Source organism: Aegilops tauschii, chromosome 6, assembly GCF_002575655.3.
Source record: "Aegilops tauschii subsp. strangulata cultivar AL8/78 chromosome 6, Aet v6.0, whole genome shotgun sequence".
Lineage (NCBI taxonomy): Eukaryota > Viridiplantae > Streptophyta > Magnoliopsida > Poales > Poaceae > Aegilops > Aegilops tauschii.
In genome coordinates, this window is record NC_053040.3 from 446,426,962 (window position 1) to 446,496,509 (window position 69,548).

A 69,548-nucleotide genomic window follows, 5' to 3' on the forward strand; every position below is an offset into this window, starting at 1 on the left:
TTCACATGTAGATCCCGCCACGACGCTTTGCTTGCAACTGCACCAGCTTACTGCTCCTCCATTCAATATATACACGTATCCGGTCTGTGACTTCGAGTCATCCAGATCTGTGTCGAAGCTAGCGTCGACGTAACCCTTTACGACGAGCTCTTGGTCACCTCCATAAACGAGAAACATATCCTTAGTCCTTTTCAGGTACTTCAGGATATTCTTGACCGCTGTCCAGTGTTCCTTGTCGGGATTACTTTGGTACCTTCCTACCAAACTTACGGCAAGGTTTACATCAGGTCTGGTACACAGCATGGCATACATAATAGACCCTATGGCCGAGGCATAGGGGATGACACTCATCTCTTCTATATCTTCTGCCGTGGTCGGGCATTGAGCCGTGCTCAATTGCACACCTTGCAATACAGGCAAGAACCCCTTCTTGGACTGATCCATATTGAACTTCTTCAATATCTTGTCAAGGTATGTACTCTGTGAAAGACCAATGAGGCGTCTTGATCTATCTCTATAGATCTTGATGCCTAATATATAAGCAGCTTCTCCAAGGTCCTTCATTGAAAAACACTTATTCAAATAGGCTTTATACTTTCCAAGAATTCTATATCATTTCCCATCAACAGTATGTCATCCACATATAATATGAGAAATGCTACAGAGCTCCCACTCACTTTCTTGTAAACACAGGCTTCTCCATAAGTCTGTGTGAACCCAAACGCTTTGATCATCTCATCAAAGTGAATGTTCCAACTCCGAGATGCTTGCACCAGCCCATAGATTGAGCGCTGGAGCTTGCATACTTTGTTAGCATTCTTAGGATCGACAATACCTTCCGGCTGCATCATATACAACTCTTCCTTAAGGAATCCGTTAAGGAATGCCGTTTTGACATCCATCTGCCATATCTCATAATCATAGTATGCGGCAATTGCTAACATGATTCGGACGGACTTCAGCTTCGCTACGGGTGAGAAAGTCTCATCGTAGTCAACCCCTTGAACTTGTCGATAACCCTTAGCGACAAGTCGAGCTTTGTAGATGGTCACATTACCATCTGCGTCCGTCTTCTTCTTAAAGATCCATTTGTTTTCTATGGCTCGCCGCTCATCGGGCAAGTCAGTCAAAGTCCATACTTCGTTTTCATACATGGATCCTATCTCGGATTTCATGGCTTCTAGCCATTTGTCGGAATCCGGGCCCGCCATCGCTTCTTCATAGTTCGAAGGTTCACCGTTGTCTAACAACATGATTTCCAGGACAGGGTTGCCGTACCACTCTGGTGCGGAACGTGTCCTTGTGGACCTACGAAGTTCAGTAGTAACTTGATCCGAAGCTTCATGATCATCATCATTAACTTCCTCCCCAGTCGGTGTAGGCACCACAGGAACATTTTCCCGCGCTGCGCTACTTTCCGGTTCGGAAGGGGTGACTATCACCTCATCAAGTTCCACTTTCCTCCCACTCAATTCTTTCGAGAGAAACTCCTTCTCCAGAAAGGACCCGTTCTTGGCAACGAAGATCTTTCCCTCGGATCTGAGGTAGAAGGTATACCCAATAGTTTCCTTAGGGTATCCTATGAAGACGCATTTTTCCGACTTGGGTTCGAGCTTTTCAGGTTGAAGTTTCTTGACATAAGCATCGCATCCCCAAACTTTTAGAAACGACAGCTTAGGTTTCTTCCCAAACCATAATTCATACGGTGTCGTCTCAACGGATTTAGACGGTGCCCTATTTAAAGTGAATGCGGCAGTCTCTAGAGCATAACCCCAAAATGAGAGCGGTAAATCAGTAAGAGACATCATAGATCGCACCATATCCAATAGAGTGCGATTACGACGTTCGGACACACCATTTCTCTGAGGTGTTCCAGGCGGCGTGAGTTGTGAAACTATTCCACATTTCCTTAAGTGTGTACCAAATTCGTGACTTAAATATTCTCCACCACGATCTGATCGTAAGAATTTTATTTTCCTGTCACGTTGATTCTCGACTTCACTCTGAAATTCCTTGAACTTTTCAAAGGTTTCAGACTTGTGTTTCATTAGGTAGACATACCCATATCTACTTAAATCATCAGTGAGAGTGAGAACATAACGATATCCTCCGCGAGCCTCAACACTCATTGGACCACACACATCGGTATGTATGATTTCCAATAAGTTGGTTGCTCGCTCCATTGTTCCGGAGAACGGAGTCTTGGTCATCTTACCCATGAGGCATGGTTCGCACGTGTCAAATGATTCGTAATCAAGAGACTCCAAAAGTCCATCTGCATGGATCTTCTTCATGCGCTTGACACCAATGTGACCAAGGCGGCAGTGCCACAAGTATGTGGGACTATCGTTATCAACTTCATATCTTTTGGTATTCACACTATGAACATGTGTAACATCACGTTCGAGATTCATCAAAAATAAACCATTGACCAGCGGGGCATGACCATAAAACATATCTCTCAAATAAATAGAACAACCATTATTCTCGGATTTAAATGAGTAGCCATCTCGAATTAAACGAGATCCAGATACAATGTTCATGCTCAAAGCTGGCACTAAATAACAATTATTGAGGTTTAAAACTAATCCCGTAGGTAGATGCAGAGGTAGCGTGCCGACGGCGATCACATCGACCTTGGAACCATTCCCGACGCGCATCGTCACCTCATCCTTCGCCAGTCTCCGTTTATTCCGTAGTTCCTGTTTTGAGTTACAAATATGAGCAACCGCACCGGTATCAAATACCCAGGAGCTACTACGAGTACTGGTAAGGTACACATCAATTACATGTACATCACATATACCTTTGGCGTTGCCGGCCTCCTTGTCCGCTAAGTATTTGGGGCAGTTCCGCTTCCAGTGACCACTTCCCTTGCAATAAAAGCACTCAGTCTCGGGCTTGGGTCCATGCTTTGACTTCTTCCCAGTAACTGGTTTACCGGGCGCGGCAACTCCCTTGCCGTCCTTCTTGAAGTTCTTCTTACCCTTGCCCTTCTTGAACTTAGTGGTTTTATTCACCATCAACACTTGATGTTCTTTTCTGATCTCTACCTCAGCTGATTTTAGCATTGAATATACCTCAGGAATGGTCTTTTCCATCCCCTGCATATTGAAGTTCATCACAAAGCTCTTGTAGCTTGGTGGAAGCGACTGGAGGATTCTGTCAATGACCGCGTCATCCGGGAGATTAACTCCCAGCTGAGACAAGCGGTTGTGCAACCCAGACATTCTGAGTATGTGCTCACTAACAGAACTGTTCTCCTCCATTTTACAGCTGAAGAACTTGTCGGAGACATCATATCTCTCGACCCGGGCATGAGCTTGAAAAACTAATTTCAGCTCCTCGAACATCTCATATGCTCCATGTTTCTCAAAACGCTTTTGGAGACCCGGTTCTAGGCTGCAAAGCATGCCGCACTGAACGAGGGAGTAATCATCAGCACGCTGCTGCCAAGCGTTCATAACGTCTTGGTTCTCTGGGATTGGTGCTTCACCTAGCGGTGCTTCTAAGACATAATCTTTCTTGGCTGCTATGAGGATGATCCTCAGGTTCCGGACCCAGTCCGTATAGTTGCTGCCATCATCTTTCAGCTTGGTTTTCTCTAGGAACGCGTTGAAATTGAGGACAACGTTGGCCATTTGATCTACAATACATAGTGTAAAGATTTTAGACTAAGTTCATGATAATTAAGTTCATCTAATCAAATTTTTAATGAACTCCCACTCAGATAGACGTCCCTCTAGTCATCTAAGTGAAACATGATCCGAATTCAACTAGGCCGTGTCCGATCATCATGTGAGACAGACTAGTCAAGATCGGTGAACATCTCCATGTTGATCGTATCTTCTATACGACTCATGCTCGACCTTTCGGTCCTCCGTGTTCCGAGGCCATGTCTGTACATGCTAGGCTCGTCAAGTCAACCTAAGTGTATTGCGTGTGTTCCGAGGCCATGTCTGTACATGCTAGGCTCGTCAACACCCGTTGTATTCGAACGTTAGAATCTATCACACCCGATCATCACGTGGTGCTTCGAAACAACGAACCTTCGCAACGGTGCACAGTTAGGGTGAACACTTTCTTGAAATTATTATAAGGGATCATCTTACTTACTACCGTCGTTCTAAGCAAATAAGATGCAAAAACATGATAAACATCACATGCAATCAAATAGTGACATGATATGGCCAATATCATCATGCTCCTTTGATCTCCATCTTCGGGGCACCATGATCATCTTCGTCACAGGCATGACACCATGATCTCCATCATCATGATCTCCATCATTGTGTCTTCATGAAGTCGTCACGCCAACGATTACTTCTACTTGTATGGCTAACGCGTTTAGCAACAAAGTAAAGTAAATTACATGGCGTTATTCAATGACACGCAGGTCATGCAAAATAATAAAGACAACTCCTATGGCTCCTGCCGGTTGTCTTACTCATCGACATGCAAGTCGTGATTCCTATTACAAGAATATGATCAATCTCATACATCACATATATCATTCATCACATCTTCTGGCCATATCACATCACATAGCACTTGCTGCAAAAACAAGTTAGACGTCCTCTAATTGTTGTTGCAAGTTTTTTACGTGGTTTGTAGGTTTCTAGCAAGAACGTTTTCTCACCTACGTATGACCACAACGTGATTTGCCAATTTCTATTTACCCTTCATAAGGACCCTTTTCATCGAATCCGTTCCGACTAAAGTAGGAGAGACAGACACCCGCTAGCCACCTTATGCATCTAGTGCATGTCAGTCGGTGGAACCTGTCTCACGTAAGCGTACGTGTAAGGTCGGTCCGGGCCGCTTCATCCTACAATGCCGCCGAAACAAGAAACGACTAGTAGCGGCAAGAAGAATTGGCAAACTCAACGCCCACAACTGCTTTGTGTTCTACTCGTGCATAGTAACTACGCATAGGCCTGGCTCATGATGCCACTGTTGGGAATCGTAGCATAATTTAAAATTTTCCTACGCTCACCAAGATGCATCTATGGAGTCTACTAGCAACGAGGGGAAAGGAGTGCATCTACATACCCTTGTAGATCGCGAGCGGAAGCGTTCCAATGAACGTGGATGACGGAGTCGTACTCGCCGTGATCCAAATCACCGATGACCGAGTGTCGAACGGACGGCACCTCCGCGTTCAACACACGTACGGTGCAGCGACGTCTCCTCCTTCTTGATCCAGCAAGGGGGAAGGAGAGGTTGATGGAGATCCAGCAGCACGACGGCGTGGTGGTGGATGTAGCGGGTCTCGGCAGGGCTTCACCAAGCTTCTGCGAGAGAGAGAGAGACGTGTTGCAGGGGAGGAGGGAGGCGCCCAAGGCTGTGTGTTGCTGCCCTCCCTCCCCCCCTTTATATAGGCCCCCTGGGGGGGCGCCGGCCCAGGGAGATGGGATCTCCAAGGGGGGGCGGCGGCCAAAGGGGGGGAAGGGGTGCCTTGCCCCCCAAGGCAAGGGGGAAGCTCCCCCCCCTAGGGTTCCCAACCCTAGGCGCATGGGGGGAGGCCCAAGGGGGGCGCCCCAGCCCACTAAGGGCTGGTTCCCTTCCACTTTCAGCCCACGGGGCCCTCCGGGATAGGTGGCCCCACCCGGTGGACCCCCGGGACCCTTCCGGTGGTCCCGGTACAATACCGGTAACCCCCGAAACTTTCCCTGTGGCCGAAACTGGACTTCCTATATATAATTCTTCACCTCCGGACCATTCCGGAACCTCTCGTGACGTCCGGGATCTCATCCGGGACTCCGAACAACTTTCGGGTTTCCGCATACATATATCTCTACAACCCTAGCGTCACCGAACCTTAAGTGTGTAGACCCTACGGGTTCGGGAGACATGCAGACATGACCGAGACGCCTCTCCGGTCAATAACCAACAGCGGGATCTGGATACCCATGTTGGCTCCCACATGTTCCACGATGATCTCATCGGATGAACCACGGTGTCGAGGATTCAATCAATTCGTATGCAATTCCCTTTGTCAATCGGTATGTTACTTGCCCGAGATTCGATCGTCGGTATCCCAATACCTTGTTCAATCTCGTTACCGGCAAGTCTCTTTACTCATACCGCAATGCATGATCCCGTGACTAACGCCTTAGTCACATTGAGCTCATTATGATGATGCATTACCGAGTGGGCCCAGAGATACCTCTCCGTCACACGGAGTGACAAATCCCAGTCTCGATCCGTGCCAACCCAACAGACACTTTCGGAGATACCCGTAGTGCACCTTTATAGTCACCCAGTTACGTTGTGACGTTTGGCACACCCAAAGCACTCTTACGGTATCCGGGAGTTGCACGATCTCATGGTCTAAGGAAAAGATACTTGACATTGGAAAAACTCTAGCAAACGAAACTACACGATCTTTTATGCTATGCTTAGGATTGGGTCTTGTCCATCACATCATTCTCCTAATGATGTGATCCCGTTATCAATGACATCCAATGTCCATAGTCAGGAAACCATGACTATCTGTTGATCAACGAGCTAGTCAACTAGAGGCTTACTAGGGACACGTTGTGCTCTATGTATTCACACATGTATTACGATTTCCGGACAATACAATTATAGCATGAATAATAGACTATTATCATGAACAAAGAAATATAATAATAACCATTTATTATTGCCTCTAGGGCATATTTCCAACATATATATGGTTCAGCAGCCACACGCATGCATATGTAGTTCTAGATGATATCGATAACGACCATCATTCTCAAGCCTGGGCGGTGGGTGTTCCTGATAGTAATTAGGATTGTCTGTCCAACATGAAGATTCTTGCCGACGAGGAAGCTCTTTCATCCAACCGAGTTGAAGTGTGTGCGACCGTGCGTGTCCACGCCGTACGCACAAGTGGTGACGGAGCCCCTCACGGTAAGGCGTATTCCAGCAGAGCCTTCTTCATCAGGCTTGATACCACAACTCTCAGATAGGCTCTTTGGCAATTTCTGAATAAGAAAAACATATCAATTAATAAGTAGCCTCACACGTTCTACACTATCAAAAGACAGTACTACATTTCTGCTAAGCATGAATTCTACTAATAAGTATATATGGATTCTACACTATTAACAGTTCTTTGGATTCTACACAAAGCATATATATCATCGGATTCACTAAGCATATAGATCATCGGATTCACTAAGCATATATATCATCGGACTCTACACTAAGTATAACAATAAAGCATATCATCAAATTACTACAGTAAATGCAACATACCATGATATGCCGATCAACCATGGTACTTGTCGGGCGAGTCACGAATGGCACCCCGACGAAGTCAGCACGTGGCGGAATGATGTCCCATAGGTTGCACACCTCCTCCTCGCTCAACCTCATTCTTTGAGCTACGATGGCTTCACCAAGTGGGTCGTCATCCTCCTCATCATCTTCATCATCTTCTTCTTTGTTGACATAAATCACGGCCAGCTTGGGTCTTTCTGCTCTGAAGGAGAAGCTGATCAACTCACCACCGGTGATACGCATGTGGGCGATGAAGCGGACCCATCCATCTCCTCCCACCTGCGTCATATTTCGTCCTATCTCGACCTCCATAGTGTAGGGGCCTCCAGGAGCCTCAAAGGTCACAGAGTCTCCGGTCAGCTTGTTGAATTCTGACCTCACAATGCATGGGACGATCTGTGTACAAAAACCAAAATGATATATACACGATGCATTAATGCCAATAACACTAAAAACAAAATAGCGGTTACTAGTTTCATATAATTTATTACCGCCGCATGAAGAAAACTAGACTCGAAGTAGATGCCGAACAGCGTGCCAGTTGCAAGGCTGCTGGCACACCTTGACTTGCACCGTCGACATGGTGGTGGTGGTGGCGCCATTTCCCTAAAGCAATATGATTAAAGGATTAACGGTCCAAAAAGTAAACATAAAGTTTTCAATACACATCAGGTTTTGAATAATATACACATCAGGTTCACATCATAGAGAATACACATGAGGTTCACAATAATTAAAACTATAAAAGGCAAACACCCCCTTGTTTTATTTTCCTGAAATTTACTAAAAATGGGCTCACTAACAGCATCAGATGGATGGCGATTTGGGTCCATAGGGGGCTTTGTCAATTTACACCCTGCTCCTTTGCCTAAAGAGGCATTGCAAAATTGACAAAGCCCCCTATGGAGAACAAGGAAGCAAAGTTTATATACAAAGATTCAGTTGCAGAAACAGAATTCACAAGTGGGTGAAAATGTAGCCAACATTTTCTACTACAAAATATAAGCACCAGACTAAGAGGTAATACAAGGGAAGAACAATCGCACACACAGACAAAAGATAGCATCAACCTGTCCTAATTAACACAGCAAAGTCAGTTTTCTCATTCAAGAAAACAGAGACATGAGACAGATCAGTTAGCATTTTTTTCCGAAACGGGTGTTAGCATATATTCAAATGCACACCATAACAACTTGGCAATTTGAGCATCACCACATACAGATACTCTCTTCAACCTGAAAGAGTATCGAATCAAGCATTGATTTTTTCCATGAAACCACATAACAGTGAGGGCTTCTTGGTCATATCTTTATATGCATCAACAAAGAAGCTAGTGGATCAAATTCACCATAGGGTAGCTCACGAGGATACAGACATTTAGACCTTTAAGAAGAACTGGCACAATCAACATCATTCAGATGAAAGGAGGAGCATTCACGACATAACCTTAGTGTCAGGAAAGAACCCCTCTCTAAACCCTAGAACACTAGGCACCGCCGCCGCCACTGCTCCAGGGACAGCAGCCAAGAATTGAAAACCAAGTTTCAATTATATGTGCTAAACTGCTAATCAAGAATTGAAACCCAAGTTTCGGTGAGCAACAAAAAGCCTCTACTTCTCTCACCTAACCCCTCTCTCTACTCTCTCCCCAATCACGCGAGGAAACAAGCCTGGAACACGTCGCATCGAAGCGCGGAGCCACCGTGCAATCCCTAAATCCCTTTCCCCCGCGCGAAATCCCAAAACATGGCGAGCCGCCGCGGTGAATCGATTGGAGCCTAGCTAGTGGTGGCGCGCGCAGGGAGGAGGAGATCAAGGGGGACTTACGGGGCTGGAGCGTCGGAGGAGGCGAGAGGCGACCGCGCGTGGTGGCGGCGCACGGCGCCGTCGACGGGGGTGAGGCGGCCGGGGAGGAACCCTAACCGCAGTGGCGTCGTCGGGCGGAGGGGATCGATTGTGAGAGTGAGGGGGTGCGGGGGGTGCTCAGGCCGGTTTTCTTTTCCTCTAGTAGTAGCGCTGGGTAGAGGCCGACGCTACTGCTAAGCCCACCAGCTGTAGCGCCCATTCGGAACAAACGCTATAGGTAAGTGGGCTACCGTTTTTGCCCTGCGGCCCATGTAACAGCAGCGCGGCCCAAGCTAATAAACGTTGTTGTTATTTAGTACTCCCTCCGTCCAAAAAAACATGTCGTGAGGGCATTTTTGCAGAAAAGACCTCTAGTTTCTCCCGACCAAACCCGCACTCCTTGTCCTCCTCCTCTGACAGAACCAGCAGCTGCGCTGCTCTCCGCCGCCGGAGCTTCGTTGCTCCCTGCCACCGCTGCTGCCCTTCTCCCCGCCGCTGCAGCTGCCCTGCTCCCCCGCTCTCCCGCCGCATCTGCCTCCTGCTCCGCCGCCGCAGCTGTCGCTCACCTGCCTCCTCAAGCTCCCCCCTTCCTCAAAAAAATCTTTGATTTCCCAGCTACCGCCGCGCTCTGCTCCGGCTGCGTCGGAACCACCGTCGGAGAGCCCGGAGGCGCTGGATCCGGACCACCACCAACAACCTAGAGGCCGGCGAGCCCGACGACGACAGGAGATGCAGCAGGCTAAACGCCGACGAGCCCGACGACAACGGCAAGCTAAAGGTCGTGGATTTGGGAGCGTGGAAGACGACGGCGACAGCTCCACGAGCAATACGGTCGCGGCGGGGTCTTCTTCGTTGTTTCTCAGGTGGAAAACCCGCGCCTGCGACACCGCGGCTGGGCTGTCCAGTGGGTAGCGCCTGCTAACTTGGCAGCAGCGGCGGTGGCTACAAGTTTTCTGCACTTCTGCAAATCATCCCCAAGTCCTACAGCCTGGGTCAACCTCCCTTTCCACTCCATGTTTACTGAATTTATTGAATATTTGCACTAGTTCTGCTAGTTTAGAGTTGGGAGTATTTTGCACAGTTAACTGAACAGTTTTGCAAGCATTCGATCTCTGGCAGAACACTATATTACGCGCAGAGTAATTATGTGATGTGTACTAGTGCATCCTTAATGTTTTGAGGATTTTGTTCAGTCGATAAGCAAGTCAACCTGTTTATTCTGATAGGCATTTTGTACAAGGAGTTACTTCAAAGGTGAGGCCATGATCTGTGGTGTCTACTGAAGGCGTTTCAGTCAAAAACTTGCTTAAGCAAGAGCAGATTTACGAGCAAAAAAAACTCACTCCATATGTCTACTGTCTAGCACTTTGTGCATGAAATCTGCAACTTATTTATTCTCTTGAACTTACTAAAATGGTTTTCCCATCACAGATTGCCATGGAAATTAGCTGATCTGGCACCAGATATGTTGATGACAGAGCACTGGGCAGCCACTATCCTGTGTCCTCCTCCCCTGTTAAATGATTATCTGGAAATCAGCTGGCTTCCTGAAGAGAAGTAAAAGCCTTGGTGAGTAGAGGATCCTGCCAAATCAGAAGGATTTACCAACAAATTTCAGTACCATCACCAATCCATGATGAAATTGTAGTTTCACTTCACTGTACATAACCTTTATGCATTTTAGAAATACTCCATGGCAGTATCTAGTAACACTGTCAGTTACTGAATCTATATCTATAGTACTCCATGGCAAAGATTAGTGCATTTCTAAAATGGCAAAGATTATGGCACAAAGATTAGTTACATCACATCAAAATCTCAAATCTAAATTTGATGGAGTATTCGACAGCAGTCTCTGATTGCTGAAAGCATCTGTTGCCATATTATAATCTTTTACCACAAGTTTGTGACCAAGGAATAATACTGTTTTTTCACATATTGTCCTTCATTGTGAGATCTTGTGCAAATCCAAAAAAATGCGTGTCCATATTTAGGAGCAGTAACTTTGTTAGGAAGAAAGCCAGCTCTAAACAGAGTTACTCCATTTGATATGTTATATTTTTATCCTAGAGTAGATTGTTAGGAGATCTTGTTTTTATCTCTGAACTTGTATGATATGTGAACCCCAAAAAATGCATCATCGGACAGGTGCAGGTTGATGCCCCTCCATTTGTCACATCACAGACTAGACTAGGTGATCATTTTCTTTTTAAATGCTAGGAAAAGGGGAGGTGTTCACCATATTATAGAGAGCAGAAAGATTGATGGCTAGGGAAACCCAAGAAGTAAAAGGAACAGCACTGAAAGCAAATAGACCATGTAAATAACCAAAATTCATTCAAATAAATCCAAATGACCCAAATTAATCCTGATTGGAGTAAATTTTCATTGAATCCTAACTGGAGTGACTGAATTATCAACAGATCATGCATCTACTCCACTGACTGACTGAATTATCAGCAGATTATCAACATTAAAATCTGATGTGGTAACAGTTCTAGAGACAGTGTTTGTTCAGATCATAATTGCTCTGCATCTACTGATTTTTTTTCAGTTAACATTGTTCAGAGCACAAGGAGCAGAGAAGCAACTCTGTACAATACTGTACCTTCTTCCTCTTGATGATAGGAGCTCTGGTGGCAGCACAAGCAGCAGTGCAGAGGGGCAGCAGCAGTATGGGCAAACGAGCAGCAGCAAATGAGCAGCAGTATGGGCAGACGAGCAGCAGCAAACAAACAACAGTATGGGCAGAGGAGCTCCACCGGCGGCAGGGTAGAAGCAGACGCACGGGCGCGCGAGCAGGGGAGAAGGAGCAGCAGGGGCTCGCGCAGGAGATTGATGAGCACGCGCGGGCAGGGGAGAAGGAGCAGCAGGGGCTCGCGCAGGGGAGGAAGCGTGCGAGCTCCTGGTCCACCTGATCGTTAGGCAGGTTCCGGCAATGCCCGTGAGGAATTGCGGCCGGGAGGAAATGCGGCGGCGCACGCGCGGGGCTCAAGGAGGATGCGTGTGAGCTCGAAGAGGATGCGCGGGAGCTCGAAGAGGACGCACGTGAGCTCGAGGAGGACGTACCGGGAGGTTCCGACGACGCCCGCAGGTAATCGCGGCGGGAGGGGATCGCGGCGGCGCAGGTCTGGGCGGCGGCGGCGCAGCAGGTACTTGGCGACGGCGGCTACGGCGGAGGTGGAGCAGGTACGTGGCGACGGCGGCGGAGCACTTCCTGCTGTGCGGCGAACCGCGCAGCTGGGCGGCGCCGGCCCCTGGCTACGACGGAGGAAGAAGACGGGGGCGGAGGGAGTTGTTTCAGATCGTTTTGAAACTAGGAGGGCTTTTTTGTAAAATCACTAATGAACTGCGCCCGCGACATGTTTTTCAGGACGGAGGGAGTAGTAGTAGCGTGTTTTCTACCCAGCGCTACTGGTAAATACCAATAGCGTGGGGTCATAAACAGGCGTACTGGTAAACTTCTATGTATAAGCATTTTCCTAGTAGTGCAGGGGAGTCAGCTGACTCGAATGCTGGATTAGTTCTCGCATTCCATATGAGTTTTCACTCATATACTGCTTATTTGCATGTTGCTTGCCCTGCACTGCATATATGTGTTTTTCCCTTCCAATTTTCGAAATTTTTGGGTTGCTCAAAACGGCACGAGTGCATGCTCGGATAAGTATTTTCCTGTTGCAGTTTCAACTTTAGACTCTGTACACACTGTCTCTGTAGATGGGATGAAAAGAGATACAGTACATGTCATACTTTATTTCAGAGAATTTGATTCAGCGTCCGAACCGAAAACGTGTTGCCGCGTAAAAGTACGATGATACGTAGCAGAGATTGCACAACCAGAAACATGTGATCCCCAGCATTTGGAGCTGAAGGCCACGACGGATGGCTGCCGCGCTCCCTCCGTCGACCGCCCCGCCGCTCCTCGCCCGCCGCTCCGCGGCAGGCCTCGAACGCAGCCGGCGGGCGCGGCGCGGGCAGTACGCCGCCGCATGGCATGGCGGCTGCCGTGCGCGCCGGTTGCCGGCAGCGGCGACCGCCGGCGCCGCATCCGGCCTGACGCGGAGAGCCACGGCTGTGGCGGCGGCCGCTCGGGCCGGGGAGGGCGCGGAGGAGGGGTCGCTGCAGATGGTCCTGCTCAGCACCGCCGTGGCCGTGTGCGGTTCCTTCGAGTTCGGCACCTGTGTAAGCCTGCACCTACACTGCAGCTGCTCGCCTCGCTCCATGTCACAACTTTGCTTCGCTTCCGATGTGGCTATGATCGAGTGTATGATATGCAGGTTGGGTATTCTGCGCCGGCTCAGGCTGGAATCGTCGGCGACATTGGACTGTCCAATTCACAGGTTGGTTGGCACGAAGTCATCACCCGTCTTTTTTCGTTGCTGTAGATTGCTATATGTGATTTGTATGGTAAGAGCAGTAGCAGCAATACAGGTGCAATTTCATTTGATCAAACGAGGAACAACGAGGAATGCCATCAGTCAAACACTTCACTATGTTTTTTTTTTTTTCAAAATGCTTTGCTGAGGCAAGGGCAGGACCTCTCTCATTTCATATAAGAGAGTCGTCTAGTGCCCTAGTTAATTGAAGAAAACTCGGTGAAAACCAAACTACAAACACTCAGGACACGGCAAGAAAATTGGAGCTTGGGGGGTAGGGATGTAAATGGCACGATTAACGGTGCCACAAAGTTCATTTAAATTTTTTTGTTAGCTCGACAGTTCATTTTCCCAGAGAAAAGTTCTTGACTGTCAGACCGATAAGTGGGCTTAGACGGTCTGCTGGTACTTAGGGGTAGGTTTAAACGAAACCAGGCGAGGGCAGGAGCTCTGCTATTTCACTTTGTATTGGAACTAAATAAAGATATTGTTTGTAACAAAAGGCCCTGTTAGATCTTTTTAGATGATCAGGGAGCACCTCCCCGGTTCCATTAATCAACTCCCAAGTTACAACCAGGCAAAGTATCAAGGCAAAAAAGCAGGGATTGCACGCAGGGCAGCAAAGTGAAAACAAACATCGCAACTAAAAACTGCTAACAACCAACGAGTTCAGAAAGCAACACCAGGTGGGGCTCTCTTTTAGCCGAAACTAGACGTTCTTGGCTTTCTTCAAGCTTCCAAACAGCAGGAATGAAAACAGGTTGAACCCCTCTAAAATTAATAATACAGTATGATGACTACTCCCTCCGTCCCATAATATAAGAGCGTTTTTGACACTAGAGTAGTAGAGTACTGACCTTTATTCTCCAGCTGCCAAAGCAGAGAGTCAACATCAGAGCTAAAATTAACACTATTGGCTACCCCTGCCAGTTCATACCACTTCTCCATTATGGCTGGTGAGAAAGATCTCCCAAAGGTGAGTTTAAGTTGAGATCCATCCCAGGCAACCTGGAAAGTTGTGTTTTTGTTTTTCATTGAAGATAAGATACAAATCCCAAAATTGGATTGCCAGGCAGGATGAACCGAACCAAGTATCTTCCCAAAATCTCACTTTGGCCCCATCACACCAATAACCCATCTATAACAAAATTTGACGAATCTAATCACAGAAATAACCCCTTTCCAAAACACAGGTATTCACAGAAGAGCTAGTAAAGATATTTGGTGAGTTGGTATTGCATTCGCTGTCAATGCTCTGTTAGATCCTGATGGTCATGATCTTCATTGCTTTAATAAATAGACTAATTATGATTGATGATTACCCTTGTAGTATGGCATCTTTGCATCTGTCTTGACGGTTGGTGCAATGGTCGGCGCTCTGACCAGTGGCCGCCTTGCAGACACTCTTGGACGCAAAATGGTGAATTACTTTACCCAAATCATACTACTTGAATTGATGACTGAGATGGCTGGCATAGTCCTCACAATATCTGTGCCATTTGCCTTTGCCACAGACCATGCGGCTGGCAGCAATTGTAGGCATTTTTGGTTGGCTTGCTATATACCTAGCCAAGGTATATACATTCCTTGCTCCATGAGCTAATTTCGTTTACAGATGTCGTTTGTTGTTTCAAGAGCTTGAAAAACTGCCTTCATGACATGAAGGGCGCAACGATGCTCTGCTTGGGACGAGTCTTGCTGGGCTACTGTACAGGGGTCCTTTCTTATGTGGTGAGCATCTCCCTCTTAACTCTCAATATGCACCTGACTTTTCATGCTGTTTTGATCAAAAAATGTACTGTTCATTCACCGCTTGATCGACATAGTAGCATTCTACTGCACTAAACATTACCCACATGCACAGGTACCTGTCTTCATATCTGAAATAGCACCAAAGGGTCTCCGAGGAGGCCTTGCAGCCTCAAACCAGGTTGGAGAGAGCTGGACAATGTGCACGAAATGTTAGAAAAGGTTTGAAACTGACAGTTACATCTGCGAGTGCAGCTGTTTATTTGTTCAGGGTGTTCAGCTGCCTACATCATTGGAGCAACGATTTCGTGGCGCTCTTTGGTTATCGTGGGTAATAAATAATATCCATTACTATCTTACCTGCATATGGAATGGCATGACCATTGTCCAAGAAAAATCAGCACAACATTTGCATGTTTGTGCAGGATTAGTGCCTTGTGTGTTCCTCCTCGTGGGTCTTCCCTTCATTCCCGAGTCTCCAAGGTGGCTGGTATGGTTGGTTGTATCTACTAACTTGGGTGTGTCACATGGTCGCATAATGGCAAATACTCCCACCGTCCCGAATTACTTGTCGCAGAAATAAATGTACCTAAACGTATTTTTAGTTTTAGATACATCCATTTCTATTACATTCATTTCTGCAACAAGTAATTCGGGATGGAGGGAGTATATGCAAGCGAATAATCGAATGTGAAACAGAACCTAATGAATAGTTAACCTTTACTGAAGTTATCCCTCAAAAAAGTAAAACATTTGCTGAAGTTATAGATTCTCATAGTAGGTTTTCGTTATGAAGTTCATTCTTCAACAATATGACAGGCCAACATCGGGAGAGAGAAAGAATTCCGTGCTTCACTACAAAAGCTTAGGGGTGAAAAGGCTGACATATCTGGAGAGGCTACTGAGATTATAGTTTGCTTCTTCCCTAAATTGCTCCGCTTATCAACATATAATTTGGGGAAGAGGATATTCCAAAAAACGATCTCTTATTCTTATGCAGGAGTATGTTGAATCAGTTCTGGGTTTACCTAAGGCCAGGATTCAGGATTTGTTTCACAGTTAAAATATGTATGCAGTCATTGTAAGAACTAAGCAATTTCATCAACCTACTTCGTTTCCGAAAGATCTTATTTTTCATCATCATGAAAGAAGTTCTAGCTTTGATGCACAGGTGGGCGTCGGCCTGAAGGTCTTTCAGCAACTGGGGGGAATAAACGCATTAGGCTTCTATACAAGCTATATCTTTTCATCTGCAGGTATCCAAATGCTACCAAATTAATTGTGCCATTTTACTGACGAGGGAAACATTCTGTAATTGTTCTTCCCCTAAACTTCAGGGTTTTCTGGTAAACTTGGGACCACATTGATCGGCATTATTCAGGTTCAGGATTGGCTATTCTCGTCAATAACTGTAACTGGCTTGCTGGCTGTATCAATTTCTATAACTATAATTGTTTCAGATTCCAATCACGTTACTTGGGGCCCTTCTCATGGATAGGAGTGGAAGAAGAACCCTTCTACTGGTATGGATACTTCAAAACTGAGCTGATGCACTTACCTAAAAAGAAAGCTTCATTTTTTTTATATTCTTCTATTAATTAGGTGTCTTCATCTGGCACATTTGTGGGCTGCTTTCTTACTGGGCTATCATTCTACTTCAAGGTAACCGTAAACTTGTTTATTCCATGGGGCAGTCCAACTTAAAATTTGAACTGGAAATCATTTATTGATGCTAAGTTGCTAATATAAGCCATTACGAAATCTCGGGAAGAAACTTGTCATGGTTTTTAGAAGTTCTGGCTGGTCTTTTTGCTCATCAATTTTTGTCTCCTTCAACACTAAGTTGATTTGTTCATCACATAGTTCGTATTTCTCAAACCGCGTCAATGGCAATGCAGATATGTGGAACTTAACTATCTGATAATAGTAGTGCCTGAATGCAAAACATAAGGTAACCGCGGTTATTAAAGTTCCCAGCTAGTACGGAGTATTTGGCAATGGGACAAAAATACCAGACTGCACAAGCACCGACTTCCATGTATGAGGCTCTATTAAATAAACATGATTGAAGGGTGAAATATCAACAGATCAAGCCGATCAAATCGACAAAAATAAATAGTTGAATAAACGTGACCTGAATTTACATTTCAGAATGTTCGGTGTCTATCATTATACAGAGTATTGACTTTCTATCTTTTTCATGATCACAGGCACAAGGACTGTACACACAATTGGTTCCTACATTGGCTCTTTACGGCATACTGGTACAGAAATTACGTAACTAAAACATCAATAATTTTGTGTGATCCCAATGTAAAAATGAAAAATTGTGTACATAGTTCATCACCACCTAGACGTCTAAGATGGCAATTTTTGCTGGCATAACATGTCTGAACTCCAGATATGTAAATTCTGACTCCTTACTGAATAGGCATACTATGTGGCATACTCAATTGGAATGGGACCTGTTCCTTGGGTTATCATGTCCGAGGTATGAATATATCACCATGAAGTTAATTAGGGATGATGCTCCGTTCCGGGTAATCTGTAAGGAGCCCACGTTTGTAACTGACGACATCTCATTGTTTATTGGCAAAGATATTCTCAATCAACATGAAAGGAATAGCAGGAAGCTTGGTAACCCTGGTTAGTTGGGTTGGTTCATTCGTGATATCGTATTCGTTCAGCTTCCTTATGGATTGGAACTCTGCAGGTAAGCATGTTCAACCCTTGTATAAGTAGGACAGTTGGAAAGAAAGTAGAATATCCACCATTACCCACTCATGTGACAGCCGAATGATAACCCATCAGCAAAAATATGTTTGTAAAGGAGTTATCGCCAAGGTTTGTATATCGTTTTCTACAAAATTATATGTTGCTTCGTTTCTCCCATGAGCTTTGGTTCCACTTACCACTCGATAGTTCTCCAGTAAATGTTTTTGCTTCAGTTTGTTTTTATTTCTACGTGTAGGCACATTTTTCTTGTTCTCAGCAGCGAGCCTGGTTACTGTGTTGTTCGTGGCAAGGCTAGTGCCAGAAACTAAAGGGAGAACACTCGAAGAGATCCAAGAATCGCTAATGGCCGGCACATGACAGGTTAAGAGGGAGGACTATGTATGGCTGGCAGGGCCATTGCAAATTTATGTCTACAGATCTGAGAAAAGGAACTGATATCTTTGTATTGTAAATTCCCGTGTACCTCTTGTTAATCATTAGATTGCTTGGCCATGAGTGTCGAACTATCAATCAATTCCAGACAGATCTGTGTCAGATGATCTAATTTGGTTTGGTTGTGACCAAAAATTTACCATGATATCCTGACCGACAGTTACCACACTAATTTCACCAACGATTATGAACACAACAGAGCATCTTTTGTGCGCACAAATTTGCTTTGCTGGATGGCAGAGTTCATGTATTGGTTGAATGTCATTGGACGATGAAGCAGATTGCATGCTTGCGTGAGTTCATGTGCTTTCTGGTGGACTATATATCCAAGTATTTCTTACAAAGGATCAAAAAGGAAGGGCCAAAAGATGATATCATTCAGAACAAAACTTAGAGTGACACAAGGCTGTTATCATCAGAATTCGACAGCACAGTGCCAAAAAACACTCCGAGCAAAACAAAGAACAAACCCAACTCTGAGCAGAACAGGATTCTAAACTTAAATGTAGACTCATTCATAGGTGAGAATTAGGTACCAGTATTTGTGTTCCGGTTTTCAACTGCTTCGGTGAGTGAGTACCCTACACTCCGTAATCAATCAGGTACCAGTAGTATTTGTGGTATCCAACAATTTAACCTCGTTCATGCTTGCTTCATGCTTACTACTTTCCTCCCTTATGACCCGCTTGAAGTTTCCAAGCTCAGGAGAGTCCTGGCCATACACCATCTTGATGTTATCCACGCAAGCACTGCAAATGGCAGGCAGCAGATTAATCAATTCAGCATCGCGGAGAACTAACTGAACATGTATATACACGAACAACAGCGCAAGAGCCAGCAAACCTGCAGGCTTCCCTGTCGAACTTGCTGCGTGGCACGCCAAAGAACTCTTCGAAAACCTTCGGTTCGACCCTGCAGAAGAATGGCCGGTCTACAACACCCCCCAAAAAAAATTCATCCATAACAGCATCAGTTTTGTTTACACATGTGCACTGCGCCAAAGACTAAAACCAGGAGAACTCATTCTGAAGACTACTGTACCTTCGTAGATGTTGCAGGTTCGATTGGACTTGTCGTAGTTGTTGCACCATCCATCGGGACCAATCATGCTCTTGTACAGCTGCGATCATGATCAGCATGCTCCTTGTTAATTAACCGAAATTTTGCATCTATCGAACAAGAACCAGTCTTTTTGTAGTAAGTTCATAGATATATACAGCAGAAATGCTGGCTCTATTGGTACTGAGTCTACCTGGAGGTGGTCGGGGAAGTCGGCGAAGACCTCGTCGGGGGTGGGGAACTCGGGGCCCTTGTCCAGCTTGCAGCACGCGCCGCACCCCGTCGCGCAGCGCCACCGCACCACCCGCTTCGGCTTCTCCGGCGGCTGCTTCCTCAACTCAATCTCCTGGCCCTGGCCCGACGGCCCTTGCGGCGCCTCTTCCGCTGGGCGAACCTTCCTCCTGTCCTTGGCCGGCCTCGCGTTGGCCTTCTTGTTGCTGGGGATCTCGGAGTGCCCAGGCAAGGGCTGGGGCTGGGGCTTGGCCTCGCCCCGCCGCTGGCCCTTCCTCCTCTTCCCGCCCGATGGTGGTCCTGATGAGGAGGACGAGAGACCGGCGACAGCGACAGGCAGGAGGCCGGGTCTCCTCCTGGCGCCGGCGACGACCGTCGACGCCGCCCTGGCGGTGGCGGCCCGCAACATGAGCATCCTCTCCTCTGCTTCAACAGAACAGGAAGAACCTCGCTTATCCCCTCCCTGCCCCTTCCTCCTGCGTGCCAAGAGCCCAAGGCCAAATTTGCTGGACAACACACTGCGACTGGGCTCGCGCAGCCCAATTTGATCATGTCTAGGCCCACCGTTTTTAGCCCAATTTGTCTTTTTTACCATATAATAACTGATTCACTGAATTTGTCTAAAAAAATGGATTCACTGAATCTCCAAGTGCAGATTTTGAAGCTACCTCTTTTGTGCATGAGAGAAGAGGTTCAGCTCGGAGTGCGATTAGCGATGATGTTGGACGCCGAGTGTGACTGTCAATTCCTCCTATAGGCGTCCCTTGTATGATTGTATCCGAATGAACATTGATTTTTGAGAAAGCGCGGTAATTCGCACAAAATAAAATGTGGTTACATCTCCTCTCCGATTGTTCGTATGGAGAAAATAACGTGGTCGCTTAAAATGGCTACTAGAAGAATCAACTCAACAATATCGTCGAAAATGAAAAGAACCAAACACTACAAATATCTAAAAAGTTGCACCGCCGTTAAATCAAGTACTGAAACATCAAAAATTCAGTGAAAGTTCACGTACATCTCTTGGTTTGACTTCGGTTAGTCACGTACATCATGCAGTTTGCCAATGCCAAAACAAACAGGATCACCAGTTCACCAGTCTCTGCTAGCAAGAAAGGAACACCAAAACCTGATTGAACTAAAGGTGTGGCACCCATTTTGTGTCTTCTGCCCTACCAGTATAACAGGGAAAACAGCACAAACACTACTCACTTTGCTCGATTGCTTGTGTCTCAACCTCCTTCACCGCCAGGGGTTCATACCAGGCAGGCCCAAATCCAGCTGCCTTCCTAGCCTCCGCATTGAAGGGGGGCTTCAGGGGTCCTCGGAAATGCTCTCTAACGATGCTGTGGAATCTCTCAATGATTGCCATTTCATCGGCGTCGCCTAGGCTGCACCTTGCCAGTCCATCGCCCACTTGTTGAACCGCCTCGTCATGGCTATTAATATCTTCTGTCGGCTTATCTGCCAATCCATCATGCACCGCTTGAGAAGTCTTATTATCGTCACCTGTCCTACCTTCCAGCAGCTCAGAGCATTGGGATTTAGGCTGCGGAACTGGAGGTGCAATTGGATCACTGGGGAGGGACCGGAGGCACAAGTATCTAAACCATCTAACGCCAGCTGCACAGTGTGTTATCTCTTCTGGATAAATGATGTCTTCAAGCAGTTTGGCTGTTTCTTCATCCCCACCAGCGCGGAATCTTGATATGGTGGTTGGAAGGACATCTAATCCCCTGGCCTGTGTTCCATATGGGCATTTATCAGACATAAATATGTGCATATGGTTGATCAGAATTTATCACATGCAGAAAACAAATGATGTTGGCAATACTATTATGCATAATAGATACGTACATCCTAATTGTCCCCATCACTCCACAAAATTACAGACATGTAAAGTCGAGGACAGCTTAACTGAACGCATTGATAGACAGTTAACCACGATTACAGAAAGGAACATCTGGTGGATAGTTCACTAAAAAAGCAACTCAAGTCCAACATAGCGACACATTTTTCAGCTTGGTTCTAAGTTTACTGAAGAAATTGCTTTGCAAGGATTGCTAGTTTCTCTGGAGTAAATTGTGCACGCCCAAACAGTCCAAAATCTTGATTAACAAAGAACATAAGGTTGGTCTGATAGCTACCATAGGAGGCCATAGCCCTAAGTTCAGATACCACGTCAAAGTGCAAATGTCACAGTATGCACTTTATGAACCAATCAGAAGTGAATATAAGAAAGAAGGAAAATGTAAAGGATATCAATTAGAAGAGTCAGTTGACAGATTTCATTACAGGCTATTCTTCATGGTTACTCCCCAAGGTGGCTTCTTAGATCTTCATTTGGATACATGAGAATGATACTATTATAATTTATTCTCTCTGGATACTCTAAAAAATTAGAAGGTTTTTTAGAAATAAAATTTGAAGGTTCTGCTCATACAGTCATACTACCCCAGCAAAGACTGCGAGTTAGTTCAGTTAATTCGTTCCATCGTAATTCTAACATTAATTGGTCCACTATATCAGAAGAAGAGTCATTACCAACCATTAATTGGTCCCTTGAGTTACCAGGGTTAGCTCATTTTCTTGCATTGAGAACAGAAGAAGATACAGATGGTTCATAATCCTTACACTGGGCCAGTTCCTCGCAATAAACAACACAACCCAGAAACTATAGTTCTCCTGCAAGCTTCCAAGTTTCAAGTAGAACATCTTCAAACTGAGTATAATTTTTATGCAACCAACCACAAATGAAGAAAGTGAAATGATGATTGATTTAGCATCGGAATTTCACAAAACGAATGACGTTTCAGCTTTCAAGGCTTTGCCTGCTCATGCCTACAATGATAAAGTCGTGTAGAAAGCCTCTAGCTCGATGTATCGAGTCAATTTGGGCATCGCTAAGCGAATTACTGTCCTCAGTTCCTCATGCCAATGGTAAATAAAGAGGTAGGGCTGCTCAGTGCTCACCTCGTGGACGCAGTGCTCGACAGCCAGGCGGGCGAGGAGGCAGTGCGAGGTGCGCATGGCCGAGTCCCAGAGGCCGTCGTGCGCGGGGAGCGCGCCGTAGTGCGACCCCAGCTCCCGGAGCCGCGCGGAGAGCACCGCGAAGTGCCGCCCTTCGTCCTGCGCGACGCGGGCGAAGTCGTCGAAGAAGCCGCGGGGCATGCGGAGCTGCGCGCCGAAGCGGGCGACGATGTCCCAGGAGAGGTCCACGGCCCAGCTTTCGATGTGCGCCAGCGAGTGCAGCATCGCCAGCCGGCTCTGCGCGCTGCCGCCCTTCCCCAGCTTCGGCGCCTGGGAGGGCGGGAGCAGCCGCACCGCGTCGCTCCGCGCCGGGCGGTCCGGCGGGGCGCGCGCGGGCTGCGCCGGGTCGTAGGGGAGCGGGATGGCGCCGCGGAGCCACTCGGTGGCGGCGAGGTCGCCCAGCCGGGCCTTCTCGTCGGGGTCGGCCGTGTCGAGGATCTTCAGCGCCCAGTCAACCAGCGTCTTGGGCGGCGCCTGCCCGCCCGCTTTGTCGACGACGACCGCTCCACCGGCACCGCCCACGGCATCCATCTGAGAGTTTAGCTGGAAACGGCGGCGGCGGCGACGACGACTGGGTGGGTGGGCGGACTGCTGGTGGGCCGTCTAATGCAGGATGGACAGGACCAGCCGACATATTCCTTTGATATGAAAACTACTACCCAGGCCCATTTGTGAATTACAAGAGGCTTACTGCGTCAAATCCTACTAGCTAGAAGAAAAGAAACTTTCAACTCAAAAGAAGAAGAAGAAAAGAAACCTAGACTAAAAAAAAGAAAATAAACTTATATTAGACTAAAAAAAACTTATATCAAAAAAGAAGAAAAGAAACTTATATAAAACGAAGAAGAAAAGAAAAACTTCCCTATAAAAAGGGTACAAATTGCTAAAAAAATGCTAGTTAGAGGAAAAGAAAACTTCCTCTAAAAAAACTATCCAGACCCATTTCTCCTCTCTTCCCTTAAAAAAAGAGTATTGTTCCCCTTCCAGCTCTTCTTTCGTCCAGCCATTCCCACCTCGGTAGCCCAACATCCCACCTCCCTCGTATGGTTTTCCCGAGTCGGTTATCTTCCTAAAAACTGATCAACCTCCTGCCCTAAACCCCCCACACACGATTGCTTGTCCCGGCACTCCCAGCCGACGCTGCAGGTCGTCATCTTCGGCCCTCTAAGGCCCTCCACTATGTGACCGGTGCCTGGTGCATTAAAATATGGTACATCGCCCTCAGGAAAAAATTTGGCACCGCCCTCACACCGTTGGGTTGCAGCCCGTAGAAAAGCGGGACCCTCACGTACATAAAGAAATTGAGCAAGCCAACCTCCCCCTCGATCCTTCGCGCTGGAAGTGGGCATCGGTGCACAGTTTAATGTATTTTATCATCATGCTGGAAGTGGGCATCGGTGCCAGCACTTGCTCCGGTTCCCACAATATTTTTTATAGCACTGCATGGGCTATGGAGGGCACCGGTGCCAAATTGTGTAGAAGTAGATTTGGCACCTCTTTTGGCCTACATAGTGGAAGGCCTAAAGAACTTCGGCACCATGGTATCTGCCGCCTCCACATCTCGCACTCTCGACCGCCACTACAGGTTGGGGAAGGGGGGAGGAGGTGGCGGGCGAGAAGGGGAGGTCGAGGGCTAAGTGCAGTGGGAGCTTCATTGGTTCGTTAACATCTCGCAGGCCTAAACCTCGGGTGTTGCAGGTAACTACTTTGCGCACGACTGGTGCATGGACGATTTATGCACGATGCGCAATTGAACGATTTCCTGCAGAGAGCTTGATGACACCAACGGCTTGATTAACAATATCGTGCGTAAATCGTGCAGAGGACGTCAGTGTGTATAGCAATGTTAATAGAAAATGGAAAGGCTGGAACTATACGTATTATATGCACCATCCTGTTTTAGAGCTATATACACACACTGAACACTCTAATCTCATTGACCAGTAATCTATACATTAGTGTCTCCATGGCATTCCAGGCCCAGCCGACACACATATTCTTTCGATATGAAAACTATCCAGGCCCATTTGTGAACTACAAAAGGCTTCGTCAAATCCAGGCCCATTTTGAGTTTTTTTTAAGGAATGCACACCTTCCGTCTTATAATATAAGATCATTTTGCAAGCTGGAGGGAGTAGTTACAAAACCAAAAGGCTTACTGCCTCAAACCCCACATATACAAGAAAAATGCATGTTGTTGTGTCCGTTCTTGTATAGCCGACAATAGATTGACAAATAATACCAATGTAGAAAAGAGTACCACTACCTTGCAATCCAGACGATGCACAATACTTAGAGTTGGAGAAGGAACACATGTATGCAAGTTGTAGAGAAAAATTGAATCACACATAATAAACTTCATTGTACTGGATCATCTCGCCGAGGGGGTTAAAATAACTTCCTAGTATACAAAATGGTAGGAGAGAATGTAAACCGGGAGTATGTGGAAGTAATTTTTTGAATCAAAATCTAGACAAAATTTTGTCTCCGCCAAGAAAAGGTACCACGATCTTTTTGCAGTGAGAAACCATGTATTTTTCCTTTATCTTCTTGATGATTGTTTCTAATACATTTAACTTAAGAGGAGACATGGACATAAAGCTACATGGGAACACTTGGCCCTGAATAAAGTTTGTTTTAACGGAATGTATATGTACTCGAATGGAGGGAATGAAAATCTCAATGACATGAAATCTGGAGATCAGAGATGTATCGTCTCAAAAGAATGACAGGATGTGGTCTCCACTCCGTGCGGTCAGAAGTGAGACTTTGTTCCTTCCAGTTTAGAAAAAAGCTACTGGTCAATCCTTATTTACCAAACCTCGATAGTTTCCACTTGCATTTCATAAAGACATAAGTAGATAGTGCAACTGGCGATCACTTCTTTATCGATTACTTTGTTAAGAACAATCCTCCATAACTGTAAATCAATTTGATTTGAACAAGGAGCCAAAATATATAGCACTTGGTGATTACCAGTTTGATTTGAACAAGGATTATGCATCTTGGCCACATTTGTTTCTATTTTCGTTCTGAACTGAATTTCAACTCCATTCTCCCTTAGTGGTATTGGAATTGTGTTGATGTTGAGATGAAAGTGTCGCGGTTCATACCCAGTTAATGATAATAATGCTTCATGTGTAGACATTTTTTTTCTTCTTTAGCCCTATGGCTTGACCGATGCTTCTATGTCTACCCGTGCTCGGTGTGTTGATGTCCTGATGGGCAAAGATCTACGATCTAGCGACATCTTCATGCATAATGTTATTTTTTTTTGTAATAGAGAATTACATGAACCACTTTTTATTATGATAGTATACATTGTACCTACTGGTGCGAGTTTATCTTGCCCTCACTTACTCAGGATGGTGTTGACAATTTACATTCACGGTAAATTATGTTGTCTTATACTAGCATTTTTGAATGACATACCAGCGGTTTTGGCCAATATGAATATGAGCCATCATTGCCTTCATGGTTACAGGTGGGGGTAGCTTGGGCTTCGAGCCTAGGATCAAGCATGCAAACCTGTCGATGATATTCTAGGGGAATGAAGCAAGAGCTGCAGCTGCATATGCTTATTCTCTTATGCCCCCTTTTTTTTTGCCAAATAGCATAAGTAACCACTCGCTCAGTCACTACAATATTCATTGGCATTTAACATCGATCCTTCTTTCACTCCCTTTAAATTTTTGGCATAATATATGTTTTATTTAAGACATTAATACGTGTGTTGTACATGCATAATTACTAGTATAAACAAGAGCAGAACATATGGTTTTACATTCATCAAAAGAGTCCGAACCTGGACAAAACATCGTCTTCCTTGTTTGTGTTACCATCTGTCCGAGATCGTCAGCTCGGGATCCCCTACCCGGAGGTCTGCCGGTTTTTACACCGACACGACACATATGGTATGCTATGTAGGTTTGATGAACATGTTTTTAGCGTGAAGTAGTTTGTTTAAATTTGTGTGCTATGTAGGATCTGTTATTGCAGCGCGCCCGGCGTCCTGCCAGAAACGTTTATGGGATATCGTAAATGATTTTTCCGGGACAGCGGCTTGCTTAGGTTGGACTCGATTAAGTTTGAGATGGGTGGTCTCGCGGAGTGAATTGACCTGCAGAGTATCAAAACGGAAGGAAAAGAGGAAGAAAAATGCTCAGCGCGATTGGTCTCCAGGCGTGTGTCATAGTCATCACGTCGTAAGTGGGTGTGGTCAGACGAGTCCGCATTTGGCATAGCATGGACGTGGTATTGTTTCCTCCATGCGCTCGGGCCAGTTTTCTTGCACGCCAACCTTCCACATCCACGTAGGAGCGGCGGCAAGTCGTGACCACCTGCGTCCCCGTTTTAACGAGTGAATTGCACGTACCGTCCTGGTACTGGTGGGTTAGGTCCAAAACAGCCCTGGAGCTCGCTAACTGCCTCGCTACGATCCTGCTACTCGCGAAATAGGTCCATCGACGGTCCTGGGCCGGCTTGCTGTACGTACGCGTGCACTCAATTAAAAAAAGGCACGTATCCAGCCACGTAAGCACAGCCAGACGAGGGCCGAATCAGTTCTTTGCAATGCGGCCCCTCCCTTTCAGGACAAACCTGCCCGCATTACAGCCTTCGAACTGGGACGAACAGGGCGGCGGCGGTTGAGATCGGCAGCGATCGGCGGCGACGCAGCGATCATTGAGGGAGAGTGAAGGAGGCGATCGGAGACGGTGGCGACGACATATCAACTGTGCGTCGTCACCGGCGGTGATGGCTCCCGTCCAGCGGCACAACAGGGGTCCCGTACCCAAATACGGTGTGTTTGATTCATCCCATTACTTCTTCTTTAGAGTTGTGAGTAGGGGAATTATGTTGATTTCGATCGTTGGAATTCTTCTGGTCATCAGTTTAGTTCAATTCGGCACTGATTTGCTTAGGGTTTGGACACAACCGTAGGGTTTTTGTATGGATGAACTGAAAAATTGAATTTCCTTTTCTGTGTTTGACAGCACAAGAGACTGATTACTTCACTATGGAGTTCATTTATGATGGAGTTTTCATGGGGACAGGAGGCAATAGGTCCTATGTTAATGGTAGGAAGGTTTCATATGATTACTGTGAAGCTGATGTAATATGTATGGCCATGTTTGGCGATTTAATTAAGGCATTGGGTTATGAAAGAAGGGGCAGAATTAACATATACTTTTTGCTGCCCGGTATGCAAATCAATGAAGATGGTCTGCGGTTGTTATCAAAGGACAGCGACACAACGTGCATCAGGGCTATGGTTAGAGAGGGACATAGGTTTCTCATGTTTTATCTTGAGCATGACGATAAAATTGCTGCAGAAACACAGGATGATGTTATTGCAAACCCCACCACCGAGTTGCCCAATGTTATCAGCCCTATGAATTGCAGTACAGATCAGGAGCATGAGAGTGTTTTGGAGCAGAGCAATGTGTCACCTAGTCATGCTGATGAGAGTAGAATAGAAGGGACGAGTACATGCAAAGGGAGAGGAAAAGCAAAGGAAGAAGATGATGTGTGTAGTGATGATGAATCATGTGACTCTGATTACGTTGCATCACTAGTAGACAGTGACTATGATCTAGAGGATGGTGATGCTGATTTGTTCATTGATAGGAAGCAGAATGGTGCAGAGAAGGAATGCAAAGGGAAAAGTAAAGAAGTTGTAGAAGATGACATTTCTGAAGATGATAAACTGGAGCTTCCAGATTCAGATGAAGAAGACATGAAATTCAATTTCAAGCATTTTACAGATGCAGATATGAATGCGCCCAAGTTTCATTTGGGTCAGGTCTTCACATCTATTGATCAGTTGAGGAAAGCAATTAGGGAGTACAGTTGCAAGGAGAGGTTGAACATAACCTTTCCGAAGAATGACAAAACTAGGCTTGGAGCGAAATGCAATGATGGATGCCCTTGGTACTTGTATGCATCATATGACAACAGGACACAATCCATCATGATCAAGACATTCAAAGATGAACACACTTGCTGCAAAAAGTGGCAAGTAAAAGCTTTTACAGCCAGATATATAGCTCATAAGTATGTGGAGAAGATCAGAGCTGATGAGAAGATTACACTTAAGGGTTTTGGGTCACTAGTGCAACAAGAATGGAACATGAAAGTGAAGAGGGGAAAACTTGGGAGAGCTAGGAAAATTGCACACAACATAATCTATGGAGATGAAATTGCACAATACAATAAGTTATGGGACTATGGGCATGAGTTGAGGAGATCCAATCCAGGCAGCACTTTCTTTGTTGAGCTTGCCGATGATGGTCAGTTTCAGAAATGTTATTTCTCATTTGATGCATGCAAGAGGGGGTTTCTATCTGCTTGTAGGCCAGTACTTTTTGTTGATGGAACCCATTTGAAGACCCAATTTGGTGGCATTCTCTTGACAGCTATTGGAATGGACCCCAATGACTGCATCTTTCCAATAGCTTTTGGTGTTGTTGAAGTTGAGAATACAAAAAGTTGGAGGTGGTTCTTGACTGCTTTCAAAGAAGACCTAGGCATTGTCAACACCTCCCGATGGAGCATTATGTCAGACAAGCAGAAAGTAAGATCATATGTCTCATGTATTTTGTTCATGCATCTTATTTTTAAATCAATTCGGCATGCTTACATTGCTTTATCTCAACCAGGGATTAATTAGGGCTGTTAAGGAACTGTTTAGTGACTCAGAGCATAGATTTTGTGTTAGGCATTTGTGGCAGAATTTCACAAAAAACTTTAAAGGTGAAATCTTGAAGAACCAACTATGGAGATGCGCAAGAAGTACTACAACAGGTCAATTTAGGGCCAACATGGATCAGATGTTGATTTTAAATAAAGAAGCTCATGACTGGTTGGATGAGTTAGATCCGAAAACTTGGGTTAGAGCTTATCAAAGAGAATTCCCTAAGTGCGATGTGCTACTGAATAACAATTGTGAGGTCTTCAATAAGTACATATTAGAAGCAAGAGAAATGCCCTTCTTAAGCATGGCGCAGACCATAAAGGGGCAGATAATGGCGAGAGTTTATTCCAAGAAGGAAGAAGCAGGGAAGTGGCATGGCACCATATGTCCAAAAATTAGGAAAAGACTCCAAAGGCATGTGGAAGCTGCTAATACATGCACGGCTGACCCAGCAGGACTTGGGATATTCCAAGTTAATGACAGAGGTGCAGATTTTGAAGTGGACATCAGGTTGAGGACTTGTAGCTGCAAGAGATGGGATTTGACTGGAATACCATGTTGTCATGGAGTGGCTGCTTGTAGGCATGACCAAATACCTCCAGAAGAAATGGTGCACTCATGCTACTCCATTCAAACATATTTAAAAGCATATGAGCATATTATCATGCCATGCAAAGATGTGGCTGAGTGGCAGAGAATGTATGGAAGAGAAATACTTCCTCCACCAATTCTGAAAAAGAAAGGAAGGAGAAAGAAAAATAGGAGACAACAACCAGAAGAGAAAGAGGGAAGGGCAGGGCGAAAAATGGGTAGAGGAGGGGCTGTTATCCATTGCAGCTATTGTGGTGCTGCGGGCCACAATATCGGAGGATGCACTGATTTTAAGCTTGGTTTGAAACCAAAGAAAAAGGGCAAGGTAGTTAGAGCTGAGCCACCGGTTTCCTCTGATTCAGAAAATGAGGATCCAGTCCTAACTCAGGTAATGTATATAATAGTATGTGTCATTTCTCATTATTTATTTAATTTCATGTATCATTTCCCATATATATAATTAATAGCAACTGTCATGATTAATATAGGAGCAAAATATGCAAACTATGGGTATGAGTCAACCAGAACGTACTACATATGAAGCAGAGGCCATTTCTACATTGATAGCTGAGGTTTGTTTGTATGTGCTTTCTAGTGCCATTTCTGTAATATTTATCTATACAACATGCATTGCTGAAATCCAATATTTAACATTGCAGACACAATCAAGCCAGAGACCGATTGTGCAACCAACTGCTTTACCAGAAAATGCTTTCATTCAAGGAAATGTCCAAATGCAGCCCCGAGTGCAAGAGACAACTGCCACAATCCATGGAAATGTTCATAGGAAGAGAGAGGTGTTAGCTTTGGCCAAATTGAAAGCAGCAGCTGAGAGAAGGGACGTAGCGGATCAAGCCAAATTTGATGCAGCCATGGCAAAGCTTAAAGAAGAAGAGAACAAACTAATGCTAGCAGCTGAGCAGAGAAAACAAGAGCTGCAAGAAAAGAGGAAAGTTGCTGAAGAGAAAAAAAAAGCAATGTTGGAGCAGAAAAAATTAGAAGCTGAGGCAAGAAAAAGAGTTGCTGAAGAAAAAAAAAGGAAAGCTCAAGAGGAGAAATTTGCACTTGCAGAGGCAAAAAGGTTAGCTATGCAAGCAAAAAAAAAAAGAAGCAGCAGAGGCAAAGCAAAAGAAGGCAGAAGAAAAAAAAAGAATTCAAGAAGAGAAGAAGAGAGATGCAGAAGAAGCATATGCAAGGGAGGAAATGAACTTTATTTTCATGCAGCAAGATGAGCAGGAAAGGCAGCAGAGATTTAAAGAATATCAACACCAAGAGGAGCAAGCAACGAAAAAGGCTTGGGAGGATCCTGTCGTAACACAGGTTAATAGGGCTCAAGCTGCTACAGCAAGAGAAGAGGAGGTTAGTAGGGCTCATTCTTCTACAGCAAGGCAAACCATTGTGGAGAAAAGAAAGCTAGATGATATGGAAGCAATGAGGTTAAGAGTTGATGAGGAGAGGTACAGGGCATGGCTGCAAAAAGAAGAGCAGATGGAGCAAGCAAACAGTCAACAAGGCACTTCCAACAAAAGAACTCTTCTCAGTCCGCAAAACACTCAATTTAAGATGCCAAGAAAAGTTAGTATGTTTGATTATCTGAGGGAGTAGTTTAGTTCATGTGATCTGCCAATTTCAGTTTATTTTGGATTACCATGTAGTTGAAACTATGTTTATTTTGTGAGATGTGCTCAGGAGACTATGTTTATTTTCTAAAATGTGTTCATGATCATGTTTTGCTCATGATCATGATGCCCTGGCTGTAATGACTACTGTCTTTCAGGGAGGATGCAGTGACATGTTATTTGCAAAAGTATGATTTTTTTTATTTCCTGAAATTTCCTGTGATATGCTGAAAAATGCAAATTTCCCTTGGCAAATGGTACAACACATGACCAAATAATCCATGTACTGTTCATACACATATTATCCATGTACTGTTCAGTTCACATATTGCCTAGTTTCTACGAACATTACAAGTTAATATCTAAATCCTGTAGAAAGTGAAAAGCAATGGCCAAATGGTACAACACATGTCCAAATAATCCATGCACTCTTTCTATTTCATATAAATACTGTCCATGTTCACATATTGCCCTGTTTCTATTAACATTGCAACTTCATGTCTAAATCAGTGCATAGCGATGACCAAATGGTACATCAGATGATCATATAATCCATGTAATGTTCAAATGATAAAGCACATCACATGCCCATAGATGGCAAATGGCACCAATATGACGAGATCACAACACATCATATATCACATAGAAATATTTTGTTCAGATTACAAATCTCATCCATCTTACACAACATAGCCCAGATCACAACTATGCAATTACCTAAAGATCACACATAGCCCAGATCTTCTAACTAACACCATCTCAAACAAGAGTATAACTAACAACAGCGCCATTACACAAGCCAAAGTTCTGAACTTCAAAAAAATTCAGTGATCTCCAGAGTTGCCGGCGGCACGCAACCATGCATTGACCTGCAACTCCCGCCTACCGGAGGGCGGCTCGATGGCAATCAGCTTGCCGTGGAGCTCCTTCAGTACGCCCTTGACGAGTCCGTCTCCCACGCACTGTCGGCACTCGGCAGTACCTAAGCAGCACACGCCCACGGCAGTACTGAGCCGACAGTAGCTTAGCAGCACACCCTCTTTCTCCAGTGCCGCAAGTAGAGCCGACAGTGCCACATCGACCCTCCGCTCGCCGACGTCATTAGCTAGCAGCAGGCGCTCGCACTAGCTCACCTCCAGCGCGTCCGTCCCAGGCGTGTAAGCCAGGAGGACACGACAACTCTCCGGGCGGAGACATGGATCTCCACGGCGCCACACCTCCTGCGGGAATGCTCTCCCGTGCACGCCGATGGTGTAGTCGCCGCCGCGGGCCACGGCTGGGACGGCTCCGCCTCCGCCTGCACAGCAACCGGCGCTCCTGCTCCGGCCGTCGCGGGCCACGACTGGGATAGCTAGGCCTCCGCCCGCACAGGATGCAACGCTCGCCGGTGCCGACGCCGGCGCCGGAGACGGAGCTACTCACTCCCGGCGCTGCCGCCGTCCATGGTTGTAGGCTAGGGATTTCAAACGAATTGGGGATCGAACAGGGGAATTGACCTGGTCTCGCTCGGTCCAGGAAAACTGATTCGGCCCTCGTCTGGCTGTGCTTACGTGGCTGGATACGTGCCTTTTTTTTTAATTGAGTGCACGCGTACATACAGCGAGCCGGCCCAGGACCGTCGATGGACCTATTTCGCGAGTAGCAGGACCGTAGCGAGGCAGTTAGCGAGCTCCAGGACTGTTTTGGACCTAACCCACCAGTACCAGGACGGTACGTGCAATTCACTCCCGTTTTAACCCACGCATGCCTGATGCTTCCGTGAACACGGCTCTGCATCTGCAGTTCGATCGGGGGCATAAAATAGTTTTTGCGAAAATATGGCAAATTGTGCCGCCGTGGTGACCACGTCCCGGACATAGAATTCTCTGCACGTACGTCGTACTAGTACCCAACCGTTGGCCTCAAACCAAATCAAAGATATAGTTCCTTCATTGTCTTACTCCCTCACTTGCCCAAGTCAAATCATATGAACATTTCAACTCGTCAAAAAACAAATAAATCGTATGAACGTTGTACGCAAGTATCTGTCTCTAATTCGCCTCAACCCCATCAACTATTTATCTATTTATTTTAGTGAAAAAAAGAGCATCTGTTGGTGAGTTGTGGCGTCCGTGGCTGTGCTTTCACGTTGGCACGTAATTTGTGGATGAGAGGAAAGAGAGGGGCGGCGGCTACAGAAATCGGCTTCCATTGCTCCCTGCGTTCCCGTTGGAACAGCGGAAGATCGACCCGGGCCGGGCGGGCCGACGGAGCAATTGATGCTGATGCGGTCGCAGTCCGTCGTTTGCTTGCACGGCAACGTCAGTAAGCTGGCGGCCGGGCCACCACCCGTCCACACCGCCGCCGTCTTGGACGCTCCTCCCCTTCTCATAACCACGCCATCCGCTTGCCTCCGTTTCGATTGGTATGTGTCCCTTTTTTACGACATTCACTCGCGTACACCGATTCTCCGGCATTCACCCGGGTTTTATCTACGAACACAACAAGAAGTTTCCCATTTACCTTCCTCTCTCAACATCGTTCTTCTTGTTCCTATGGATGCATACAAGTCAAGAGATATTGTTGTTTCTTGCACCAACCACAAATGTTGGTGGAATGGAATAATACGTCCTCGCCACGTCCGGACACCCAATCATGGGCCACTTTGAGCCTTCTGCTTCCACGTCCTCATCTACTCCTTCTACTTGTAGTAGCCTTCATCTCTTCATGAGCTGACCGTTGACGCAGCCAAACTGTTCCACGTACGTACGTCGACCTGTGGAAGTAGAAACCTTCTCCAGCTCGTGCTTGCAAGCATTCGCTTCAAATCCAACGTCATCTCCTGGCCTGGCTTCCCATCCGTGAAGCTCCTCAACCAAGCTAAGACGACGGCGGCACCATGAAGAAGAACCCGCCGAGCATCGAGATCGTCCAGCACCGGGTCGGCGGCGGCCTGGGCAGCGGCGGCGGCGGCTCCATATCCTTCTCCGAGCCGTGGCGGGAGATGACGCCGGGGAGCGGCAGCGGCCACGGCAGCAGCTCGGGCCGGGGCGGCAGCCGGGAGCCTCCCGAGAAGCGCCTCACGCTGTTCGCGCTCCGGCTCGCCGTCCTCGAGAAGGCGGCCAGCGGGCTCGGGAAGCTCGACTTCGCGTGGGCCACCGTGGTGCTCCTCGGCGGCTTCGCCAGCGACCTCAAAACCATCGACTTCTGGTGCATCACCGTCATCCTCGTCAGCGAGGCGGCGCGCGTCTTCAGCCGCAGCCACGAGCTGGAGTGGCAGCACCACGCCACCCTCACCTCCACGGCCGGCAGCGCGCTGCGCTCCAGCTCGCGCTTCTTCCGCCGCCTCGCGCACGCCATCGCCGAGCCGCAGACGGCCGCGGCGCTCGGGGACGGCGGCGACGCGCGCGCCAGGGCGGCGCTGTTCCAGCGGCAGATCGTGGCCCTGATGAAGCAGCGCACCTGGCACGCCCCCGACGTGCCGCTGCTCCCCTACACCGGCTGGGTGTTCGTGTCCAAGAAGATCGGCAGGCTGCTCAACTGGCTGCAGGTGCTGTCGGCGCTGGCCTGCGTCGCGCTCTCGGTGACGCGGCTCTGGAGCAGCGGCGGCGATTTCGACGGGGCCAAGAACATGCGGCCGGCGCTGGTGCTCTTCTACGCGCTGGCGCTGCTGGAGGCGTCGCTCTTCCTGCTGGAGAAGGCGTACTGGACGTGGAAGATGTCCGTCTGCAAGCTGCTGGAGCAGGTGAGCGCCGAGTGCGAGCTGGGCCCCTACGGCCTCGTCTCCCTCAAGCGCTTCTTCTACGACGCCTACTCGCAGTGCATCGAGGGGAGCATCTTCGACGGCATCAAGATGGACCTCGTCACCTTCGCCGAGGACCTCATCCTCTCCGACTTCCTCGACGAGCAGCTCATCGGCGTGCGCATCCTGCAGCAGCTGGCCACCAGCAAGGGCTCCGCGCGCGACACGCTGCGCAAGCTCGGCACCAACCCGCGCTCCATCGAGCGCGCCGTCGAGATGCTCAACTGGAAGCGCCACGAGGAGGAGGAGGTGCGCAAGTGCGCCGCCGAGGTCGTGTCCAAGCTCGCCGGCAAGCGCCAGAACGCGCTCCGCGTGTCGGGCATCCCCGGCGCCATCGAGTCCGTCATGTCCCTGCTCTACACCGGCAGCGGCCCGCCGACGTCCCTGGACCACCCGCTGGGGGCCGTCGCCGCGGCCGCCGTGCCAGACCGGATCTACGACTACCTGCAGTTCAACCTTCTGGGCCTGCACATACTCAAGAAGCTGGCAAGGGACCATGACAACTGCGGCAAGATCGGCAATGCCCGTGGCCTGCTCGCCAAGATTGTGGAGTTCACGCACGTGTCCCCCACTCTGCTCCTCAACCCGAGCGCCTCGGACTCCCAGGTGCGCTCCGTGAAGCGCGCGCTCCAGGTGATCAAGATGCTCGTGTACACGACGGGGGCGACGGGCAAGGCGCTCCGGCGGGACGTCGCCGAGAACGTGTTCACCGTGAGCAACCTCCGTGGGGTCCTGCAGCACGGCCACCAGCGCATGGAGCTGCAGAAGCTGGCCATGGACGTCCTCACCGGGATGGCCATGGACGAGAGGGCCAAGGAGACGATCGTCGGCACCGGGGGCGTGGTCAAGCTGCTGCTCTCGATATTCTTCAACGCCGGCGAGTGCGAGCTCGGGAACGAGGCCGGCGAGGCGCTGGCGATGCTTGCCTTGGAGAGCGAGGCGAGCTGCGCCGCCATCCTGAAGAGGGCCGACGTGCTCGATCAGCTGGCGTCCGCGTTGGACGCCCACGACGCTCGGTGTCTTAACGCCATGAGGGTGCTGCGCAACCTCTGCGCCTACTCGGGAGAGGAGCATCGAACGCGCCTGAGCACGGTGACCAAGGCCATGCCCACGGTACGACATGTCTTACTTACTTGCTTGGTCATGTTATACTAGTATTTCTGCGTGATCCTACCTAACCTAACCATGGCTGGCACAATCTTAAACCGTACTTACTTATTGGAAATGACATGTGGATGACAGACACAATTATCTATCTTTGGCATTCAGGTGCTGGGAGCCACCATGACAGGACGAGACAAGATCCTGGAAGTGTCCGTCGGACTCACGACACAGATCTGCAGGTTCGTCGACATCGAACAGTTCACCGCCGAGCTGCGCCGGGCCGGCTTGAACGAGCGCGCCTACGTGGAGCGGCTGGTCGGCATCCTGCGGCAATACAGGTACCCGGAAATCAGAGTGCCACGGATGCGGCGGTTCGTGGTGCAGCAGATTGCCTGGCTCATGACGAGCTCAACTCGCCGCGATGGCGGTGGCTTTGTGGACTTGCTCCGGGAGCTCGGGATGAGGCAGCTGCTCGAGGCCATCGCCGAGACGACGTCAGAGGTGGAGTGCTACCACGTCTTCTCTGGCAGCGTCCCTATCGGCAAGCACCGCGAGAGCTTCTCTGCCATCGTGGACACCGCGCTCCAGCTGCTCGCCGCCGGCCAAGACACTGCTGGTGCTGGTGCTGGAGGAGAAAGCGTCTCCTGAATCAAACCAAAGACTGCAGTGACGCTCCGAAGTGGGAGGAGTGAATCATGAAATGCGATTAGTTAATGGAGTTGAGCATTCTTTTCCTGGTATATACTGCAAGACACAAAACTATTTTTTGTATTGTAGAGAGTTGTATAGATCACTGGTCAATGTGATTAGAGAGTTCACTGTGCATAGTTCCAAAAATAGGATGGTGTATATAATACGTATATATAGTTCCAAAACATGACGCAGAAAACTTTCAGACCGAACAGATTAGGAGTACAGGATGACAGCCTGGTTAACAGCAGAAACTTGCAAGATCCTATCCATGTTTTATTTACCGACTTTCCGCAACTTCGGATCGGGGAAATTCATCCACATAACTTCGAGAAAACGGGCTCTGGGACCTAATCATTATTGTTTTCACGGTTTTACGACCTGAGAAGTTCATCCAAATGACTCAAGAACTGGATTCAGGAGGAGGCAGGAGTAAACTTGATGGAAACGCTGTTGACGCAGTGGCGCTCATCGGTAGGCGTCTTGAAGCCTTCTCCCTTGAAGACATGGCCCAAATGCCCGCCGCAAGATGCACATGTGATCTCTACCCTCCTACCATCAGGGTCAGGCTGAACACAAGGGAACATGGTACCATTCAGTATGTTACCCAAACAAACAAAATAAAGGACCTGATGATAGAATCAAGTAAGTGAACGGCTGTTGAAGCATACCGTCCTGTGTATGGCTCCAGGAAGTCCTTCGAAGAAGGCCGGCCAGCCACAGCCAGAGTCAAATTTGGTGGTGGATTTGTACAGGGGCGTTCCGCAGCCAGCGCACTTGTATGCCCCATCACCGTAGAACTTGTTGTACTCGCCTGTTCCCGGCAACCTGGAATGCAATGTGAGATTAGTTTGAAGGCATCATTTTCAGAAATTATTTTTCACGTCAGGTACAAACAAAGGTTGTCATGATGAAACTTCAGAGTTTAGCTCCCTTTGGGCTAACTTAGTTCAGTATCTATGCAAATATGTGCAAATCCAATTCCTGATGCATAAACATGGTGCTGCTAGGTACATAGGCCAAATTTCCTCATATGGTTTCATCTGTAAGAGTTATCCCAATTAACAATGGCAGATTGATGTGAATGTTAACTGGTTCACATCACACCAGAACTAATGTCCTTGTATGGTTTCAGCACCGATTTGTAACACGGGAATTTCACATGAATCAGTTCGTTCCCCCAAGGAAGAAGAAAGGAAAAGTAGTTTGCAAATGTAGTTAACTTCCTATCCTACCCCAACTAATGTTCATTGAAAAGGCAGCCATCTTTTTTAGTGTCACATGCTTGGCATGGTAATTATAATCAACTATACCAGTGAAGAGTATATTCCGCCTCAATAGAGGGGAAGCGAAAAAACTATGGCCTAAACTCTAGTGCCACAGTCGATATATTTCTGGGATAAAAACATAACATTTACCTTCTTTTAGACTTCACTCTCCAATTTTAAATCTTTCAGTCCATAGTCCATACAACTAGTTCTTGAAGAATTTTCCTTTTTTATTTTTTTTTTCTAACTCTAAAGCAAAGTAGGAGTAGTAACTAAATCGTAACTCAGTTTCAATTATGAAGTTGCTAAACAGACATACCGTGTGGTGGTTTTTGAACAACTTGACACTACAGGGAACTGTCTACAAGAGTAGAGGGCATCAGGGCATGTCTGCAGATTTATTTATTTTTGCAAATTTGCATATCCTGAATAGGATTATTATACTACATCTTTTTTTACTCTAATAATTCTATATTCCTTCTTACATAAGAAGTCAACTTAGACAGTGCTGAGTGGGGATAGTGCTGAGTGGGGATCCAATTGTTCAATTAGGGTTGGCATGATCCACCAATAAAAACATAGGAACGGTGAGCAGCAAGCAGAGTCAACATCCAGGCAGAATCGACAGGACGAGGGGTTCGAAACTACAAGAATCCTCCTACCAATCGATGGCCATGGCGCCAGCATCAAAATCGGCCAGAGGAGCACCCGCACGGCTCCAAGAAATAGAAAGGAGACAACTAAAGAACATCACGCGCAGGCAGTGCACAGCGGCACAGCAGGAACGGATTAACTCACAAGACTCTGCTCCTAAACATCGTGATCGCAAACACGCATGGCATACACTTCATGAAGAACTGGCGGATCGAGAGATGGCAGAAAGTGTATACTGACTCGGTGCCCTTGAGGCGGAGGATGCGGAACTGCTCGGGGTTGAGGACGGCGCGCCACTCCTCCTCGCTCCTCGGCTTGCTGTCGCCGGACGCCATCGGTCGCGCTAGCGCGCGCGGCGAACGCGGGGGAGCAAGAAGCCGGCGGAGCGCCGAGGAGGGAGACAGGGAGGGGAAGATCGAGAGAGAGCAGAGGAGGGGAAGAGGATAGCGGAGACTTTTTGTTGCGCGGTGGGGGCGACTGGCCACCTTTTTGAAGCCGAAGCACGGCGTCCATTTGGCACCCAATTCAATTCATGCATTATCCGGATCCGGTGCAGGTGCGTTGAACTTGGACGGGCTCTCGGCTCACCCACGCATCCTCCCTCGATCGTGCACCCCTCCCTTCTTAAATATTTGTCTTTTCTAAAGATTTTAAATAGACTACCCCATACGAATGTATATAGACATATTTTAAAGTGTAGATTTACTCATTTTGCTTCGTATGTAGTCACTTGTTGAAATCTCTAAAAACACAAATATTTAAGAACGGAGGAAGTACTTTGTTACTCTGAGCAACTCTAGCAGACCCCGCAAAATCCCAACCCGCAAAACGCATTTGCAGTTTGACGAAGATCTCGTTTGCGGGTCAAGAACGAGCGCGGCCGATCAGAAACCGTAGATGAAACTGCATAATTTGAAAAAACAGTTTCGCGGGAGAAATTGCACCATAGTAGTTCATCACATACTACATATATTAAATGATCCGACAATACAAACACTAGTTCATACTACATATTACTCCCTCCGTCCGGAAATACTTGTCATTGAAATGGACGTATCTAGATGTATTTTAGTTCTAGATACATCCATTTTCATCCATTTTGATGACAAGTAATTCCGGACGGAGGGAGTACATCAGTACTAGTACTAGAGGGGGTGGGGATCTCACGGCGGCGAGCTCGCGGCCATGGACGACGCCGTGGAGGAGCTCAATCCTCCTCGCCGGAGCTGCCGAGGTCGGTGTACTTCTTCCTCTGCTCCTCACGGATGCGCCGCCACTCGTCGTCCTTCTCCTTGGAGGCGAAGTTGGCCGCGACCGCCTGCTGGAACACGAGGTCTTCGAGCTCCTCGTCGTGGCGCCGGCGCTCCGCCTCCTCGCGCAAGCTCCGCTCGGCAATGGCGGCCGCGACCGCGTCGACATCAGCGACGAAGTCCTCCGGCCCGATGACTCCGTGGCTCCTGAGCTCCTCGGGCTCCTACTTGACGGGGACAAACTCGATCTCCTCCGGCTCCCCCGACCACTCCCTCTTCACGGGGAGAAGGCCCGCGCCGGAAGAGGAGGAGCTCGCGGAGGACGAGCCCGCGACCGAGGACGGCGTACGGCCGTGCCGACGTGAAGGAAATATGCCCTAGAGGCAATAATAAAGTTGTTATTTATATTTCCTTATATCATGATAAATGTTTATTATTCATGCTAGAATTGTATTAACCGGAAACTTAGTACATGTGTGAATACATAGACAAACAGAGTGTCCCTAGTATGCCTCTACTTGACTAGCTCGTTAATCAAAGATGGTTAAGTTTCCTAACCATAGACATGTGTTGTCATTTGATGAACGAGATCACATCATTAGAGAATGATGTGATGGACAAGACCCATCCGTTAGCTTAGCATAATGATCATTTAGTTTATTGCTATTGCTTTCTTCATGACTTATACATGTTCCTCTAACTATGAGATTATGCAACTCCCGAATACCAGAGGAACACTTAGTGTGCTATCAAATGCCACAACGTAACTGGGTGATTGTAAAGATGCTCTACAGGTGTCTCCAAAGGTGTTTGTTGGGTTGGCATAGATCGAGATTAGGATTTGTCACTCCAAGTATCGGAGAGGTATCTCTGGGCCCTCTCGGTAATGCACATCACTATAAGCCTTGCAATCAATGTGACTAATGAGTTAGTTGCGGGATGATGCATTACAGAACGAGTAAAGAGACTTGCTGGTAACAAGATTAAACTAGGTATGATGATACCGACGAACAATCTCGGGCAAGTAACACACCGATGACAAAGGGAACAACGTATGTTGTTATGCGGTTTGACCGATAAAGATCTTTGTAGAATATGTAGGAGCTAATATGAGCATCCAGGTTCCTCTATTGGTTATTGACCGGAGATGTGTCTCGTTCAGGTCTACATAGTTCTCGAACCCGTAGGGTCCGCACGCTTAATGTTCGATGACGATTCGTATTATAAGTTATGTGATTTGATGACCGAAGTTTGTTCGGAGTCCCGGATGAGATCACGGACATGACGAGGACTCTCGAAATGGTCGAGACATAAAGATCGATATATTGGAAGGCTATATTCGGACATCGGAAAGGTTCTGTGTGGTTCGGGTATTTTTCGGAGTACCAGAGAGTTACGGGAATTCGCCGGTGGAAGTATTGGGCCTTCATGGGCCTTAGTGGAAAGGAGAGAAGGGCCACAAGGGGAGGCCGCGCGCCCCCCATGGGCTGGTCCGAATTGGACTAGGGAGGGGGCGGCGCCCCCCTCTTTCCTTCTCCCTCTCATACTCCTTCCCTCGCTCCCCTCTTGGAAAAGGAAGGGGACTCCAACTAGGATTGGGAATCCTAGTTGGACTCCCCCTATAGGCGCGCCCCTCCTAGGCCGGCCTCCTCTTCCCCCTCCTTTATATATGTGGGCAGGGGGCACCCAAAGACACAAAAGTTGATCTTTTAGCCGTGCGCAGTGCCCCCCTCCACAGTTACACACCTCGGTCATATCGTCGTAGTGCTTAGGCGAAGCCCTGCGCCGGTAACTTCATCATCACCGTCACCACGCCGTCGTGCTGATGGAACTCTCCCTCGGCCTCAACTGGATCAAGAGTTCGAGGGACGTCACCGAGCTGAACGTGTGCAGATCGCGGAGGTGCCGTGCATTCGGTACTTGGATCGGTTGGATCGCGCAGACGTTCGACTACATCAACCGTGTTACTAAACGCTTCCGCTTTCGGTCTACGAGGGTACGTGGACACACTCTCTCCGCTCGTTGCTATGCTTCTCCTAGATAGATCTTGCGTGATCGTAGGCAATTTTTTTGAAATACTACGTTCCCCAACAGTGGCATCCGAGCCAGGTCTATGCGTAGATGTTATATGCACGAGTAGAACACAAAGAGTTGTGGGTGATAATAGTCATACTGCTTACCAGCATGTCATACTTTGATTCGGCGGTATTGTTGAATGAAGCGGCCCAGACCGACATTACATGACCACGTTCATGAGACTGGTTCTACCGACGTGCTTCGCCCACAGGTGGCTAGTGGGTGTCTGTTTCTCCAACTTTAGTTGAATCGAGTTTGACTACGCCTGGTCCTTGTTGAAGGTTAAAACAACACACTTGACAAAAAATCGTTGTGGTTTTGATGCGTAGGTAAGAACGGTTCTTGCTAGAAGCCCGTAGCAGCCACGTAAAACTTGCAACAACAAAGTAGAGGACGTCTAAATTGTTTTTGCAGGGCTTGCTGTGATGTGATATGGTCAAGACGTGATGATATTTAAATTGTTGTATGAGATGATCATGTTTTATAACAGTTATCGGCAACTGGCTGGAGCCATATGGTTGTCGCTTTATTGTATGAAATGTAATCGCCATGTAATTGCTTTACTTTATCACTAAGCGGTAGCGATAGTCGTAGAAGCAATAGTTGGCGAGACGACAACGGTGCTTCGATGGAGATCAAGGTGTCAAGCCGGTGACGATGGTGATCATGACGGTGCTTTGGAGATGGAGATCAAAGGCACAAGATGATGATGGCCATATCATATCACTTATTTGATTGCATGTGATGTTTATCTTTTATGCATCTTATTTTGCTTAGTACGGCGGTAGCATTATAAGATGATCTCTCATTAAATTTCAAGGTATAAGTGTTCTCCCTGAGTATGCACCGTTGCGACAGCTCGTCGTGCCAAGACACCACGTGATGATCAGGTGTGATAAGCTCTACGTTCACATACAACGGGTGCAAGCCAGTTTTGCACATGCAGAATACTCGGGGTAAACTTGACGAGCCTAGCATATGCAGATATGGCCTCGGAACGCTGAGACCGAAAGGTCCAGAGTGAATCATATAGTAGATATGATCAATATAGTGATGTTCACCATTGAAAACTTCTCCATCTCACGTAATGATCGGACATGGTTTAGTTGATATGGATCACGTGATCATTTAGATGACTAGAGGGATGTCTATCTAAGTGGGAGTTCTTAAGTAATATGATTAATTGAACTTTAATTTATCATGAACTTAGTCCTGATAGTATTTGCATAACTATGTTGTAGATCAATAGCTCGCGATGTAGCTCCCCGTTTATTTTTGATATGTTCCTAGAGAAAAATTATGTTGAAAGTTGTTAGTAGCAATGATGCAGACTAGGTCCGTGATCTAAAGATTATCCTCATTGCTGCACAAAAGAATTATATCCTTGATGCACCGCTAGGTGACGGACCTATTGCGGGAGCAAATGTAGACGTTATGAACGTTTAGCAAGCTCGGTATGATAACTACTTGATAGTTTAGTGCACCACGCTTTACGGCTTAGAACCGGGACTTCAAAAATGTTTTGAACGCCACGGAGCATATAAGATGTTCCAAGAGCTGAAATTGGTATTTCAGACTCATGCCCGAGTCGAGAGGTATGAGACCTCTGACAAGTACTTTGCCTACAAGATGGAGGAGAATAGCTCAACCAGTGAGCATGTGCTCAGATTGTCTGAGTACTACAATCGCTTGAATCAAGTGGGAGTTAATCTTGCAGATAAAATAGTGATTGACAGAGTTCTCTAGTCACTATCACCAAGTTACTAGAACTTCGTGATGAACTATAATATGCAAGGGATGACGAAAACGATTCCCGAGCTCTTTGTGATGCTGAAATCGTCGAAGGTATAAATCAAGAAAAGCATCAAATGTTGATGGTTGACAAGACCACTAGTTTCAAGTAAAAAGGCAAGGGAAAGAAAGGGAACTTCAAGAAGAATGGCAAGCAAGTTGCCACTCCCATGAAAAAGCCCAAAGCTAGACCCAAGCCTGAAACTGATCGAGTGCTTCTACTGCGAAGGAAATGGTCACTGGAAGCGGAACTGCCCCAAATACTTGGCGGATAAGAAGGATGGTGTCATGGAATTGTCACGGCAGATGTCCTAGCAGAAGGACTTAGTCATGGAGCCATTGCGATGAGGTTAGCTTAAAGGGGTTAAACGGGACAAAGGGCACAGGGAGTTTATACTGGTTCGGCCCCTTGCGGTGAAGTTAAAGGCCTAATCCAATTTGAGGTGGTATTGCTTATGTCTCGATTACAGGGAGCGAATACGCTTGACCTAGCTTTCGATCTGTTGTTTCTTGCCCTAAGCCGCTGTCGGGTCGTCCCTTTATATACACAGGTTGACGCCCCGCGGCTCACGGAGTCCCGGCCGGCTCATACACAACGTGTCTGGCTCGGTGACTAACTACACTTTCCTTACAATACAAGTCATACACATATGGCGGTTTACACCTATGGGCCTTAAGCCGCCTTTGGGCTTTGGGCCCTTAGTAAGTTTGCCTCATGAACCGCCATCTTCAACATCTTCATGGGCTTTGTTTTGATGAAACGCCATTGGTATAACCCGGCCCCTCCTGGGCGGGTCATGCCTAATAGTCATATCCCCAACATTAGGCCCCGGGTTGATTTGAACTTGTTCATGTCAATCTTCAACACTTAGAAAAAATCCTTCTTCATTTATTCTTGCGAGATCTTGTAACCCGCTATGACGTCATCTCCTGGGATTGCGGTAACCCGCCGTGACGTCACCTGTCATTAATATTACACAAGGCCCAAATCTTAATAAATCATTTCTTTTAATGAACCTCCAAAAATCGAGCCATTTCTGCCGTCACATATCCATTTTTTGGTCTCCTCGATTCCCGCGCATGCCACTTATCCTTCCAGCCTTATAAATAGGGACAGGGGTCCCTTTTCACTCTCCCCCCTTTGCCTTCTCGTCTTCAACCTTTCTCTCTCTCTCACGACGCATCTGCGCATCTGAACACCGCCGCCGGCGACCTCGTCAACTTCCTCGACCCCGTCCGCTGCATCGACCTGAACGAGACCAGAGAACTGCGGCGCCTCTCCGTTGCTCAATGGATCCAGTAAGCACCTCTCCTTTCTCCACTATAGATCTCCATTAGGTTTTTCTGAAGTTCTTGGGAGTTCGTCGTCGTTCTTCATCATACCTCTGTTTGATCCTTCCTTCGATCCAAAAATAGCTTTTAAGATATGCGAAAACTGTTTCTATATCTTCTCTTAATCACTGAATATGCTTCCCAGATGCAGAAATCTTGCCAATATACTAGTTCCTCCGCTGCTTGCGATATTAGGTTTTGATTTTACTTTCTTTTCCGAACAGCGGCAGATCCAAAATTAACTGCACCAATCTGTAAAACCTGTTTATCCAACACTTAGCAGAATTCGCTCTTTCATAGATCTTAAATACCATTGCTGTCATGGCGGCTTACATCACCAGTTATAATTAGTCATATGCCATTAGGCCCCGTTTAAGCCGCCAATGTGAATATATGCTGCAGCGTTCATCTCCGGTTTAACAAATCAACTTAAACCAGCAAATTTTCTTTCTTTTAGGCTTCTTTCCTTACGATGCCGAAGACAGTTACCTCGTGTAATTGGGTTCCTTCCACTGTCATTGAAAACACGCCGGAGGACTTTGTCAAAGTCGGCTTTTTACCAGCAAAAAACATCCTGCACTGGCGCACTCCCACACCAGGTGAAGAAAGACCTCAACCACGAGATGGTGAGGTCATTGTTTTTACTGATCACATGAATCGGGGCTTCTCACCGCCTGGATCCAAATTTTTCCGAGACGTTCTGCACTTCTTTCAACTTCACCCTCAAGACATCGGACCCAATTCCGTGTCAAACATCTGCAATTTTCAAGTTTTCTGTGAAGTGTACCTTCAAGAAGAACCCAATGTTGAACTCTTCAGGGAATATTTTTATTTGAACCGGCAGAATGAGTTTACTAATGGACCCAGCTTAGAACTTGGCGGGGTCTCAATTCAACAGAGAAGATATGCTATCTTCACCTATGCTCGCCCGCCGAGTCACCCCAAAGATTGGAACCAAACATGGTTCTATTGTAAAGATACTTCTCCAGCTGATGACAATCCACTGCCGGGTTATCGTGCCGAGCGGCTCAACCCCAAACATCATCTTCCCGAGCGGCTTACTACTGCTGAGCGGTCAAAGCTTGCACCTAACCTTTCAAAGGTCAAGGCCCTGCTGGGAAATGGGCTAACCGGTATTGATTTGGTTCGGTGCTGGGTTTCTTGGAGAATCATACCTTTGAGATGTCGTTCCGGCTTAATGTGTACTTATACGGGTGATGCAAAAGATGCACCGCGCTACAGCTCCACGCGTTTAACTGATAACACGATCAATGAGATGACAAAGACCCTTCTTAATGAGAGCCTGGAAAGCTGCAGCAAAGTGGGACTGAACCCTTTCTGCACACTTAACCCGCCACCAGCCATGAGTCTCCAACTTATTTATTTTACCTTATCATTCAAATGTTCTATTAACTCAACCTTGATGACTTTCATAGGCTAAATCTTCTTTCTGGAAGAAGGAGTATGACCATGAAGCTGCCAAGAAAGCCAGGGCCAAGGCAAAAGCCGTCAAGAAAGCCACCAAGAAGAATAAGAAGAAATTAAGTGCTTCTAAGATGTTTGAACTGGACGACAGTTCTGAGTCGGAGGTAGCCCTTGACTCCCTTGGATCCTTTTTCAATTATCTTATTGACACTGATTATCATTAGGATGACACGGGGGCCAGTCAAGCGGTCGAAGAAGAGGTAACTATTATTCCCTCCGACTCAGCGCCTTTGCCAAGACAGAAAATTCGACGAGTAACCCGGAAAGTAAGCTTTTCACACCCCTTAGCTCATTTGGATCCTCACTTTCTTTTGAAGCAACAACATCACGAGAACCGGCGACAAACCCGGACCAGCGGAGGTGGAGAGCTATCCTCCGGCTTACCAAACACACCAGCACCGCGGAAACGTCGAAATGAGGTCCCTCCAAATTTAAACTCTTTTTATCCCCTGGCCGGTCTTATTCATCAACCACTTAATTCTTCCGATTCAAACTATCAGGGGACTTCTCGTTCCTCTTCTGGCGACTCATCGCAGACCAACCTTCCGGCTTTCAAGACTGCACCCGGGTAACTACTTTATTTCCTACTATTTGTACTTTTATATTTGTACTAACCTCCCCCGATCCTTGCAGTGGAAAGGCAAAGCCTAGTAAGAAACCCAAGGTGGCTAAACCGGCTGAAGATCCCAAAGTTTCTGAACCGGAGTAGCAGAATCCATTGTCTGAGGCTTCTGTGTAGCACCTAGATGAACCTGTTAATGATATGCCACCAGAAATTCCTGACCTCTCAACTGATCATATAACTGTTGACCCTGTGAACACTGAGCCGACAAGTCAATTTAAACTGGCAGAAACACATGCTGATGATGTTGTGATTACTGGCACCGACTTCTAAGAGCCGGGAAAACCTACTGTCTTGGCTAAGCACTCTGCCAAAGAGGAACTTATTGAAAGGAAAAAAGTGAGATTCGACATCGCCAACTATTCTCAACTGAGCATAAGCGAAGTACTGTCTGGTTATCTTAACCAAGTGCATACCAGCCGCGATCTTGAGGTTGACATGGTCAAACAGATGCATCAAAAATATGAGGTATGAACTCCTGCTTAATAAATTATGCATATCTGTCAGCCCCCAGGTCTACCATATATAACATAGTTGAATATGCCGTAGACTTTAAAATAGTTAGAAATATAATGAGCATCCTTGGTAGATTTCCTCAACGGCCGGCTTTCATTGTCAGAGTTAAGCCGAGTCTTTCAAATCATTAGTAATCAAACATTGCAGTCGTAGCCCCCAAGTGCCGGTTTAATCATCATGAATAAACCGGAACTATTTCATTGCTATTCGGAAAATAGAATTAACTTGTGTAGCCCCCATGAGCCGGCTGTGGTCATCTTTGACATAACCGGGTCATCATAGAGTTTGTAGTGAAAAATGAGCAATATGCATTAGCCCCCAAGTGTCAAGTGCTATTTCTTGCAAAGGACTTGGGACTTATTTATATGCACCATTGTATAAAGAATTTTGTCTGCATCCATTAGCCCCCAAGTGCCAGGCGTTATTGCTTGCAAAAGGCTTGGGACTTTGTTCTTGTGACCTGAATTTGAATATGTACTCAAATCTGTTCTTATATAGGACACCACTTCTCAACTTCAATCGCAATTGGCCGATGTGAAAACCCAACTGGAGCAGCAAGAATCTGAGACCCGGAAAGCCGACTCAAAATTCAAATTTAGTTTGGCTGGAACAGAAAAACTAAAGACCAGTTTTGATGCTAAAAGAACCGCCTGGGCTGAAGAGAGAACGGCTCTGACACAGCGGGCTGAAAAAGCTAAAGCTTCTATGGAAGAGATAACCACTGAGCTTACCTGTTTAAAACACCGTATATCCCAGATGATTTCTGCTATCTTTGGTAAGTAGCATTGCTATCATCATAACCGAGTCTTATCTTTCATGTTACAAACCATCTCTGATCAATCCACAATTATTACACAGGTCCTAGGAGCAGCAACCTTGGTCAAGAAATTCTTGTGAAGCTCAAGGCCGTATACACGCTTGTTGAACAGCTATATACTGGAACTCAGCGCACACTGGCCACTATTTCTCCAACTAACCAAGCACCCACTCTGCTAAGTGACGTCTTGAAAAAACTTTCTGTTCTGCCTGCTAGGATTGAAGAGATAAAGCGGTCTTCTGCAAGAGCCAGTGCCGTGACGGCCTTAAGCCGGGCCAAAGCATGGTAGGCAGAGCTAGACCCGGCCGAGCTAGCTACTAGGTACCCAAGATTGAAAGAAGATGGCACTCCCTTTGACAAGAAAGACTTTGCTGCCTGTGTGAAGGAGATACGTCCCCTGGCCAGTCTGATTGCTGATGAAACGGATCTTTCGAAATATCAGGCGGCTTATGATATGGAGAATCAGAAGATGCCCACGCCGGCTTATAAAGTGATGGATCTTATCCCCCCAATCCGTAAGCATACTTTCGCCCCTGAAGTTAATCCGTTCGAACTTATAGATGATGAAGTTGAATTCCAAGCCTTGTGTGGCATTGATTGGTCATCACCAAACTTCCAGATGACGGAGGAGGACGAAGAACCGGTGAAGGATGATCCAGAAGCTTCAAGCCGTCAAGGCCAAGAAGATTGATCCACTGGGAGGTTCATATATTTGATCTTCTGAAAAACACTTAAATATTTGGGCTCGCTGAGTCATGTAATAGTTTAGTCGAACTCTGATCTGCCGTGCCATCATGCACGTTTTGTGTTATAGAACACTGTTGATCCGCTAGTTGAAGATATGCCTCTTATGCGTATAATCATCATGTAGAGCAGATTGTATTTCTTTGTTCTGCATAAAAATAGATCACAAAATTGCCCTGGCGGTTTACCACCGGGCGGGTGACAATGTCCAGCATAAACCTGCTGGTGCCTATAAAAGTCCATAACCAGGGCCGGTTTAATTATAACTTGTATAAAAAACAAAGTACCGTACCTGTGATATTTGCCCACACTGTCGGTTTAATCAAACTTATGTAATAAGGGTTATAACCCATAAATTGAGAGCTCCACATCCTGCTTCCGTTGATTCATACTGTCGGCTTGTAACACCCAACACCGCAGGGGGGGGGGGGTATGCTACCTCTTGAGCACTACGTTGGTTTTCCCTTAAAGAGGAAAGGGTGATGCAGCAAAGTAGCGTAAGTATTTCCCTCAGTTTTTGAGAACCAAAGTATCAATCCAGTAGGAGACTTCACGCAAGTCGCCTCGTACCTACACAAACAAATAAGAACCTTGCAACCAACGCGATAAAGGGGTTGTCAATCCCTTCACGACCACTTGCAAAAGTGAGATCTGATAGAGATAAAAAGATAAATATTTTTGGTATTTTTTATGATATAGATTGAAAGTAAAGATTGCAAGGTAAAATAGATTGGAAACTTATATGATGGAAAATAGACCAGCCATAGGTTTCACTACTGGCTTCTCTCAAGATAGCATAAGTATTACGGTGGGTGAACAAATCACCGTCGAGCAATTGATAGAAAAGTGCATAGTTATGAGAATATCTAGGCATGATCATGTATATAGGCATGACGTTCGCGTAGACCGAAACGATTCTGCATCTACTACTATTACTCCACACATCAACTACTATCCAGCATGCATCTAGAGTATTAAGTTCATAAGAACAGAGTAACGCATTAGGCAAGATGACATGATGTAGAGGGATAAACTCAAGCAATATGATATAAACCCCATCTTTTTATCCTCGATGGCAACAATACAATACGTGCCTTGCTGCCCCTGCTGTCACTTGGAAAGGACACCGCAAGATTGAACCCAAAGCTAAGCACTTCTCCCATTGCAAGAAAGATCAATCTAGTAGGCCAAACCAAACGGATAATTCGAAGAGACTTGCAAAGATATCAAATCATACATATAAGAATTCAGAGAAGAACCAAATATTGTTCATAGATAATCTTGATCATAAACCCACAATTCATCGGATCTCGACAAACACACCGCAAAAGGAGTTACATCGAATAGATCTCCAAGAAGATCGAGGAGAACTTTGTATTGAGATCCAAAGAGAGAGAAGAAGCCATCTAGCTAATAACTATGGACCCGAAGGTCTGTGGTAAACTACTCACACATCATCGGAGAGGCTATGTTGTTGATGTAGAAGCCCTCCGTGATCGATTCCCCCTCCGGCGGAGCGCCGGAAAAGGCCCCAAGATGGGATCTCATGTACAGAAGGTTGCGGCGGTGGAAATAGGGTTTCGTGGTGCTCTCGGATGTTTTCGGGGTATATGAGTATATATAGGCGAAAGAAGTCGGTCAGGGGAGCCACGAGGGGCCCACGAGGGTGGGGGGCGCGCCTACCCCCTGGGCACGCCTCCCTGCCTCGTGGCCGCCTCGTTGCTTCCTTGACGTCCACTCCAAGTCTCCTGGATCACGTTTGTTCCAAAAATCACTCTCCCGAAGGTATCATTCCGTTTGGATTCCGTTTGATATTCCTTTTCTGCGAAACACTGAAATAGGCAAAAAAACAGCAATTTGCACTGGGCCTTTGGTTAGTAGGTTAGTCCCAAAAATAATATAAAAGTGTATGATAAAGCCCATTAAACATCCAAAACAGATAATATAATAGCATGGAACAATAAAAAATTATAGATACGTTGGAGACATATCAAGCATCCCCAAGCTTAATTCCTGCTCGTCCTCGAGTAGGTAAATGATAAAAACAGAATTTTTGATGTGGAATGCTACCTAGCATAATTCTCAATGTAATTTTCTTTATTGTGGCATGAATGTTCAGATCCGAAAGATTCAAGATAAAAGTATAATGTTGACATAAAAATAATAATACTTCAAGCATACTAACTAAGCAATTATGTCTTCTCAAAATAACATGGCCAAAGAAAGTTCATCCCTACAAAATCATATAGTTTGGTCATGCTCCATTTTCGTCACACAAGAATGCTCTCATCATGCACAACCCCGATGACAAGCCAAGCAATTGTTTCATACTTTAGTAATCTCAAACTTTTTCAACCTTCACGCAATACATGAGTGTGAGCCATGAATATAGCACTATGGGTGGAATAGAGTATAATGATGGGGGTTATGTGGAGAAGACAAAAAAGGAGAAAGTCTCACATTGACGCGGCGAATCAACGGGCTAGGGAGATGCCCATCAATTGATGTCAATGCAAGCAGTAGGGATTGCCATGCAACGGATGCACTAGAGCTATAAATGTATGAAAGCTCAACAAAAGAAACTAAGTGGGTGTGCATCCAACTTGCTTGCTCACGAAGACCTAGGGCATTTGAGGAAGCCCATTGTTGGAATATACAAGCCAAGTTCTATAATGAAAAATTCCCACTAGTATATGAAAGTGACAAAATAAGAGACTCTCTATCATAAAGATCATGGTGCTACTTTGAAGCACAAGTGTGGAAAAAGGATAGTAGCATTGTCCCTTTTTATTTCTTTTCTCCTTTTTTTGGGCCTTTCTTTTTTTATTTGGCCTTTCTTCTTCTTCTCTTTTTTTGGCACAATGCTCTATTAATGATGATCATCACACTTCTATTTATTTACAACTCAATGATTACAACTCGATACTAGAACAAAATATGACTCTATATGAATGCCTCCGACGGTGTACCGGGATGGGCAATGAATCAAGAGTGACATGTATGATAAATTATGCATGGGGCTTTGCCACAAATACGATGTCAACTACATGATCATGCAAGGCAATACGACAATGATGAAGTGTGTCATAATAAATGAAACGGTGGAAAGTTGCATGGCAATATATCTCGGAAGGCTATGGAAATGCCATAATAGGTAGGTATGGTGGCTGTTTTGAGGAAGATATAAGGAGGTTTATGTGTGTCGGAGTAAATGACCACGGGTAGCCTAACCGACTCCCCTGGCTCTTCAAAAATTATCAGGCCGATCGAGCCTTCAAGCACCCAGAGCACGGGGCCACCTTCCCCCGGCCGGCTATCTCACAGGCCGACTACGGGAAGGCTGCCTGACCTTGAAACCCTCCAAGTAGCCGGCCACAGGAAGGCCGACTCCAAGAAGCCGGCCACAAGAAGACCGACTCCCAGCAAGCGGCCACGATTGCACCCTCAAGGACTGAACCCACATAACGGTGACAAGACGGGGTGTGGCTACAGTAAAGTCTGCCACCCCCGAATCCCGGAGCACGCCTGGCCACAGTGCGCCGTACGGGTCAGCCATCCCGCGTCCGGCGCGGCACTTTAGCCATGTTGACCATGACACCACCCACGATAGGTTGTCAGTACGACCCGTGGGCGGCGGGCCCCTTCAGCCAGAGAGACGCTCGAAGGCGGCCAAGCCCTCCCAGTCGGCCTGGGGTGTAGCCGGCTCCCAACAGCCGGCTACCGCACTCCCTCGAAGTACGTGCATCATTAAGGAGACAAGACAAGGTAAGGCTACAGTGAGAGTCTGCCGGACGGCGGCACTGTAGCCATGCTTACCTCAACAAAGCCCTCGTCATCAGGGGCGAGGCTACAGTAACCAGCAGCCGGCGGGACCCACCAGTCGGCGGGCCCCAGCAGCCGGCGGGTACAGACACTGACAGCCTGGACCCGCATCCAGCCGAATTACCATTGTACCCCTGGGGGGTTAGGCCTATATAAACCCCCCAGGGCACCCATGCAAAGGGTGGATCCCTTAGAGTTGTAGACACCACGTAGAGAGAAGAGGAGAGCTAGCCTTGCCCTTCTTCCTCCTCTAGCCAAACAGCTCAAGGAGCAACTTGTAGCCACTTGTGTTGATCTAGTGATCATGCGGAGACCCCGCAGAGCAGGACTAGGGGTGTTATCTCCACGGAGAGCCCCGAACCTGGGTAAGATTCGCCGGCGTGCATGTCTTCGCCTTATCCCGTTTCCAGGCACCGGTGATGTCTTACTGGCTCCCACAATGATAAGCCACCCGTTGGCATATGTCGCACCTACCACCCGACATTTCGCGCCTACCGTGGGGCCACGTGCACCATCGTCCGGAGACCTGTTCTGGACGGGAACCCATTTCCTTCCCAGCGAGCATAGCCAGCCCGGCACGCCCGATGGCGCTTGCCCCAACGCGCTGCAAGGTGTCGACGACGCCTGCGCGGCGAGCTGCCTCGCCGATCTTCTTGGCTAGGCTCACATCTCCGACGAGCCTGCGTCCGACGGGGGCACAGATTGCCCCGAGAGCCGCCTCATCAGCCTCCTCGACTAGCTTCACGTCTCCAGCGATCCTGCTGCGGATTTGGAGTCGGTCGGCTCCACCGACCCGATGCTTGTCGACTCCGACACGGCATCGCTTGACGCCTTCCCCACCAACGTGGTGATCATCGACGACCCTCTTCCTCGAGCCGACAGTGGCGGCAACACTGTCACTGAGGTGCTGGTCATCAGCCATGGCGCCGCCTCGGGCGAGAACGCTCACGACGCCCTACAAGCGGCACTACACGACCTGTCCGCCCCCATCCCGACCGACGCCGACGCTGAGACACTGGAGGCACGCCGCCTCGCCCTCATCGCGGAGGGCCAGAAGATAGCATCCATGAGATGCCTCACTGAGGCTCACCAGCGAGAAGTCGGCTGCGCCGCCTTTGGTACGCCGCCTCCTGGCGGGCCGAGCCGAGCCGGCATCGTCAAGGAGCGCGACGCGGCCATCGCCAGCATGCTGGGAGCAGACCGCCCAGTCTACGCCACGCCACTCGAGAACCTGCGTGCTGCTCAGGCGGCCATAGACGAGCTGAACGGGCTGGGGGCCGACGAGCTCCCCTACATGACTAGACGCATCCAGCAGCTGATCGACGCGGCCGCAGAACGGCATGAAGCCAGCGCCCGCGCTGAAAGTCCTCCCCCACGCCGAGAGCACGGCGCGACATCTCGGACGCCGACTGCAAGTGGCGCCCGCGCGAAAAAAGACAAGGAGCCGGCTGCTAGCCGCAGTCGGACTCGGCTCACCATCGAGCGCGACTCAGAAGGCCGCCCCCGAGCTGTGGAACGACAAGGCAAACCGCCTTCTCCCCCGCCTCGTGGGGAGAGATATCCCACCCCGCCGCCTGTCACGCATCCGACTCTCGGAGACCGACTAGGCCATCGCTAAGGAGTCGGCGAGAATGACGCCCGCCACCGGATCGACCGCCTAGCGCGATCCCTGGCGCTAGAAGAAGAAGATGATGTCGGCCCGCCTTGCTTTGGCCCCCGCATCCGCGACGAGCCCTTCCCCAAAGGGTTCTCACTCCCAAGAGACACGCCAAAATACAACGGTTCCGTGAAGCCGGAAGACTGGTTGATCGACTACTCCACCGCAGTCAGCATAGCCAATGGCAACAGGCGCGTTGCCGTGAAGTACATCCCGCTCATGCTTCAAGGCACGGCACGCATCTGGTTGAACAGCCTCAAGCCCTACAGCGTCAACAGCTGGCTAGACTTCACGGAAGTCTTCATTTGCAACTTCACCAGCACATACAAGCGGCCTCCCAAGCCCGCCAGCTTTCCTTGTGCGTCCAAGGGCCCAGCGAATAAACTCGCGACTACCTCACGCGTTGGGCCGAGCTCCGCAACTCATGCGAAGGGGTGCACGAGGTTCAAGCCATAGAGGGCACCCTCCTCAAGCACCAACTCCTCTGCGACGAGCCGACTACCCTCGACGAGCTGCTGATCATAGCAGACAAGTACGCCACGGCCGACTCTTCAATGAAAACTGAGCTTCGAGTGGATGCCTCTGGAAAGGTGCTCATTCCGGCTCCCAAGACACCGGCCGGTGACTCCAGTCGACGCCTGCACCCAAACGACCACAAGCGCAAGGCCCCTATGCCGCCTTCCACCAGTCGGCAAGTAGCCGCAGTCGAAGACGAACAACCCGAAGAGCGGCCCGTGCCCAAGAAGCAGAAGGGCGGCAGGCTGGCTTGGCAGTCGGCTTTCTCCTACGAGCAAACCCTTGATGCCCCCTGCAAGTTCCACAGCGGCGCGAAGCCGTCCAACCATACGACTCGGAAGTGTCATTGGCTCACGCGAATCTCCAAAGGCGAGCGACTGGAGCCGCCTCCACCTGCTGGCCAGCCGCCTCCAGCCCCTCAGTAGTCGGCTGCTCGACCAGCAGTCGGAGCCATTCAAGACGAGTTCCCGAACGAGCATGCCGCCTACGTCGTCTTTACAAGCCAAGCTGAAGACAGACGCAGTCGGCGCCGACAACAGCAAGAAGTCAACGCGGTCGCCTCCAACAGCCTAGAGTTTATGCATTGGTCTGAGAAGCCTATCAGCTGGAGCCGGGCCGATCTCCCAGAGGTGATGCCGTCTCCCGGCTCTTATGCGTTGTATTGGACGCCACCCTCGCGACAGAAAGGCGAGCTGCCCGTTTCTCCCGAGTACTGATTGACGGAGGGAGCAACATCAACATACTGTACCGTGACACCATGGAGAAGTTGAACATCAAGACGAAGCAACTCATGCCAAGCCGGACTGTGTTCCATGGCATCGTACCCGGCCTGTCCTGCTCACCAATCGGCAAGATCAAGATAGATGTTCTCTTCAGAGACAAGGATCACTTCCGCCGAGAAGCAGTCTGGTTTGAAGTGGTGGATCTAGAGAGCCCTTACCACGCGTTGCTTGGCCGACCTGCCTTGGCCAAGTTCATGGCTATGCCCCACTACGCCTACCTCAAGATGAAGATGCCTAGTTTGAAGGGAATCATCACCATAGTCGGAGACTACAAGAAATCCTCCGAGTGTGCTGCAGCCAGCAGCCGGCTGGCCGAGTCCCTCGTGATTGCCGAAGAAAAGAAGATGCTGGACCGAGTCGTGGCCATGGCCGGCAAGCAGCCGACCCTGTCCCCTGACCCCAAGGAATATGATGCTCAAGGCTCCTTCCAGCCGACCAAAGAAACAAAGAAGATACCTCTGGACCCAGAGAACCCGGAGAGATTTGCCGTCATAGGTGCGAACCTTGATAGCAAACAGGAAGGCGAGCTCGTCGATTTCCTCTGTGAGAATCGGGACATCTTTGCATGGTCCCCAAAGGACATGCCGGGTGTTCCGAAGGATTTCGTTGAGCACAAGCTACACGTCCGAGCAGAGGCAAAACCAGTCAAACAACCCCTCCGCCGACTGTCGGAGGAGAAGAGAAGGATTGTAGGAGAAGAGATAGCCCGGCTTCTGGCAGCCGGCTTCATTATGGAGGTGTTTTTTCCAGAGTGGCTTGCCAACCCGGTCCTCGTATTGAAGAAAAACAATAAGTGGCGCATGTGTATAGATTACACCAGCCTCAACAAAGCCTGCCCCAAAGATCCGTTTGCCTTACCTCGAATCGATCAAGTGATCGACTCCACAGCCGGATGCGAGCTGTTGAGTTTCTTGGATGCTTACTCAGGCTACCATCAGATCAAGTTGGATCCAGCCGACCGCCTGAAGACCGCCTTCGTCACACCATTCGGAGCTTTCTGCTACCTGACTATGACATTCGGCTTGAGAAATGCCGGTGCCACTTTTCAGCGTTGCATGCAGAAATGCCTCCTCAAGCAACTCGGCAGAAATGCCCACGTCTATGTAGACGATATTGTGGTGAAGACGGAGAAGCGCGGCACCCTGCTGGAAGACCTTAGAGAAACATTTGACAACCTGCGCCGGTTTCAGATCAAGCTCAACCTTGAGAAATGCGTGTTCGGAGTACCAGCCGGCCAACTTTTAGGCTTCTTGGTCTCCGAACGCGGCATTGAGTGCAACCCAGTGAAGATCAAGGCCATAGAGAGGATGCAGATTCCTACCAAGCTGCGAGACGTCCAAAAGTTTACATGGTGCCTGGCCTCCCTGAACCGCTTCATCAGCCGGCTGGGAGAAAAGGCTCTCCCCCTGTACCGACTCATGAAAAAGTCCACCCACTTCGAGTGGAATGACCAAGCAGACCAAGCTTTTCACGAGTTGAAGAAGATGCTGACCACGCCACCTGTCTTGGCGGCGCTGACTGGGAAAGAGCCCATGCTCCTTTACATTGCCACGACTAGCCGAGTGGTCAGCACAGTTATTGTGGTCCAACACCCAGAAGAAGGCCGAGCTCAGTTAGTCCAAAGGCCGGTGTATTATTTGAGCGAAGTACTGTCCACCTCGAAGCAAAACTACCCGCACTACCAGAAGATGTGCTATGGAGTGTACTTCGCCGCCAAGAAGCTGAAGCCCTACTTTCAAGAGCACCCCATCACGGTCGTATGTACTGCCCCGCTTGCCGAGATCATAGGCAGCCGGGATGCATCCGGCCGGGTGGCCAAGTGGGCCATTGCGCTGGCTCCTTACACGATCTTCTACCAGCCTCGCACCGCCATCAAGTCACAAGCATTGGCCGACTTCCTTGTCGACTGGGCTGAGACCCAGTACGTACCGCCGGCTCCCGACTCCACTCATTGGCGGATGCACTTCGATGGATCCAAGATGCGCACCGGCTTGGGAGCGGGCATCGTCCTCACCTCTCCCAAGGGCGACAAACTCAGATACACATTGCAAATTCATTTTGCCGCCTCCAACAACGTGGCCGAGTACGAGGCGCTCATACATGGGCTCCGGCTAGCCAAAGAACTCGGCATCCGCCGGATCCTGTGCTATGGCGACTCGGATTTGGTAGTCCAACAATCATCTGGCGACTGGGACGCCAAGGACGCAAACATGGCGAGCTACCGATTCCTCGTTCAGCAAATCAGTGGATACTTTGAAGGATGCAAGTTCCTTCATGTGCCACGGGCCGACAACGAGCAAGCAGATGCCCTGGCACGAATCGGTTCCACCCGACAAGCTATCCCAACCGGCGTCTCTCTCCAACGCCTCCTCAAGCCGTTTGTCAAGCCGTCTCCAGAATCAGACTCCATCTTCGTACCGCCTGACCCTGATGTAGTCGGATCCGACTTGGGGAACCCAGCAGGCGGCTCGGGGACTTCGACAGGCGGCCCGGGGACCGCCGTAGTCGCACCCGGCCCGGGGACTTCAGAACCCGGCCCGTGGACTGCAGCAGTCGGCACGGGGACTGCAACGACACAACAGGCGGTGGCCGACTCCAACTCTTCACCACCCAACCCACCCACCCTGGCCGCAGTAGCCGTATTGGCAATAGAAGAAGTCACAACTCCATCATGGGCCCAACCCATCCTCAACTTCCTGGTAAACAAAGAGCTGCCGACTGACGAGATCTCGGCAAGACAAGTTCAACGCCGAGCCGGAGCATACACAATAGTAAACAGAGAACTCGTTAGGTGCAGCGTCACTGGAGTTTTCCAGCGCTGCGTCGAGCCAGAGAAGGGCATAGCAATCCTGAAGGACATCCACCAAGGCGAATGCGGCCACCACACGGCCTCAAGATCACTCGTCGCCAACGCTTTCCGCCATGGGTTCTTCTGGCCGACTGCCTTGGACGACGCCAAGGAATTAGTCAAATACTGCAAAGGGTGCCATGTCTTCAGCTCCAAGCAACACCTGTCGGCTTCTGCACTCAAGACCATCCCCCTCACATGGCCCTTTGCCGTCTGGGGGCAGGATATGGTGGGCCCATTCAAGACGGCGCGCGTCGGCATGACACATCTGCTTGTCGCCGTGGACAAATTCACCAAGTGGATTGAAGCGAAGCCAATCAAGAAACTGAACGGGCCGACTGCCGTGACATGCATCGCAGATATCACAACCCGGTATGGCATACCACACAACATCATCACCGACAATGGCATGAATTTTTCCAAAGGAGCACTGGCACGTTTCTGTGCGACACAGGGCATCCGACTGGACTTAGCGTCCGTAGCCCACCCGCAGTCAAACGGCCAAGTCGAGCGAGCAAACGGCCTCATCCTCTCCGGCATCAAGCCCCGACTGGTCGTACCACTGGAGTGTTCGGCCGGCTGCTGGCTCGACGAGCTGCCCGCCGTCCTCTGGAGTCTGCATACTACCCCGAACAAGTCAACCGGCTTCACCCCTTTCTTCCTTGTATATGGTGCCGAGGCTGTCATCCCAACTGCATTGAGTTCGACTCACCTCGGGTCACCATGTACACGTAGGCGGAGGCCAAGGAAGCGCGAGAAGATGGCGTTGACCTGCTGGAAGAGGGCCGGCTGTTAGCACTCAGCCGGTCCGCCATCTACCAGCAGGGTTTGTGCCGTTACCACAACCGGAAGGTCAAGCCAAGATCCTTCCAAGAAGGCGATCTTGTGCTCCGGCTGATCCAGCGAACAGCCGGCCAACACAAGCTCTCGGCCCCTTGGGAAGGCCCCTTCATCATCAGCAAGGCCCTAGGCAATGACTCCTACTACCTGATCGACGCACAGAAGCCGAAGGCACGCAAGAGAGATGATTCCGGCAAGGAGTCGGAACGACCATGGAACGCCAATCTCCTCCGAAGATTTTACAGCTAAATGCAGTATGTACCACGCTACCTTTTGTATTAAGTACAAGACAACGGGCCCCCCGAGGAGCACTTGGGGACTACCCTCTTTTATCTATGTATGATGAGTGTCATACCTATGAATGTATTACTACATTTGTTTTCCTGTCCGGCACCGGGTTCGATCAGTCGGCCCGGGGACTTGCCGCCTTGAGTTATATTAAAGTTCTACCTGCAGTCAAACAAGTAGTGTGCCGGCACCCAAGCCCTCTCTTGTTGAAAGTCGCAGCTTGAAGAATTGACTGTCCGACTAGCAAGAGTCAAAGGCAGGAAAGGATGCCCACACGAAAAACGGCTAAGGACTAACGAACTTATATAACACAAGCCGGCCTCCCACCCCGCCAACCGGCTGTCAGAACAGCCGGCTGGCCGGCTTCCGATTCACCTTGCTACAATCTAAAAAAGCTAGAGTACTTGCTCTCCCAAACGGCCAAGCCCTTCCCCAGCCACAGACTGCAGAGCAACTGTCCGGCTGGGAAGGCGGCGACCAAGGAGGGCGGCAAAGGAAACAACCAAAGGATGAAAAGCAAATACAATCGGAAGCCAAGCACATGCATGATTATATTTACACAAAAGGCCTTCGAAAGGCCGGCGTTCAACATAGTTTGAATACACCCCCAGTGGGTGGAACTGCGCAAATTTAACAAAAATTGTTCAAAGAGCAATAAACAGGAAAGCAAAGACGGCGGATCAGGCCAAAGGTGCAACAGGCGAGCCGGGCAGGTCAGTGGAGACGACAGTGCTGGCTGGAGGAGTGGCCGGCTGGCGAGTCTCGGCTTGATCATCACCAGCTGCAGGCGGCGTGCTCGCGCACGCCTCGTTGCTGGAGGCACGATCAAGCTGAGGCTGGCCGGTCGCTCCATCGTCTGGCACGGCGTCTTCACCATCCTCTCCCTCCTCCTCTTCGCCCTCGTCACTGGAGTCGATCTCCTCCGCCGAGTCTTCACCATCTGCTGGGTTCAACCCAAACCACTCCTCCGGCTGAGCAACGCCGTCATCATTCACCTCAGGGGCAAAGGCACTGGTGTCGGTGTAGTCGGCGATCGCCGAAGCACGCTGGATGATAGCCGGCCGCACCGCCTCCAGCTCTTCGTTGGCCTCCTGCCGCCAGGTGGTCAGCTGGGCCAAATCCAGCCCAGGATACCAAGCTCGGACGAACTCCAGCGCCCGCACAGCGCCTGACCGAGCTGCAGAAGCCTTCCAGGCCTCGAAGCGACCAACCGCTACCTCCAGCCAGTCGGCAGTCCGACTGGGGGTACGGGGAATCACCTCGCCAGGCCAGAGGGCGGCCAGCACTTGCGCCCCAACGCGCTGAAGACGGCGGAGCATGCGGTGAGCTGGCTGGAGGCGGGCTTGGATCGCCAGAAGCTGCTCCTCAAGCGACCGGCAAGCATCCAACGCAATCTCAGCTCCAGCCTGGCGGGCCTCGATGACTTGGTTGGCGGCAACGGAGTAACTAGGACAGTACTCTGCGCAAGAGAAGAAAGGAAGAAAACACAAGGTCAGAAAATGGACCAAAATGGCAGGCGGCAAGCAAAGGGACGAAGAAGAAGGCGGCCTACCGTCAACCAAATCTTCGATCCGGCCGTAGCCGTTGCTTAGCGCTTGCTTTGCCTCAGCCCAGCTCGCCGCCTCGGTCTCGTATTCGGCTTGAAGGGCGGCCTCGCTGTCCTGTGCCGCCTTATGGCTCTCCTCCTGGTCGGCCAGCTTCTTGACCAAGCGGTCACGCTCCTGAGCCAAGGCGTTGCACTCGGCTTCCTTGGCGCGAAGGGCGGTCTGGGCCCCACCCAACTGCTCCCTCAGGTCAGCATTGGCCTCTACAGATATGGTAAAGAAAGGAAAAAAGGCAATAAGAAAGAAGTCGCCGGGGAAGATCCGGCCCGACTGCTCAGCAGTCGGCCCGAATCTCGGGGACTACACCTAGTGGGTGCGCTGACGCGCCCCCATGTGAGATAAAAGACGAAGCACTTACTCCGGCTCTCGGTCAGATCAATGGTCTTCTGATTCAGCTCCCGGACCTGGGAGTTGAAGGTAGCCGCGCGGAGGTTGTGATAGTCCTGCAAATAGGACAGAAGAGCAAATAAGAGCAAGATAGCAATCAAAGTCTACAAAGAAGTTCCAAGCCGCCTGCTCAGCAGCCGACTCGGAACTCGGGGACTACACCCAGTGGGTGCGCTGACGCGCCCCCACGGAAGAAATCAAGAACAAGAAACAAAAAAGCAGGAAGACTCACCCGAATGGCCGTCCGTGTCGCGAGGAACTCTTGATTATACTATTTCAGCACGGTGGCTTGGGATTGAAGCCGGTTCCGGACTTCTTGCGCCGCCACGTTCAACATGGCCGTCCCGCCACCCGACGTCCATCCCGGCGAGCTGGCGCTGGCCGCCTCCAGATCCTGGGCCAACGAGCCAGAGCTCGCGGCCTTCTACGGGCCCGGCGCCGAAGTCGCCTTCCCGGCGCGCTGGCGCGATGGCGACCAAACCACAAGGCCTGTCCTCGCAGCCGGCTCGCCTCCAGCCGGTTGCACGGGCGGCTCGCTAGGCCGGCTGCCTTGGTCCGCCCCAGTCGGCGATGGCGGTGCCGCCTCCCTCTCCGGGACGACAACGTCGCCCTCCTCCCTCTCCACCGCCAGCCGGTCACCATCGGCTCCCTCCGGCGGGGGCACCGGGATCTCGGGCGCCACAGCGTGAAGGGGGACGACAAGCAGCGGAGGCTGGTTACACAGGGCCTCCACCGCCTTCTCTGCGGCTGCAGCCTCCGCCTGAGCCTTGGCCGCTGCGTCGTCTTGTGCCTCCGCCGACCTCTCCGTCGTCTCCTGTGCCGCCAGGGCAGCGGCCGCCCTCAGCTCCTCCGCCTCCCGCTCCTCCCGCGCCTCCCGCGCATTCCGCTCCGTCACCGCTTGAAGCTCGGCACGGGGGTCCACGCGGCAAGCGCTTCCAGATCCTCCCGCCGCCCCAACCACGGAGGCGGCAGCGGTCCGCTCAAGAGAAAGCAGAGCCCTATATTTTTTAAGTCAAGACAAGGACTCAGAAGAATATCAACGAAAAAGAAGAAGGAATACGTGAGAGAATTGACACTTACGCCGAAACCATTTGCGGCTGCTTCACCACCTTGCGGAAGCGGGTAGCCTTCGCGGCCGCCTCGTCCGCCTGGTCGCCGCCGCCGCGCTCTTGGGCTTCTTCGGCCGACTGCCGAATAGGCTCGGCGCGGCCCGGCGCTTCTGCGCGCCGCCTCTGCCAGCCGGCGCGCCAGATGAGCCCGAGCCATGCTGATCGGACGCCGGCTGGCGGCGCGGGATGACCTCCGCCTCGTCATCATCCGGCCAGGCGTCGAAGCTGGCTCCAAGCCCGGAGCCGCCTGCCTCGCCGCCTCCCCCCTCGATGTCGTCGTCCAGAGCGGCCGCCCCTAAGTCGGGGTCGTCCGAGTCATGCGCCGTCCGGTCAGGGAGATATTGGCGCTCCACCCCCGCTGCCCCGGCTGCCGGTTGAAGAAGGGGGCTCTGTCAAGACAAACCGACTGGTCAGAGTCGGCCAAGAGAAGCTTGATGACAAAAGTAAAGAAGAGAAGAAAAAAGAAAGTTTACCATAGGCGGCGGATTGGCACAGGAGTACGGCTCCTTGCCAAATCGCCACTCGTTGGCGAGCTTGCAGTTCGCAAGGTAGTTCACCATGAGAGCTACCTCCGCATGAGGCATCTCCTTGGTGCACATCCGACTCGGATCGAGTTGGCCGCTCATTTGTCAAATCATATGAGGGCGGCCTTGGAGCGGGAGCACCCGGCGCGCCACGAAGGCGGCCAGCAGGTCGGGCCCGGTCAGGCCCTCCGACTGGATCATTACCTAGAGTCACGCGACAGCGGCGGCTCCAGCAGGCGACAGTGTTCTGGCCCGATAGGACCATTGGGGCCGCCTCCCAGCCGGCGGGCCGGCTGCATAAGCCAGCAAGTTGATGAAGTTGCCTTGCGGAGCGACGTTCTTCACATAGAAGTAGGATTTCTGCCAGAGCTTCACCGACTGGATCAGAGTGATGGGAGGAAAAGGGTTGTCGGCTACCGGCCTCCGCATCGCGATGAAAGCGCCGCTCTGAGCCGGCACGCCCCTCATGGCGGTACCGAGCTTGGACTGGAAGAATTCCCTGCAGAGCTCGAGGGTGGGAAGGACGCCGAGGAAGCCCTCACACAAGGTGACGAAGGCGGACAACAGCACCACCGTGTTTGGAGTGAGGTGGTGCGGCTGGAGCTGGTAGAATTCGAGGAAGGAGCGGAAGAAGCCGCTCGCAGGCAGGCCAAGGCCACGCAAGAAGTGCGAGCGGAAGATCACCCGCTCGCCCTCCTCCGGCGCTGGCGAGATCTCCCGTACCGGTGCAAGACGGACCCGGACATGCTCCTTGCCGGGCAACTGCTGCGTCTTGCGGAGGAAGTCGATGTGGTCCTCGTGGACGTTGGAGCCGTCCCAGTCTCCGCCGCGCGACATGAGGGCAAGAAGCCGATAAAAAAAGGCGCGGCGACGGCGAAAGCACGGCCCCACGGCGGCGAAGCTGCGGGGTAGTGCGAAGACTGGAGGGATGGCACGGCAGCGAGGGGCTACGGTGATGAAGAAGAAGAAGAAGAGGGAGATGGCGGAGCGAGGGCGAGCGTGCGAGCGTCTGCCACTCCACCTCCTCCCCCTATTTATAGCCTCGTGCGGCGAAGCCGAGGAGGCGAGGCGTGGGGGGGGGGAGGCGTGGGATTAACTGCGCCCACTCCCCCACGTCCCGCGATTATTGCGCCCTCACGGCGTGCGGAAACTGCCGTTGGAAGGCGAATGGCCTGTTTTGGGCCACAGAAGATCCACACCCGGGCCGAGGCATGGAAGTGGCGGGCCCCGGCCTGCGGCGGCGTCCCGTCACGCGCGTGGGCTGGCAGGCTCTCCCAGCCGGAGGGCGCCATGTGGTGCGCGGGCGGCAAGCAGTCGGCCCGCAACCAGGCGCGCGCGCGAGCTGATTCCCACCTTCAGATTTCGAGGCCTCACCAAGACGGCGCACCTGATCAAAGCCAGCTCCTAGCTGCTGGCTCCTCAAGATAGGAAGCTGATTAAGCTTCTCGTCCTCCTTTCAGCCGCGAAGCCCAACCAGCTTCGGGGACTACTATCGGAGTAAATAACCACGGGTAGCCTAACCGACTCCCCCTGGCTCTTCAAAAATTATCAGGCCGATCGAGCCTTCAAGCACCCAGAGCACGGGGCCGCCTTCCCCCGGCCGGCTATCTCACAGGCCGACTACGGGAAGGCGGCCCGACCTTGAAACCCTCCAAGAAGGCCGACTCCCGGCAAGCGGCCACGATTGCACCCTCAAGGACCGAACCCACATAACGGTGACAAGACATGACGTGGCTACAGTAAAGTCTGCCACCCCCGAATCCCGGAGCACGCCTGGCCACAGTGCGCCGTACGGGTCAGCCATCCCCCGTACGGCGTAGCACTGTAGCCATGTTGACCATGACACCACCCACGACAGGTTGTCAGTACGGCCCGCGGGCGGCGGGCCCCTTCAGCCAGAGAGACGCTCGAAGGCGGCCAAGCCCTCCCAGTCGGCCTGGGGTGTAGCCGGCTCCCAACAGCCGGCTACCGCACTCCCTCGAAGTACGTGCATCATTAAGGAGACAAGACGAGGTAAGGCTACAGTGAGAGTCCGCCGGACGGCGGCACTGTAGCCATGCTTACCTCAGCAAAGCCCTCGTCATCAGGGGCGAGGCTACAGTAACCAGCAGCCGGCGGGACCCACCAGTCGGCGGGCCCAAGCAGCCGGCGGAGAAGCCGGCGGGTACAGACACTGACAGCCTGGACCCGCATCTAGCCGAATTACCATTGTACCCCTAGGGGGTAGGCCTATATAAACCCCCCAGGGCACCATGCAAAGGGTGGATCCCTTAGAGTTTTAGACACCACGTAGAGAGAAGAGGAGAGCTAGCCTTGCCCTTCTTCCTCCTCTAGCCAAACAGCTCAAGGAGCCACTTGTGTTGATCTAGTGATCATGCGGAGACCCCGCATAGCAGGACTAGGGGTGTTATCTCCACGGAAAGCCCCGAACCTGGGTAAGATTCGCCGGCGTGCATGTCTTCGCCTTATCCCGTTTCCAGGCACCGGCGTTGTCTTACTGGCTCCCACAATGATAAGCGACCCGTTGGCATATGTCGCACCTACCACCCGACAATGTGTGATAGAGCGTATCATATCACGGGGTTTGGATGCACCGGCAAAGTTTGCACCAACTCTAAAGGTGAGAAAGGGCAATGCACGGTACCGAAGAGGCTAGCAATGATGGAAAGGTGAGAGTGCGTATAATACATGGACTCAACATTAGTCATAAAGAACTCACATACTTATTGCAAAAATCTACAAGTCATCAAAAACCAAGCATTACGTGCATGCTCCTAGGGGGATAGATTGGTAGGAAAAGACCATCGATCATCCCCGACCGCCACTCATAAGGATGACAATCAAAGAACACCTCATGCTTCAAATTTGTTACACAACGTTTACCATACGTGCATGCTACGGGACTTGCAAACTTCAACACAAGTACTTCTCAAATTCACAACTACTCAATTAGCACGACTCTAATATTACCATCTTCATATCTCAAAACAATCATCAAGTATCAAACTTCTCATAGTATTCAATGCACTTTTTATGAAAGTTTTTATTATACCAATCTTGAATGCCTATCATATTAGGACTAATTTTATAGCCAAAGCAAATTACCATGCTGTTCTAAAGGACTCTCAAAATAATATAAGTGAAGCATGAGAGATCAACAATTTGTATAAAATAAAACCACCACCGTGCTCTAAAAGATATAAGTGAAGCACTAGAGCAAAATTATCTAGCTCAAAAGATATAAGTGAAGCACACAGAGTATTATAATAAATTCCGATTCATGTGTGTCTCTCCCAAAAGGTGTGTAAAGCAAGTATGATTGTGGTAAACTAAAAATCAAAGACTCAAATCATAAAAGACTCTCCAAGCAAAACACATATCATGTGGTGAATAAAAATATAGCATCAAGTGAAGTTACCGATGGACGAAGACGAAAGAGGGGATGCCTTCCAGGGCATCCCCAAGCTTAGGATTTTGATTGTCCTTGAATTTTACCTTGGGGTGCCTTGGGCATCCCCAAGCTTAGGCTCTTGCCACTCATTATTCCATAATCCATCAAATCTTTACCCAAAACTTGAAAACTTCACAACACAAAACTCAACAAAAAATCTCATGAGCTCCGTTAGCGAAAGAAAACAAACCACCACTTCAAGGTACTGTAATGAACTCATTATTTATTTATATTGGTGTTAAACCTACTGTATTCCAACTTCTCTATGGTTCATAGCCCCCCGATACTAGCCATAGATTCATCAAAATAAGCAAACAACACACGAAAAACAGAATCTGTCAAAAACAGAATACTCTGTAGTATTCTGTATCAAACGTATACTTATGGAACTCAGAAAAATCTACCAAAATAGGAAGACCTAGATAATTTGTTTATTGATCTACAGCAATTGGAATCAGTATTTTATCACGTTCTGGTGATTTTTAACAATTGTTTTCGTGAGCAGAAAGTTTCTGACTTTTTCAGCAAGATCAAATAACTATCATCCAAGAAGATCCTATAGGTTTTACTTGGCACAAACACTAATTGAAACATAAAACCACATCTAACCAGAGGCTAGATGAAATATTTATTACTAAACAGAAACAAAAAGAAAGAAACAAAAAATAAAATTGGGTTGGCTCCCAACAAGCGCTATCGTTTAACACCCCTAGCTCGGCATTGATAATTTTAATGATGCTCACATCAAAGACAAGAATTAAAGCACAAAGAGAGCATCATAGAACACATGATAAACACATCTAAGTCTAACATACTTCCTATGCATAGGCATTTTATAAGCAAACAAATTATCATATCAAGCAAAAATTAGCATATGCAAGGAAGAAGAAAGAGACGATAGCAATCTCAACATGACGAGAGGTAATTTTGTAAGATAAAAATTTCTACAACCATATTTTCCTCTCTCATAGTAATTACATGTAGGATCATAAGCAAATTCAACAATATAGCTATCACGTAACATATTCTCAACATGATCCACATGCATGTAAAGTTGACACTCTTCCAAAATAGTGGGATCTAAAGTTGACACTCTTCCAAACCCACTTTCAATATTATTGCAAACACTATTATCAATCTCATATTCATCATGGGGCTTAAAATTTTTTCAAGATCATAAGAAGAATCACCCCAATCATGATCATTGCAACAAGTAGTAGACATAGCAAAAGTAGCATCCCCAAGCTTAGGGTTTTGCATATTATTCACACAATTGGCATTAAGAGAATTTATAATAACATCATTGCAATCATGCTTTTCATCGAAGGAACTACCAAGTATGGGTGCAATAGCAACGATCTCATGTTTAACATAAGGAACTATAGCAAATTCATCATCATAAATATTGGCATCATGGCCACAAAAATAGTAAGCATCATGTTCATCAAGGGATTTTTCAATCAAATCATCGGAATCATAATTATCTATAGATTCATGCATATCATTATTTTCTTTAGAAGCAGCGGTCATTCTTTCAATAAATTCTTTGACATAAACATTATGAGCATAGTTTTCATAGCAATACTTAAGTATGTCAAAATTTTCAGATTCGTAGAGAGGAATATCATACTTTTCAATCAAAGAAGCAACTTCATAAGCACCCTCAAAAGCAACAAATTCTTCAATTTGTTCGATATCGTAGTAACTATAAACACCCTTTGCATAAGAAGATAAGATTTCATTATCATTAAGCTCACGTAGGTAGGGGAGGTGTTTTTTAGGGTTCTTAGAGCAACAAGTAAAATCATAAATTTCACAAAGATTCCAAGCATAACACAGCAATCTGTTTATTTGATCCCATAAGAGTCTCTCTTTTTCAAACAAATGGTGACGCACAAAATGAGCATGCTCATCTAAAGATTTCCCATCAACTAGGCTAGTTGGGGTTTCAGCACG

At 48.8% G+C, this 69,548-nt stretch overlaps 6 protein-coding genes, 1 long non-coding RNA gene and 1 pseudogene across 8 annotated transcripts; 4 read left to right on the plus strand and 4 right to left on the minus strand.

Annotated features, from left to right (window-relative positions):
• Window positions 1-6,754: 6,754 nt before the first annotated feature.
• On the minus strand, window positions 6,755-10,642 carry LOC109759934 (uncharacterized). Its single transcript, XM_073502411.1, has 4 exons — window positions 10,527-10,642; window positions 7,764-7,878; window positions 7,249-7,668; window positions 6,755-6,974 (listed from the first exon to the last, which is right to left on the minus strand). The coding sequence occupies exons 2-4, from the start codon at window positions 7,872-7,874 to the stop codon at window positions 6,825-6,827; spliced, it is 681 nt and encodes a 226-aa protein (XP_073358512.1). The 5' UTR covers window positions 7,875-7,878; window positions 10,527-10,642; the 3' UTR covers window positions 6,755-6,824.
• Window positions 9,879-12,298, plus strand: LOC123494375 (uncharacterized). 2 transcript variants are annotated; one of them, XR_012188114.1, is made up of 3 exons: window positions 9,879-10,109; window positions 10,549-10,686; window positions 11,672-11,940. XR_012188114.1 is itself a non-coding variant. In XM_045230077.2 (2 exons), the coding sequence occupies exons 1-2, from the start codon at window positions 10,638-10,640 to the stop codon at window positions 12,033-12,035; spliced, it is 399 nt and encodes a 132-aa protein (XP_045086012.1). In that variant the 5' UTR covers window positions 10,361-10,637; the 3' UTR covers window positions 12,036-12,298. The 2 variants fall into 2 exon arrangements, 1 of the variants encoding a protein (XP_045086012.1); XM_045230077.2 differs by lacking the exon at window positions 9,879-10,109 and having other exon boundaries at window positions 10,361-10,686; window positions 11,686-12,298.
• A 657-nt stretch (window positions 12,299-12,955) lies between these two features.
• Window positions 12,956-18,569, plus strand: LOC109783320 (sugar transporter ERD6-like 16; annotated as a pseudogene).
• A 190-nt stretch (window positions 18,570-18,759) lies between these two features.
• On the minus strand, window positions 18,760-20,174 carry LOC109783322 (uncharacterized). The gene is made up of 4 exons (XM_020341933.4): window positions 19,663-20,174; window positions 19,452-19,530; window positions 19,254-19,341; window positions 18,760-19,159 (listed from the first exon to the last, which is right to left on the minus strand). The coding sequence occupies exons 1-4, from the start codon at window positions 20,113-20,115 to the stop codon at window positions 19,009-19,011; spliced, it is 771 nt and encodes a 256-aa protein (XP_020197522.1). The 5' UTR covers window positions 20,116-20,174; the 3' UTR covers window positions 18,760-19,008.
• A 497-nt stretch (window positions 20,175-20,671) lies between these two features.
• Window positions 20,672-23,353, minus strand: LOC109783321 (uncharacterized). The gene is made up of 2 exons (XM_020341932.4): window positions 22,674-23,353; window positions 20,672-21,441 (listed from the first exon to the last, which is right to left on the minus strand). Exons 1-2 carry the CDS (start codon window positions 23,259-23,261, stop codon window positions 20,905-20,907), a joined length of 1,125 nt encoding a protein of 374 aa, XP_020197521.1. The 5' UTR covers window positions 23,262-23,353; the 3' UTR covers window positions 20,672-20,904.
• Window positions 23,354-34,104: 10,751 nt separating this feature from the next.
• On the plus strand, window positions 34,105-37,418 carry LOC109783325 (uncharacterized). Its single transcript, XM_020341935.4, has 2 exons — window positions 34,105-36,528; window positions 36,685-37,418. Exons 1-2 carry the CDS (start codon window positions 34,513-34,515, stop codon window positions 37,165-37,167), a joined length of 2,499 nt encoding a protein of 832 aa, XP_020197524.1. The 5' UTR covers window positions 34,105-34,512; the 3' UTR covers window positions 37,168-37,418.
• LOC109783326 (peptide methionine sulfoxide reductase B5) lies at window positions 37,348-39,645 on the minus strand. The gene is made up of 3 exons (XM_020341937.3): window positions 39,372-39,645; window positions 37,881-38,037; window positions 37,348-37,778 (listed from the first exon to the last, which is right to left on the minus strand). The coding sequence occupies exons 1-3, from the start codon at window positions 39,464-39,466 to the stop codon at window positions 37,626-37,628; spliced, it is 405 nt and encodes a 134-aa protein (XP_020197526.1). The 5' UTR covers window positions 39,467-39,645; the 3' UTR covers window positions 37,348-37,625.
• LOC141026282 (uncharacterized) lies at window positions 38,044-38,754 on the plus strand. Its single transcript, XR_012188115.1, has 2 exons — window positions 38,044-38,531; window positions 38,585-38,754. It is a non-coding gene; the product is annotated as an uncharacterized lncRNA (long non-coding RNA).
• Window positions 39,646-69,548: the final 29,903 nt, after the last annotated feature.

What these genes read in the sequence shown, in the direction of transcription:
- LOC109783322 (XM_020341933.4), bottom strand. Translation starts at nt 20,115, where the DNA reads ATGCTCATGTTGCGGGCCGCCACCGCCAGGGCGGCGTCGACGGTCGTC. An exon ending in ACTTCCCCGACCACCTCCAG is followed by an intron (nt 19,531 to 19,662) that starts GTAGACTCAGTA and finishes TCATGATCGCAG; the next exon opens with CTGTACAAGAGCATGATTGG. An exon ending in AACCTGCAACATCTACGAAG is followed by an intron (nt 19,342 to 19,451) that starts GTACAGTAGTCT and finishes GGGGTGTTGTAG; the next exon opens with ACCGGCCATTCTTCTGCAGG.
- LOC123494375 (XM_045230077.2), top strand. Translation starts at nt 10,638, where the DNA reads ATGATTATCTGGAAATCAGCTGGCTTCCTGAAGAGAAGTAAAAGCCTT. An exon ending in GAAGAGAAGTAAAAGCCTTG is followed by an intron (nt 10,687 to 11,685) that starts GTGAGTAGAGGA and finishes AACATTGTTCAG; the next exon opens with AGCACAAGGAGCAGAGAAGC.
- LOC109783325 (XM_020341935.4), top strand. Translation starts at nt 34,513, where the DNA reads ATGAAGAAGAACCCGCCGAGCATCGAGATCGTCCAGCACCGGGTCGGC. An exon ending in TGACCAAGGCCATGCCCACG is followed by an intron (nt 36,529 to 36,684) that starts GTACGACATGTC and finishes TTTGGCATTCAG; the next exon opens with GTGCTGGGAGCCACCATGAC.
- LOC109783321 (XM_020341932.4), bottom strand. Translation starts at nt 23,261, where the DNA reads ATGGATGCCGTGGGCGGTGCCGGTGGAGCGGTCGTCGTCGACAAAGCG. An exon ending in TCGAGCACTGCGTCCACGAG is followed by an intron (nt 21,442 to 22,673) that starts GTGAGCACTGAG and finishes TATGGAACACAG; the next exon opens with GCCAGGGGATTAGATGTCCT.
- LOC109783326 (XM_020341937.3), bottom strand. Translation starts at nt 39,466, where the DNA reads ATGGCGTCCGGCGACAGCAAGCCGAGGAGCGAGGAGGAGTGGCGCGCC. An exon ending in CTCCGCCTCAAGGGCACCGA is followed by an intron (nt 38,038 to 39,371) that starts GTCAGTATACAC and finishes ATTGCATTCCAG; the next exon opens with GTTGCCGGGAACAGGCGAGT. An exon ending in CTGGAGCCATACACAGGACG is followed by an intron (nt 37,779 to 37,880) that starts GTATGCTTCAAC and finishes CCTTGTGTTCAG; the next exon opens with CCTGACCCTGATGGTAGGAG.
- LOC109759934 (XM_073502411.1), bottom strand. Translation starts at nt 7,874, where the DNA reads ATGGCGCCACCACCACCACCATGTCGACGGTGCAAGTCAAGGTGTGCC. An exon ending in CTAGTTTTCTTCATGCGGCG is followed by an intron (nt 7,669 to 7,763) that starts GTAATAAATTAT and finishes TTTTGTACACAG; the next exon opens with ATCGTCCCATGCATTGTGAG. An exon ending in TGGTTGATCGGCATATCATG is followed by an intron (nt 6,975 to 7,248) that starts GTATGTTGCATT and finishes TTTCTTATTCAG; the next exon opens with AAATTGCCAAAGAGCCTATC.